The sequence below is a fragment of the Salvia miltiorrhiza genome, chromosome 6 (assembly GCF_028751815.1).
Source record: "Salvia miltiorrhiza cultivar Shanhuang (shh) chromosome 6, IMPLAD_Smil_shh, whole genome shotgun sequence".
NCBI classification, from domain to species: domain Eukaryota; kingdom Viridiplantae; phylum Streptophyta; class Magnoliopsida; order Lamiales; family Lamiaceae; genus Salvia; species Salvia miltiorrhiza.
In genome coordinates, this window is record NC_080392.1 from 43,020,629 (window position 1) to 43,091,614 (window position 70,986).

A 70,986-nucleotide genomic window follows, 5' to 3' on the forward strand; every position below is an offset into this window, starting at 1 on the left:
TGATAGGCGGTCTGAGCCTTACCCGTCTCCACGACAAGAATACCGGAGGAGACAGTATGACCAACCCTACGAGACGCGACCACGTGAAAGGGCTAAGTTACCAGAGTACAACTTGTCCATCTCACCGGCTGAGGCAGTCCTTGCTCTCAAGAATCTAGGCAACAAAGTCAAATGGCCAGAAAAGATGAGGGCACCAGCCGACCAGAGAGATAGATCTAAGTGGTGCGAGTTTCATGCCGACCATGGACACCGAACGGAGGATTGCATTGCATTACGATTGGAAGTGGCGCATTTACTCAAAGAGGGTCACCTAACTGAGTTCCTAACAGACAAGGGTCAACACACCCTCAAGCATGGAAGTGATAGACGAGACGAGCGCAGAGAAGTCACTCCACCCAACCCGCCAAACCATGAGAGAACTGTCAATGTCATTTCTGGCGGATCAGAGGTTAGCGGGATTACACACTCTGCTGCAAAGAGGCATACCAGGCAAGCCAGGTCTAGCAGAACGAGAGAAAGTATGACTGGTCAAGTTATGACAGACCAGCCAACCCAGACAATCAGCTTTCAAACTACGGAATCAGACAAGCTTCTTAACCCTCATCATGATGCTCTAGTTATTTCTATTTATATTGCAAATTGTTTAACGAAACGAGTACTGATCGATAACGGCAGCTCTGCCAATATCATGTTTATTAATGCTTTCAGGGAGATGGGTTTGAATGAGTCAAACATAACTAGGAAGACCGCTGTCCTCATAGGCTTCAGCGGTGAGAGCAAGACAACCGTGGGGGAAATCGACCTTCCCGTCTACGCCGAAGGGGTCAATTTGTCAACTAGATTCCTGGTGATCGATGCCCCTTCCGCATTCAACGTCATCCTCGGTCGCCCATGGATCCACGATATGGAAGCAGTCCCTTCCACCTTTCATCAAGTGGTGAAATTTCCGACCAAGTGGGGCGTCAAGGAGATCAGGGGAGAACAAAAGGACTCCAGAGCCTGCTACCAGACTACCATGAAGACAAAACATGCTCAATAGCAATTACAGAAAGAGGGTTCGCCCAACACCAAGACGGAGCAGTCACCACAGCTAGAGCAACATGTGCAGCATGACCAACCAAACCAACCCGACAAGGCCGACAATCGAAAGCGATCTGCCAGCTTTGCTGAAGAAGAAGCTGTGGAGATAGACGAAATCCAAATCAATACAGACTATCCAGATCATAAAATTCGGATAGGGGCACAACTCGATCCCAAACTTAGAGAGAAGCTTATTTTATTCCTTACTGAGCATTATGACTGTTTTGCTTGGTCCCATGAGGACATGACAGGGATTGATCCGAGCATTATTGTTCACAGGTTACAGGTAGACCCACATTATCCACCAAGGAAACAGAAACGAAGAAAATTTGCTCCCGAAAGAAACCAGATCATCAATGAAGAAGTCACAAAGCTTCTACGGAACGGACTCGTCCGAGAAGCACATTACCCCGAATGGCTAGCTAATGTGGTGGTAGTGAAGAAAAAGAATGGCAAGTGGCGCATGTGTATCGACTTCACAGACCTCAACAAGGCGTGCCCGAAGGACTCGTTCCCTTTACCACATATTGACATGCTAGTAGATGCGACAGCTGGCCATGAGCTGTTGAGTTTCATGGATGCATACTCTGGATACCATCAAATACGGATGCACCCTGACGACGAGGAGAAGACGTCATTCATGACCAACATAGGGCTATGGTGCTACAAGTATATGCCATTCGGATTAAAGAATGCTGGAGCAACGTACCAACGCCTAGTCAACAAGATGTTCGGGAGATTGATTGGGAATACGATGGAGGTCTACATCGACGACATGCTCGTCAAGTCCATCCAGGCGAAGGATCATATTGATCATCTCAGACAAACATTCAGCATCCTAAAGAACTACAATATGAAATTAAACCCTACTAAGTGTTCATTTGGTGTAACTGCAGGAAAATTCCTAGGCTACATGGTGACACAAAGAGGGATAGAGGCCAACCCCGCTCAAATTGATTCAATCCAGAAGATCTCTTCACCGACGTGTGTGAAAGACGTCCAGAAGCTGACTGGGAGGATAGCCGCACTTAGTCGTTTTATATCAAAGTCATCCGAAAGGTGCAACCCATTCTTCAACACCTTACGAAAAGCCAAATCGTTCGAGTGGACAGAGGAGTGCGAATCCGCCCTACAGGAACTCAAGCAGTACTTAGCTAGCCCACCTCTTCTAGCTAAACCCAAGGATCATGAAACCTTGCTGGTCTACTTGGCTGTGTCCGATACAGCCGTGAGTGCGGTGTTGGTCAGGGAGGATGATGGAAAGCAATCTCCAATTTACTATGTAAGCAAGTCTCTTTTGGATGCAGAAACACGGTATAGCCAGTTGGAGAAACTAGCTCTCGCATTGGTACACGCAGCTAGAAAGCTACGCCCTTATTTTCAGTGCCATCCAATCCAAGTCATAACCACCTATCCACTCAAGGCCATTCTCCACAAACCAGAACTCTCAGGACGACTGACCAAATGGGCGGTGGAGTTGAGCGAGCATGACATAACATTCAAGCCACGCACGGCTCTTAAGTCTCAGGTACTAGCAGATTTCTTAGTTGATTTTACTCCTAACCTTACCATGCAGGCCGACAAGGAACTCTGCTGCATGACCGAGCAACCCGACCAAGTCAGAGCGTGGAGACTATATGTAGACGGGTCCAGTAATATGCGAGGAAGTGGACTAGGTCTTGTCCTCATCTCCCCACTAGGCGACGTGGTGGAGCAGTCCATCCGCTGTGAGTTCAAAGCCACCAATAATGAAGCAGAGTACGAAGCCATGCTGGCCGGACTCGGACTAGCAAAGGAAATGGGAGTTAAGCGAATTAGCGTGTTCAGTGACTCTCAGCTCGTGGTCAACCAAATACAAGGCGCTTACCAAGCCAAGGATGCTAAGATGGTCGCCTATCTGGGCAAAGTCAAAGAACTTCAGTCCAGCTTTGAGGAGTTCACCATAGCTTAAGTTCCGAGAGGAGACAACAGCCACGCAGATGCCCTCGCCAATCTTGGGTCGTCTATCCAAGCCGCAGAGCCCAAGACAATTCAGATCATCTGCCTCAAATGGTCTGCCATTCGGAAAGACAAGGAAGACCAGGTGGTGGAAGTATCACCTGAACAGACTTGGATGACCCCTATAATGGAGTACTTGGAGCATGACAAGCTACCCGACGATAGGAATGAAGCCCGCCGACTTAGGGCGCAGGCCGCCCGATTCTCCATTATTCAAGGTAAGTTGTACAAGCGCTCTTTTACCGGTCCATACTTAAAATGCATTAACCCTGCAGAGGCGAAATACGTCTTATCTGAGTTGCATGAAGGGGAGTGTGGAAACCACTCAGGTGGAAGAAGCTTAGCACACCGAGCATTAACCAACGGATATTATTGGCCTACCATGAAAGCCGACTCAGCCAACTACGTCAAAAGATGCGATAAATGCCAACGGTTCGCTCAAGTATCACACCTACCCCCGGAACCACTGACCTCCATCACATCACCATGGCCTTTTATGAAATGGGGGATGGATATCGTAGGTAAGCTACCTACAGCACCTGGACAGAAGGTATACATGCTAGCCATGACAGATTATTTTAGCAAGTGGATCGAGGCGGACTCATTCCACCAAATACGAGATAAGGAGGTCAAAAGCTTCATCTGGAAAAACTTGATTTGTCGATATGGGGTGCCAAAGGAGATCGTCACAGACAACGGGTCACAATTCATTAGTGCAGAATTCCAAGATTTTTGTAAGTTTTGGAATATCAAGCTGAGCTTCTCCACCCCAAGGTATCCACAGGCAAACGGACAAGCAGAGTCTTCCAACAAGACCATCATGAACACTCTCAAGAAGAGATTGGAAAAGGCTAAGGGAAAGTGGGCAGACGAACTACCCGGCGTGCTCTGGTCATACCGAACGACCACAAGAACTTCGACAGGAGAAACTCCTTTCTCATTAGCCTACGGAATGGAAGCAGTCATACCCACCGAAAGTGAAGTGCCTACCGCCAGGTACGAGCTCACCACAGACACCGACAATCAAGAGGCTATGTGCCACGAGTTAGACCTACTCGATGAGAAAAGAAACAAGGCGAACATCAGACTTGCCTCATATCAACAAAGTGTTGCCAAACACTACAACAAGCACATTCGTACCCGAACATTCCAACCAGGTGATTGGGTACTCCAGAAAGTATTTCAGAACACCAAGGAAGCAGGAGCAGGCAAGCTCGCCCCAAATTGGGAAGGTCCTTACCTGATCACTAAGGTAGTCGGACACGGAGCATACAAGTTACAAACGATAGACGGACGCGACATCAACAATAGCTGGAATGCCATCCATCTCAAGCAGTATCACGTCTAACTCTACACTCATTTACTTTTTTTTAGGTCTTACGAGACCCACCCAACTTACTACGCGATTACTGACCTTTCCATGCAGGTCAGAACTACATTTGGGCTTGATCCCTTAAAAGGGTATGTAGGCAGCTCTACGGAGCGCAGCCCCCCCACCCCTACCAACCAGTCATCCCTACCATACATACTGCACATCGACTTAGAGTTTTTAGCTTAAGCAACAATTGAACACATACCCCAACCAACTGAACCAGCCCTACGTGCACTTAGATAAAGTGGGGAATGAGCGTTACAGTTTGCACAACCAAATGGATCACAACTCGATTAAATATTAAGGGTAAAATCCCAGGGGGCCGGCCAAGCCGGAAAACTTCGAGTTACATAGTAGAGTAGACTAACTATAAGCTTGGCTATCAAACTAGCACAAGCTCATACTAGAGGAGAGAATACTAAGGAAAATCGTCCACATAGAGTAGACTCATAGGCACACAGGCCCGAAAGCTCTAAAAGTTAAGATATTATAAGTCTATTACAAAACCAAGTCAAGTTTGCAGATAATGAAGCACAGTCATCAATCAGCAGAGGGGCCACCAGTACCCAAACCTCCAAGCGAAGCAGCAAGATCCGCAACCTCGGCAGCCTCCTCAGCTCTCCTCTCCATCAGCTCGGCATAAGCCTCAAACATCTTGGCCGTGTTCCAAGTCTCAGCCCGACCGTCCAAGTAATCTTGAGCCATTTGGGCCCTAGCCTGGACCTCCCCCTCAGTACCGACAAGCTTAAGCTTCTCCGTCAAAAATGAAACCGTAGAGTTAACGGCCTCAAGCTGCTCCTCCAAAGTCTTCGCCCGATCACCTGCTAGGCGCCCAACATCAAGCTGAGTTTGCAGCTCTACCTTCAAACGTGCAATCTCCTCATCACGACCCTTCAATATGTCGTCCAAATCAACCCGCTCAGTTCGAAGTTTCTTCACACTCTTCTCCAGCTCTCGGATCCTCTCCGACAAATGAAGCACGCCCTGCAAACCCTACATAAGCAATAGAGATAACATGAATCAGCAACTAGTCACCCACACTTGAAACAAAAGAAAAAATGATTGAAACTAGTATAACTCCTACTCACCAGAAAGATATGGTCGACAGTGGCATCAGGGGCACCAGACTTCAATCCAACCAAGGCATTGCGGTCCTCCGGCCAAAGTAACTTGCCCAACTCCTTGCGGAACGGGCGGATATCCGCATATGCAGAAGCATCGAATGGAAAGGTAAGACGAATAGAGTCACCAGCCCAATCAGCATCATCAACGTCGTCGCGCCTTCTTTCCTTGCCCTTTCGAACCGGCGAAGTAGAGACCGGAATAACAGGCGGAGAGCGGACCGGAATGACTGTCTCGCTGACCTCGAGATCACTAGAGACCTCGGTCACCTTCTTTTTCTTCCTTCCCGCACGCATCTTCTCCAACGCAGCATCGGGCCCCTTCATCTCAAACTGATAAGACTTCGACATGACACGTGCTGCAAAAGCTCGTTCCTTTACCGTCAGTTCAGGTATGATCTGAGAGCCTTGTCGTCCGTATAAAGTTTCCAAAGACGTAGACAAAAAGACCATACGAGGCAGAGGGCGAGTCGACAAGGAGACCGTACCTTCTGAAGTAAAGGAACTGCCCCTCCACAGCGAACTTTGCCTCAAATTATCGTCAGACAAGATAACCCGCCAGTCACGAGCCTCCTCGGGATAGCTCAAGATTTGCTTACGTCTCTCTTTGACACCCAACCGGATAGTAGGATAAGGAAATTTTTTCAGATCTGCAAAACAATGAAAGAAATACTTATTAGGGCAATGATGGTAGACAAACATACAAATATAGTTCACTTCAACACTCACTAGCAGAACTCCAAGCATAAGGTATCTCAGACCCATCAACCAAACCCAAAGCTTCACAAGATACAAAGAAATACTTCTTTTTCCACCTTGCATGCAAGGTGTCAGCACCCAAGATCAAGGGTGACCTGTTACCCCTAACCTTCAACATATACCGACCGATATCACCTGGATTAGATGCCAGATGATAAGTTTCTAACACCTCAGCCAATGTAATATCAATGTTGTTAATTTCCCCAAACACCTGCAAAGCCATCAAAACACGCCATACAGTCGGCATCAACTGACTAGGAGGAATCTTATGGTAGTCGCACATCTCGACAATCAATCTAGGAAGTGGAAGACGACATCCATCTTTAAACATCTGAACATACATGCAAGTCCACCCGGGCAAAACCCAATCAGCTCGCTCAGGGCCTGAAGGAGAATGCAAGCTCACCCAATCCGGTATGTCGTATGATGCCCGGATCTCTCGCAAGTTAGTCAACGTCACCAATGATGATTCATTCTTCTTAAGTATGATGTTGTTAGGGCGACCCCCAGCAATCATATCATCGCTATCCACCCCGTTACCAGCCATGTAGTCAGGTTCCCCAGAGCAGTCAGCCATGCTCGGAGACCCACGACTACAAGGCACCCCAACAGGCACGTCATCACTATCTAAATCGACAACTCTACTCGACGACTCCATAGAAATTCCTCGACTACGAGACATGTCAACCAAGCTACCTAGAGCAAAGACGCCAACCAAGTTTACAATAGACACAAACAAGAATAGACAAAAATTAGACATGGAGATATCATACGCGACTAACTAAACATATCCTACACTACTAACATGATACATATAATGGCATTGGTAAACAAAAATGAGAGCTATCATATAGCACCAACCCAACTTGTCAAACATGACAATCACACATATATTCATACTTGAACAAAATAAGCATATTCCCAAGAAACAATCAGATTACTATCTACTAGAGGGCCAACGGATCAAATGAGAGTTACATAAACGACAAATCGATCAAAGAACGAAGCAAATAAATAAGCATGCTTGGAATATTCAGAAAGAACGTGGTAGAATATAGAGAGAATAAACCAACCTTTTCAAAAGCTCCCACAAAATTCTCTCACTATGCCAAACACTCCCAAGCTCCACTCCAATAATTTATGTGAAATCAGAGACAAAGTTAACTATCCACAAAGAACTCGTCTGCCTTTTTTATTTTGAGAATGGCGTGGTATTAATATGCAAATACAGTGAACATTCACAGGGAGAGTAAAGTCAAAAGTAAAAGCAGGTATGACAAACTAAACTTTCTGCAAAATACTCATAAGCCCACCAAGTCAAACAAGATTATTAGTTCAAACGTTTTGTAGCTTTACATTGAATGTCTACTATCTAGTCATATCAGCCATCCCAACATTACAATAAACCCTACACTCTTCCTCTACATTTTGCTTTCCTGACAACAAGAATAAAGAACCTACTGCGCAGCCAGCCTGCCAAGAACGGCACTGAGCTCCATCAGCTCTGCTGCCACCCTTCTCCTGAAAAGGGGCAGAAGCCTAGTTTCCATGTCACCATCCGTAGAGAAGCCCAACACTCTCCAACACGTCCCCAGCCATACCAACCATACCAGCCAGACATCCTCCACACAACAGCAAGAGCTTTCAAAATAGACAACCATACTAACCCAACAAAACCATAATACTCATCTCCAAACCCTCCAAATCGAGGAAATAAAATAAAATAAAAAAAACAAAAAAGAAGAAGAAAGGAAATCAAAAAATCTGAATGTCGCTCGCCGCCGTTCCTCCATGGAACTCTTCTCCCCGGCGACGCCGATCTCTGCTTTTCGCCTAACCACCGCGGCTCCGCCGGCTATGTCAGTGGTCTCCCCCTCAGACCGCCACAACAGCCACTTCAGATCTGGAAAGACATCGCTCCCTCCACCTTGAGAAGCGTCGCCGCCCTACTGAAGAAACGGCGATACCATCTCAGATCAGTGTCCCCACGGCGCGACCAACCCAGATCCGCCACCACTTCAGTTCGGCGGACGAAGGGCATTACTTTCGTTCAGTTAAAGCCACGCCGAGCTCCGCCTCGCTTGCGCCACCGACGTCGGCTCTGAGTTCGCCAGGGTTCCCGCATCACACCGCCGCGCCACCCTCAGATCTGGAAACTAAGGAGCATCCGCTTCCTTCTCCAGTCATCGCCGCCGCCTCTGAAGATGCATGGAGGCCGACTACACCTCAAGCCATCTCTTCTCTCTCTCATCTCGTCTAGCCGACTACACCTCAAGCCATCTCTTCTCTCTCTCATCTCGTCTAGCCACGCGAGAGCTGCCTGAGATCCGCGGCAAGAGAGCCTGCCGCCGCTCACTCCACCGCCGCTAGACCATCTATCGGTCCTTGCCGCCCGATCTAGGGCTGCCGTCGAAGCAACCACCACCGACAGCCGCATCGCAGGGGTGCTCCATTTCAGAAATCGCAGCTGAAGCGGCGTCCTTAGGGCTGCAGTAGCCTTCCTTCTCTTTTGTGAAACCCTAACTCCTAAAGGAGATGGGATTTTGGGCCAAATAAAGCCCAACTAATTTCAAGGGCCACGCCCCATACATTGAACTTGGGCCCACGAATTTTGGTAGCCCAAAATGATCAAGTTACGTGCCATTTAATTCAATTGCTATACATAATCGCATTTAGTTACACTAGTAATATATATCGAAATAAGAAAAATCGACAAGATACTTCTCGTCCCTAAATTAATACATCAGCTCGATTTCATGAGCTCGGAGAGCCCTACACTTGAAAGATTATAAGCAATACCTCCATGAAAAATTTGATTAGTTTGCTACTCATCATATTTAGTAAATCATACTCTCTATTTGATAAAATCAAACTAGAGAGTGGGGGACAAACTGTAATGGGCAAAATTCGTATAGCCCATTTAAATAAATATTCGAAGTCCAAGTAATCAGCCCAGCCCAAAATCCGAGCTAATTCCAATTAATTCGGCCCATACGCCAAGTTATTAAGGCCCAATTGCATCAAACCCTACAAAGGGCGGCGACTTGAAGGAGAAGGCAAGGGAGGGAGACAATCCCGAAAATATCGGAACAACTAGGGTTTCACGGACGTCCCGGAGAAACCCTAGCCGTCAAGACACCACGCTATATAAGAAAACTAACTAGGTCACTCGACCTAGGCAATCATTCGTATTCTCAGCTATTCCACTTACTCACGCTCTCAACTCTCTTCGCTTGCTCGATCTCTACGCATCCACGCTCTCACTTTCTGGATTGGGGCTTGCTCTGATCAGTCAGGCAGACCAACCAGACAGACCAGTCCGACCGTCGAGATTCATTATCTCATCTTTACTCTATTACTTAATCATCTTTACGCATTATATTCGTTTTTCTTATCAATTAATCCGAATTGTTCGACTGACTTGAGCGTCGGAGGCCCTTCCATCGACACCCCCACCGGTGCTCCTTGAAGGGCTCTAACGTATTTGTGGTTTCAGGTTGCTAGTGCCCGCCGACTCGGACGTGCCCGACGTCCTATTCAAGTGATTGTTGGATCTATCCCCAACAATAACCGCACCCTATATATATATATATATATATATATATATATATATATATATATATATATATATATGGTGCGGTTATTGTGAGAACCACACTTATCGTGAGAACATAAGAACCATTAAAATCAATGCATCTACTATATAAATTAATGCATTCGCTATTAAATTTAATGCATCCGAAAATAATAAATTTTTTGCTCCCTTCAGGATTCGAACCCAGGATCTGCATTCATCCACCAAGATGATGCATCCACCGTAGATCTTGATGATCGAATGGTTTAAAATGGTTCTCTGTTCTAATTTTATTTAGTGGTTCTTATTTGAACCTCTCCCTATATATATATATATATATATATATAAAATTCCTATTTTTATGTTCAAACCCTAGCCGCACCTCTTCTCCTCCTTTTCCTTCTCTTTCCCCCTTCCCCCACTGCCCTCTTCTCTCTCCCAAATTCGTGCAGATTTCCTCCCGAATTCAATCCCCTCTCCACCAACAAGAAGATTGTGCAAGACACTAGTTTTGTTCAATCCCCTTTCCAATTTCTCCAAACCATACCCCCCAAAAAAGGGAAAATAATCACATCTTCGCAAAAAGACACATGTATTTCTATAAATAGACCACGTCTATATATTATACTCCTTCCGTTCCCAATATCGTTTTCACTTTTACTATTTTGGTCCGTCTACAATATCACTTCTATTTATAGTAGTAGGGTCCACATAATATTTTATTTTTCTCCACACATTTATGGTGGGACCCAAGCTCCACTGATAATAATACTCACTACTATCAATTACTATTCACTATTTTCTTAAAACTCGTGCCGTCCACAAAGTGGAAACGAGATCGTGGACAAAGGAAGTACTAAAGAAAAGTTATGCATGTAAACTTTCCCGCCAAAATGAAAACTTAAAATTTTTGGGTTATTGAAATACATAAACTTTGAAACATAAATTTTAAAAAATGTAAAAAAAAAATACACCAACTTATTGATTGTACTAATGATAAAAAAAACTTTAATTTTTACAAAATTAAATTATAAAAAAATGTACATATGTGTATAAATACAAATAATACACAATACAAACAAAAAGAGTTAAGTTATTTCTAGATTTACATCAAATAAAATAACGACAGTATGCAATTCCGCGCATAGCGTTGGGACACAACTAGTTAGACTGACAATCAAACATATTTCATCTGTTTTATAAAAGTGTGCAGTTTTTTCCATTTTGAGACCTACCACAAGAGTGTACATTTGTTATTTTTGGACACTACCCCACCATCTCCTTATTTTTTACCCATACTTTACAATAAAATGGACTCTTTTCTCCACTCTTAATACACTCACCTAATATTTTGTTAAAATTCGTGTCATCAATAATCATACACACTCTTATGGGACGGATTGAGTATGAAATAAGAAATACACACTAAATCAAATTAGATAAGCCAGTGAGGTTGGGGTGAGGTCGATTTTCAGTAAATTCTCTATTTGTCAACATATATAATTTTGAGAAAACAATATTGCGTATTACTTTAAGGGGCGTTACTTTGCATCATTGTTAAGATGCATGATTAAGTATTTTTATCATTAAGAGTAGGATTTATTCAATTCTACCATTTTAATGGGATAATAATCAAGCAAAAATAATTTAAATAATACTCCATCCGTCCCTGAAATAAGTTCCTCTTTTTTTCCATTTTGGGACGTCCCCCAAATAAGTTCCTCTTTCTTTCTTTCTATTTTTGGACAACTACCCCACCACTAATAATACTTTATTTATTCTTAATTTTCACTTTTTCACCACTCCCAATAATAATTATAATACTTTTTTCACCTTTTCACCACTCTTAATACTATAATATATTTTTCTCCATCAATACACTTTACCATTTCCTTAAAACTCGTGCCGTCCTCAAAGAGAAACTTATTTTGAGGACGGAGGGAGTATAAATAATAAAGGGGCTTGAGATATTCTTAAAGCCATTCCGAGAGCATTTAGTGACTTTCTTTTATCGATTGGTTTAATTTGTTTATGGAGTTCTGGTTTTGAATATAATTTTCTATTGTTCGTTGCTCTTCTACTCCTTTGATTAACCATGGTTTTGGAACTTATGTGTTTGTTAATGGCTTGTCAAATTGAAAGATGTTTGTTTAATGTTTTTGATTTATGATTGATCCAGAAAATCTGATCTGCAGCTGAAACAAATTGATGATTCATAAATTGTGTTTGAATTTGAAGTGGAATCTCAACTTTAATAACATTTCACTAAATATTTGATCCAATTTTGCTCAAACAGTCAAACTTTTAATGTATGTAATTCATACTTTCCCAAATGATATTTTATATAAAAATAATATATTATAAATGATACTTTTAATAACAGAAAATGATGTTTTTAATATATGCAAATGATATTTTTTATAAAAATAAGTGATAGTATTTCAAATGACACTTTTAATAAAAGAAAATGATATTTAATAAATGATATTTTTTATCATTACAAATGATATTTTTAATGCATATGTCAAACCAACTAACTAGATGCTCAGTTGGAAATTACTCAGTTATTAAGACATATATACTGATGAATAACAATATAATTGATAAAATAAACGCACCAAATCGAGCCCTAGATTTCACTAAAATTAGGGGGTCTCATTGGAGCGGCCCTGTATATATATATATATATACTTTCTTTGCATATGATACAACAAGTTATACAGAAGAATTGGTCTTTTGTTAATTGTTGATTAGTTTAGTGTTATTGTTCCATCGTTTTTCTTCCAACATTTTCGACACCATCCCAAATAACAATATATATATAATTTGGAAATCTACATCATCTACATGCATGCGATAGCAAATATCTCATGATATGTTTTATTGAAAGTGGATACTAGCTACTACCTACAATATATATTCGGCTGCCTACTCCAAAACGTCATCGTCTTGGCACATGATCGACGAGCCATGCCGGAATACGGCAGTCTGAACCGCCGTCTTCTGCAGCTCCATCGGAACCACCGCTGAAAATTCAATGTTAAGGGTTAGCTAGCTATATAAAAATATCAATTTATCTTTTATCGTAAAATAATTAATTAATGAGTTAATTGCATGTAAACACACCAACTTAATTTGGCAAAAAATCATTTTTAATGCGTACTTAGAAAATATCAATAAAATATACGTACTTTATTAGTTGTTCAATTTTGACTCCGATGAGCCACATAGACACCATGCCATGTATTTTCGGTTAGCCATATAGACGCCATGTCATTCTTTAACTTGGGGAAAATGAAATCGCAGTCAAAATTATATAACCACTAATAATGTTCATTTATTTTATTAAACTTTTTTAAGTACACGTCAAAAATAGATATTGGCCAAAATTGATGTATTTATATGCAGTTATCCCTAAAATAATACTCTGATGTAAGTAAGATGTTAACTCTAGCTATACCTATATCTACATAAAAAAAAATCATGCAAAGCTACAAAAATAATTTACGCACAGGGGTGGACGTAGAAATTAATATGGCATGAAGGAAGCTAAAAAAAAAAACATCGACTACAAGGGTATTAAAATCAAACTTTTTGGAAAAAAATAAAAATAAACAGTGGTTAAAAAAAGGGAAATAACTAGCTAGGGCATTCTTGAACTTACCCTGCCCCAACTGACTCTACCAATGCATCATGCATGTGCATTTTATGGAAAAATTATTACACAAGTAATATAATTAATTAATGGAAGATTAAGTTTTGTGGAACACGATAATATCCGCCAGGAGACATGATTAAGATATTAGGCAATTTTTTACTCCCTCCGTCCCAATAAAAGTGGCCACTTTTATTGGGGCACGGAGATTAAGAAGGGGATTGTTATGTTTTAATTGAGTGTGACCCACCAAAATTAGTGAGTAATTTTTAGAAAGTGGCCTACAATTGTTGACCAAATTAGTGAGTAATTTTGACATTTTTAGAAAGTGACCTACAATTGTTGACCAAATTAGTGAGTAATTGTTGACTTAATTAAAGTAAACTTTTGCCATTTTTAGAAAGTAGCCACTTTTAATGGGACACCCAAAAAGGAAATGTGGCCACTTTTATTGGGACGGAGGGAGTATCAATTAAGGGTGTGTTCTCTTTGGTTGTAAATTTATCGTGGGAAAATGAAGGATAAACAAAATTTCACCCTTTAAATCCTTCATTTCTTTTCCCACATTTCTTATTTAACCCTTACTCATTCCTCATTTACACTACAAATGAGGGATAATATTATCACACCATTTTTAGAGGAATAATATTATCCCTCCTTTGTAGTGTAAATGATGAATGAGTAAGGGTCAAGTAGGAAATGTGGAAAAAGAAAGGAAGAATTTAAATGGTGAAATTTTGTTTATCCTTCCTTTTCCCATGATAAATTTACAACCAAAGAAAACGCATCCTTAGATTTTCGCTTTGATGGATTAGATAGAACTTAGTCTCATGATATGTTGATTGATTAATGTGTAGATTTGACATGGTATTTAATCTTGGGACAATGCAACATAAGATTATAGTCTTCTCTTATGAGTCTTTGTCTCCTCGCCCCCGTATAACAAATTATTTGTGAACTAATTCAATCTCGAATAATCGAGAGCCAATTTATTCTTGAGTTGCCAAACACCCTCTTTGATATTTTAAAAAGTCATCACCTTCAAGTATGTGACTAGTAATTAATTGGGTTAATTGCAAATAAATTATTAAACTTTCAACAAATTCTCATTTTGCACATAAATTTTAAATTTTTTATTAAAATTAGTATTTTTTTTTTCTCATTTTGCATATTTATCCATTTTCTGACCAAACGTTGGGCATGAAACAACATCATTTCCATCAACTATACAATACGGCGTAAAGTCTATTTTTCCACACGGGCATATTTATGCCAAGCAAGCATATTCATGCCAAGCAAGTATATTTAATTATTTATCCATGTCACCACGATAAAAAATGGACGGATATGCAAAATGAGAAAAAAAAATTAATAGTTACGTAATTTTAACAAAGATTTTAAAATACGTGTGCAAAATGAGAATTTGTTGAATGTTCAGTAATTTATATGCAATTAAGCCTAATTATAATATAAAAGTGCTAACTATATCTCAAATAACTACTCCTATTATATTTGTATCAGTACTAAGAATCTCACTAAAACTAAAAATCCAACAAATAATTAATTGGAAAAGTTAGAAATAGATACGTACACCATAGTTAGGTTACGCAGATAGGGAAGTTTGGAGGAGGATATATTTTGAGCTTGTTGTTCTTGCTCTCTGCTATCTCCTGCTTGCTGCCTCTCCTTCATCTGTTTTCAGGTTAATTTATATAATACTATCTCATAGTCATCAACTAATTAATCAGATCAATTAAATTATATATATATATATATATATATATATATATAGTTTTTAATAATTTATTATATTTTCAGTATAACTGTTAAGATTATTAATTAGAGTTCACTAATCCATTTAGGAGTTACAATCATTTTTTATATTTATTTTCCAATTTGAAATTAATAAAGTTAAATAATCCAAAGCTAGGGTATATAATTTTCTTAAATTTCAATTTTTAGGGATAAATATTAATTATGATCTGTTATAATATTTTTTATTTTATAATAAATAGATATAAAATAATGAAATTAATTTATATTGAAACAACGTAACTCATCCAATAAATTGCATCATACTGTAACAAGATGTCGAAGTAAGTTGCAAAAGAATATCACCTCCTTTTTTAACGTAAGATTCTGATGCAGCAGTGACTTCTCCTGTCATAAATGTCGCAAGTTCATAAAGAAAACGTGTCAATTATATTTCTGCTTCAATACTAACAGATCTCATGTTAATGCAGAAGCTTTCTCCAGAAAAATCGACTATTACATATAAAAAATAAAGGATTTCTAGAAAATCATGATAATCGGAACTTTAAAGAAAAACCAAAAATTTATTTAATTTTCTAGAAAACCTAGGATTTCTCCATAGTTGCTGCTGCGTTCAATCTGAGTAGCCCTATGTAGTAATTCAAAAACTACATAAATTCAAGCCTTTTCTCGCAGTTACGAAAAAGAAATCAAAACGACGTTGTTTTGATTAGAGACGTATTAATGTCATGTTAAATTTAATATTGAATGAAATTTGAATTATGGGAAATTTGCATTAATGTAAGTTTATGTATTTTTTCAATAACTTTCAAAATTTGTCAGAAAAAAATTAAAATAAACTCTAAAGTTCGTGTATTTAAACGGCATTAACAAATTACAGAATATGTGATTATGCCTTGTAATTACCTCACACCTACAGATCAATGAAAGTTAAGGGTATAAACATAGAGAGACACAAGAAAAACAAAGTATTTTGACTACATTAACTAGTACTCCCTCCATCTTTATAAAAAGTAACCATTTGTAAATGCCACGAGTTTTAATAAAGTAAGGATCCCACTTTATTGTGAGTGAAAAACATGCCAAAAATAGATTTGATATATATTATAAGGATGGACCAAAATAGCAAATTTGAGTACTTTTTATGAGGTCGTGCTGATGGAGTATCATATTTTTAAAAAATTCAAAAAAAAAAACTAGTATCATATTTAAAATGTGGAGTGTAAGAATATGTTATTTTATGATTTTAATAATAATTTTCCAATTTGAAAGTTTTACTTAATTTTCAAGTCGATTGAATAAAATATACATGATGTACTATTACAAAAGAAAAAAACAAGTAGTGTCCTCTTGAGTTAATGTAAATATCTATTCAATTTAATTTATGCCCATATGAATCCATTAAAAATCAATATATTTCCCACTAGTTTTAATTCAAACAAACCCTAACTTTGAAGGTTGAGTAAATAAGAGTATATAATAAATCTTATAAAGACCTGGACAGAGTCTAGGAATTTGCAGTAGCCTTTTAATCATTACCTTATATTTAAAGCCTTTAAATTATAGGAAACAAATGGTGTGAAATCCATTTTATAGATGAAAAGGGACACACCTAAAATAATTAATCCTTAAAATTAATTATTAATTAAAATTACAAAATAAAATTTAAAAAATAATTATAAATCCTAATTTAATTAGTGAACTCTAGTTTATTATCTTAAAATTACACTACAAGCTAATAAATTAAAATTGAAGAAAAAATAACTTAGAGTTATAAAAAATTGAATGTGAGACACCAAAAGTGGAATAGATGATCTCATGTAATCTCACCAAATGGAATCCTATGTCCCACAGTTTATCAACGTGTTCTATTGTTTTATAACTATTTATTCCTCAAAAATAAAAAATATACTCCATCTGTCCCATAAAAATATGCATAAGGTTTCTTTTTCATTCGTTCCATAAAAACATGCATAGCTTATTTATTGTATAATTATCCCGCTAAACATCAGAATCAATGTGAGACCATTTCTCCACTCACACTACACTTTACATGATTTCTTAAAACCTATGCCGTCCTATATTATGCATGTTTTATGGGACAGATAAAGTATATAATGAATCATAATTAATATTTATTTATTACTAAAAATTAAAATGTACAAAAATTATATACCTTAATTTTAGATTAATTAACCCTAATTTATTAATTCAAAAGTTGGAGAATACATGCAAAAAATAATTATACCCTAATTTTGAATTAGTTTAAATTTTAATATTTATCATCAAAAATTAAAAAATGTAAAAAATTATATACCACAACGTTGAATCAAATTGACACTAATAGTTAATTTAAAAATAAAAATAAAAATAAAAATAAATAATTATACATAGAGGTGGATTCACGGGGGCTGAAACCCCTCCAAATTTTTGAGTTTTTTTATAATTATTTTAACATTTTATTATATATGTGTGTGCGTAAATAAGAAATACTAAAAAAATAATAATACATTGTTTTAATAATTGTAGTAGTCATGTCAATTGCTTAACATTTTACATCAAGTTGTTAATTTTGTGTTATTTTTATCTTGTTTTCTTTCGTAGTTAACTTTTAATGTGGGATTTGAGTCAATCCTCAAGTTAAAGTAAAATTACGAACTATTAATAGTGAGCGACAATTAAAAAAAATGCATGAAAATTAACTGTATGGAATGCTTATAAAAATTTGCTTCGGTGGCTCCCGTCCCCGAACTCCCGTGCAAATATTTTCAGATGCCATAGTTCAACAAATTCAGCCCTCCTAATGATAAATCTTGGATCCACCCCTGATTATACATCCTAATTAGATTAGTGAAACCTAGATATATAATTTTCTTAATATAACTCCAATACATAATAAAGTAAAATCGAAAAAAAAGATGATTAAAACCTATAAAACATTAGAAGTAGGACACGACACGAAGTGGGATGCAAGTAGGATACATGATCAAATATGTGATAAAAGGAGACATATCTGGAGCTAAAATGCTATTAATGTTTATTATATATATTATATATTTCGTTCTTTTATTTTTGAAGAATAATTTATTAGGCGATCAGATGATTACTCACAGAAAATATAAAACAAATACTAATTGAAAGAATAACCTTTTTCTGATGCTGGGAAATCGCCTCATGCATGAGTTGGTTCTGAGAGAAAAATAACAACGATCAATTCATTTTCTGATATATATATATATATATATATATATATATATATATATATATAGGGGTGGACTATAATAAAAACACATCTTTTTGTAAAAACTAAAAACGGCTAAAATGTATGAATTCTATGTAGAACACGTATGAATTAGCTGTGTAACTGTATGAATTGCGAAATTCATACGTGTTCTACATAGAATTCATACATTTCGCAATTCATACAGTTACACAGCCAATTCATACGTGTTCTACATAGAATTCAGCCGTTTTTAGTTTTTACAAAAAGATGTGTTTTTATTATAGCCCAACTCTATATATATATATATATACAAGTATATATGTATATATATATATATATATTCTAATTAATTTAAACAGGAAACCTAAAAAATCCAAGAAAATATGCGTTTTAATTAACCTTTTTTGTTCGAATTCGCTTCAAAGCATTTCCGAGTTGATTTTCAACACTGTGGAGATCTCTCAAGCTCAGTGGATCCAGATCCTCTCCCGCGTAATTCCTACATGGATAAACATTAATTGCTTTAATTTCTCATATATATAATTAAAAAAAATTGCACTCTCATATATTACAGATGAAGCTATATATATATACGTATATCATATTATTGTGTTTCTTAATTAATTGAGACCACCATTAATTTCACCGCTGTTACATATAGGTACCACAAATATTTTTGTTATCTCTCTATCACTCACAAAAATTCACACAAATATTATTAAGTTATTTTAACTATAAAATATATTGTCATAAAAAATAGCTACACATTCACATGTCATAAAAATAATTACACTTTTACATGTCACAAAAAGAGTTACGCCTATAAATATCACAAAATTTAGCGGTATAACTTTATTTTTGTGACATGAATAATAGGTATTCAACTACATCAACTACAACATGTCACAATTTTATGGAAAAAGTAGCAAATAGCCCCCTATCATACAACCCCCTAATATCTTTAGCTATATTTTGATTTTGGGCTGTTAGCCCCTCAACATGTCATAAAGAGTGCAAAATGCCCCCTGCTCTTAACGGACACCTAACACCATTAAGTATTTTTCAATTTTTTTTATTTTTTACTATAAGCATATAATTTTTTTTGAATTTAAATTTAAATGTTTGTAATATTTTTTAAAATAAAATTATTTTTTTAATACACACACACTTTCACTGCGTTCTTGTAACAATTAAAGTTAGATGAGATTTAATATACATATATATTATAAACAAAAAAAATAAATCATACCAATTAATATATAGTATATAAAAATAAAACATAACAAAGATAACCTTGTATTAATTAAAAACCCAAAAGCATACATAATATATGGAAGTAGAAATAATTCGATAGACAAAGATAACCTTGTATTAATTAAGAACGCAATGAAAGTGTGTGTATTCAAAAATGATTTTATTTAAAAAAATATTACAAACATTTAAATTTAAATTCAAAAAAAAATTTATATGCTTATAATAAGAAATATTAGTAAGAAATTAAAAAAATAATAAATACTTAACGGTGTTAAATGTCCGTTAAGAGCAGGGGCATTTTACACTCTTTATGATATGTTGAGGGGCTAACAACCAAAAATCAAAAGATAGGAAGGTAAACGTGTTAGGGGGTTGTATGATAAGGGGTTATTTGCTATTTCTCCCCAATTTTATTTAGTGACATTTAATTATAAAGTGTCATTAATTAATTAGTTGTCAAAAAAATTATCAGTGCTTGAACATTTTATTGTAGTGCAACTTTCATACTAGCTCTTATGTTAATATATGACCACTCTTAGTAAGCTAGTTATAGGTAATTTACCGAATATTAATTATACATAATATATTTCAAATATTTAAGAAATAATTATGTTAAAATCTGCAACATAAAACTGTAAGAATTAAGAAGGAACAACCACACAAAAAATCTATACACCAAATCATCCTAATTCCTCAAAGTAACGAAAAGTTTCATACACATAACATGAAACAAAACTTCTCCTTTTGTTAAAAGAAAATACTCAAATTATTTTCGCAATATCAATTATATCACAAACTACCGAAAATATTATTTTAAAATCATAAATTATCGATTCTATATAAATTGTGCCCTCCATTTTTCGGCTCCAAAAAATTAAACCACGTTCATTTTATAACGTGAATTTTTTAATTTAGTAATACATCGTGGCATCTAGCAAGCCATATCAATTTTCGGGAGCCAAAAACTGACAAAGGGCATATTTGATACAAAATCAATAATTTCAAATAGGGCATATTTGATACAAAATCAATAATTTCGTATTTGAAATGACATTTTTTATAATTCAGAATATAACTAATAATGCAAAATTATATATTTGACACTTTTTCTTTTCTTTTTAAAATTGTTTTAGATTTTCAAATGATATTTCACTCAAAGAAAAAGTTTTATGTTTAAAATGCATTTTTGCTTGGCAAGAAGTAAAAGGAAAATCTTTGATTCCATAGATATCAATAATGTGGTACCTCATATTTCTCTCGAGAAGTTGAAGACGATCGACAAGTTTTGGATATTCGTGGAACAAGTCTTCCTACATTATAACCCACAACAATATATGGTAAAGTAATTAATTTCACATTCATGAAATTCACATCTATATATATATATATATATATATATATATATATATATATACTAGCAACCTTGGCTTCACTAGGCTCGCCACTGTGATGCTCGTATCGTTTAAGAAGTCTTCCCATGCTATCATATCAAATATCAAATTAAACAAGAATTAATTATTAATGAGCATATATAGTACAACAAAATATTAAATTTATAATCTATACAGATCAATTAATTATGAATGAATGCACCTATATATAAATCAAGAGTTAGTAGGAATCTCACTACAAGAATCAGGCACATAGACAACACAGAATAGACAATATATTTTAATGAATATGTTGTCAATTATTATTTAGACAACAGCTATGTCTAAATTAGTTGTCTATAGCCATAAAAAATAAGGTTATAGACAACCAATTCTGAAACCTGTTGTCTATAACTACTCTTAGACAACATAATTTAAGCTTTGTTGTTTATTGATACAGTAGACAACATATCTTATCGAGTATTGTCTTTATTTAACGTCTATAGACAATAAGCCAGCATACGTGTTGTCTATGAATTCATTAAACAACATATCTTGGAAACACTTGTCTAGTTTAATTCAAAAAACAATTATCTAATTTAATTAAAAAATCACTACAACAAAAATCCCTCACCCATCCATCTCACCGTCCCTTAACCATTTCCGCCCTTTCTCTGCTCTCTGGCCTACTGCATCTGGTCACCATCGTCTACCTTTCGACTGGCCATTGTGCCGCCGCCCATCCTCTTTTCGTGGCGGCGCCACCCTGCTGTTATCCACGGCTTCACCCTTGCTTGTCTCTCCGGCGCTGCCCTTGCTTTGCTCGACGAGGTGCCGCCCTTGCTATGCTTGTCGCGACGTCGGAGCACTAAAGCTCAGCGAACTCGCGACCGCCTTGCTGCGGCCATCACCTCGCCTCCGTTCCTTATTCTCCCCCACCTCCAGGTTTGATTAAGAAAAATGACTAGGGCATTTTATTTTATTTTCACATTTGTCTAATTTTGGATAACTGCTCTATTGATTTCAGGTTTATTTCTAGTTTGGTGCGATATAAATTTTGATCTGATTTACATTGATTAATTGAATTCCTCTTTGGTCTGTTCTAATAAGAAGGACCATAACCCCCTTCATCCTCAGTGTCTGCTGCAATTCACTCAGCTGTGAGTGTTTATTCTTTATTTTATTTGATTTTTTTTCTATTCAGGGAAAATTTTCTTCTTATTTAATTAGATTGACTTGCATGATGTTTGGTTATATGCTGCTGCTTCTACGTGATTAATCTATTTATGTATTTCCAATGTTTATTTTATTAATTCACTGGATTTTATTAATTCATTGGTGTGTGTTATTTTTGGTTATTTAGTCTATTGATTTGGTATGAAATAAGCATTTGCATTCTATTTGTTTCATCTCATCTCATAATGTTGTATTTTATAAATTTTAGATTTTGTGAATTCACCTCTTTATCGCTATGCATGGCACACTCTATATGGTACTGTCCTGCAACTGGCTTCTTGTTTTGGTGGAACTTTAGATGCTTCTATGTGGTAGGGTGATTCTCTTTCTGTTCTTGACTAGTGTAGTCCTGATTGGTAGACGGCTGCTCGGCGGGAACTCATCGCCGTCGCTCCCTCCGCCACCGTCTTCCTCACCTAAATGCAGCGCCAGCTCCATCGACATCCAACGCCTTTCAACTGGACCATCACTGCAGCAAACCCTTGGTGCAATTGAGCTGTATATAACGCTTGATTGTGTGCGAAGTTGGGATGAAGAAGGTGGATTCAGCAGCGAAGAAGGCTTGTCAAGCGGAGAAGAGGCGGAACAAAGCCAAGAAGTCCGAAGTTAGGACTAGGATGAAGAAGGTTAGTTCATTAGGTTACACTATCCCAATTCATGAATTTAGCCTCTCAATATCTGCTAATCTTTTTAATTGCATTGTTCAAATGGAGGATGGGGATGTTTGGCAAATTTTCTCTTGTGATTCAATTTGTTTTGGTGGATTTTGCAGAATTTGGGTTTATTACTGAGTTTTTTAAAGTAGTTTGGACTAAATTTAGGATAGTCATTTAGCTTCGAGGGGAAATTTGTGATGTAGTGGAGTTTGCAGCATATGCTGTCATGTCATGAGTTTATTTGTTCATGATAAATGATTCTGTTGCCTTCCCTCCCTATAAAGGGGACTGATTCTTAGCATTCCACCTCACCATTAAGTATAGCTGGTTCCAAGCTTCCTCACACACTCCTCTTTTTACCCAAGCCTCTATTTTCTCTTCAAAAGTTACATAATTTATATTTTTCTTTCTTTCTAATTTCTGAATTCAAAGTATGTCACTTTGTTTGAATTGTTTAAAGCTATAAAGTTGTTGTTTAGTCTAGGAAACTTTGATGGTTATGTTTCTTTGTGGTTTACTCCAAGCCTGCCCTAGCAACGTGTTTCTTCTTTCCACTGTTTTTATGTGTATTGTATTCTGATTTAATGAATGTATATTTATGTATATGTTTAAGAATTAGTTCAGGGATAAGTTGAATCACTATGTATCTGGCTGTTTCAAAAATTTAGTTGTCTTAACTTTTGCTGTTGTTGTGACTGTTTCAACACTTTACTTAATACCAATAATGTTTTTTATAATTTGTATATTTACAGAATAGCGAAAGGCATCATCACCATAGCCGGTTGGCTGAGTTTTTTTTATTTTTTCCCTTGTTGTGATGATTGATGAATGCTCAAGTCCCTGATAATATTCTAAACAGCGCCATCCCTAAAGGAGCAGGTTCAATATTACCTCTTATATACTACTAATATATTTTTGCTTTGAAGTATGCATATATGTATGTGGATATTGACTAAATAACTAGCTATATCCTTTGTTGTTATAGTTTGCCTGATCGGAGTGAACCAGCGTACTCTTACGTTGAGGGATCTGGAGACGAAGCTGATAGTTGGATGGTGTATCTGCAAGTAGACTCTCTTTAACACTACTTCGGAAAAAAGAATATTATTACTATAAGCTCTAATCTGGGTATATACATGTCCCTTTCAACTGATATTTGATCTTTATTTTATTGGATGATAATCTGATTTCTTATTCTTATAGATTTCTACAATTGCCACAAGGTTTATATTGATTACTATGATGGCCCATCATTTATGTAAGATATATTGGAAACGGTAAGTGTTTGGTCATTTGTTAGTTTTTTTTTTAACATTATGTTTAGAGATAGAAATCTTAACCAAATTTTGTATTTGATTTAGGTTGTTTATGCTGCTCACCTATTAATTCTATTTTAGAAGACAAACATCTCCGTTCGAGGTGCAAGGATTTTCAATGTGATGGATGAAATGATTAGCAAAGGAATGAGAAATGTTTGTTGGATGGTTGAATTTGTTGGATGATTGGTGGTGAATGTTGAAGGTTGGAGATTATATTAGAAGTTTTTTTAGTAGATAAATGATGAAGGCGTAGTTAGAGACAATACAATTCTGGATGTAATGTCTTTTGTGAAATACTAAAAGAGATGTTTGACTTTTATGATATTAATCGAGTTTTCATTAATGGTATTTTAGTATTGTTTGGTTATTTGATGTTTAAATATTTTAATTTTGTCATATATATTAGTATTACAAAACATATGCATCTAAATATATTATAAAAAATTATTTTAAATCTTGTCATAGAATAGACAACAAATATTTATTGTTGTCTATCATAATATAGACAACATATATTCACTGTCGTCTATAACTACTCACTCTATTGTCTATATCATTATAGACAACAGATAATATATGTTGTCTATTACCTTTCGTATGTTGTTTGTGTTTAAATAGACAACATATAATATCTGTTGTCTATGAGCACCCCTGAATAGACAACACATGCCTCAACAACAGACGTTTCCCACATAAACAACACTAAATATCTGTTGTCTATGTGCTGAATTCTTGTAAAGAGCTACTTCTCCAGGTTTAAGGGAAGTGTGTGAGACTTCAATTAAGTTTTAAGTTGGAAGGATTCGAGTTTAAGGGGAAGTGTTAAAACATAAAAAATAAAATTGAATTTAATTATGAGCTAGTCGGAGTTATTTAGATAAATATATGAATGAATGTATCTATGAATCTATGATGCATAGACCTAGAAATTAAAGTGAGTGCATGCATTTTTATTTTATTTTGAGTTGATAAGTGCATGCTTAATACTTTTAATTGTATATATAAGTATGTAGTAAGAGAGTTAAGTAAAATTATATGTACTCTCTTCCTAGCTGTATATATTATCCTTAAATGAGAGTAAAATATTGTTATATATCTTACTATAAATCATGCGTTGCTCTTCGATTTTCCAATAAAGGTTTGTGTTACATTGCGCCTAATTAACGCAATATCTTATACTAGTATAATTTTCCGCAAGGTTTGAATTTAAAAATTAATTTTCTTATATTAATTTTATTAAACTAAAACTAGGGAACATATATAGATATAATATATACATTAATCAAAATCCAACGAAACAAGTAGACGTCACAGTTTGTCCTCCACTACCTCTGTCTATGCATATATATACTACTAATTAAGTGTTTTTTTTTAACTAATCTTTAAATTAACTAACACACTACGCAGCGCTGCCAATAGGTGTCAGAAACATCAAAGGAATTTAGATAAATAGATTTGTTATCTATCTCTCTTCTCATTTGAAATGACAAATGGAAGCCAAAAAAAAACAACTAAAAATGGCCCTATAATATTTACCACATCAAGACTGACATAAATTATACTACTATTCATTGCAGAAGTTTTTTTCAATTATTCAGATTTCCTGCACATAAACTACTATTCACTGACTTGGTCATTACAAAACCACCAAAAAACAAAACAAGATGAAATACATTATGCACGTCTCTATATGTAACAGTAGAGTCACTCATTCACAATCTTTAAAATTTCTTTATTTATTTATCAAAAAAAGAAGAAGAAGATTGATGAAGAAAAACAGCATATATATATATATATACCTTGAATGAGAGGAGAACTCGAAGAGTTTTCCTTTGGTGGAGAAGACAATCAAAGCAACGTGGGCATCGCAGAGAACTGAGATCTCATTGGCCTTTTTCCAGAGGCCTGATCTTCTCTTGGAGAAGGTGACTTGGCGGCTAATCTTGTTTTCAATCCGCTTCAGCTCAACCCTACCTCGACCCATTTTTTCCCCTCTGCAAACCCTAAATTCTTCACGAAGCTAATATTAAGCTAGCTTGCATCGCATTCGCATTTAAAGGGGGAGACGAGAGAGAGAGAGAGGGGTGGGGTTTTGATCCTGACATATATAAATTGACTGATGCTTTCCACTTTGGTAAAGTTCATGTCTCATAAAGCAACCATATCCTCTCTCTCTCTCTCTCTCTCTCTCTGGTATGGATTTGGTGTTATTGTTATGAGACAAAAATAAATAAACACAATATGCATTTATGCGTATATTAATAGGGTGAAGGGGAAGATGTGAATAGCAGAAGTGGGAGAGTGATGATGGAGGGGGGGAGGGTGCGTTGTCGAGTGGAGAGTGGGTTGGAGCAGTGTCTAGTACCAAGTGGGACCTACCCTTTTTTACTTTGCTCTTCCTCACAAATGTTAGGTATAGAAATTGGGTTTAAAGTTACTATAATTCAATTTTTACTCACTTGATGAATTTCGAGGGATTGGCTCGATTGACATCTCTATTTAGTGACGATATGTGAAAGTTGGAAGTTGGAATTAGGGGTGTAATCGAATCGAATAATAGTGTGCTTAAGTTTAATTTGTCTAGTATCGAATCAAATTTCGAACTTTATTTACTGAATACTTTGAGGCTCACGAACTTAATCGAATCACTTAACGAACTTGTTTACTAGCTAACGAGTCTAATGCTACCAAGCTCATGTTTGATTTGTTTATTTATCAAACTTCTTTAAACGAGTTTTTTTTCGAATCAAGCTCCGAATAACTTGATGTGTTTACCGCCATAGTTGGAATTAATTTTTAAAAATGATATTTAACTTATTTTATTAATTTTGGGGCTCATTGATTTTTTTCCTTTTCTTCATTTTCGGTTTTTCGTGATCAGCATTTTGTTCTTCATTTCTTCTCTTCTTCCTTTTTCTTCTCTTGATTTAAAGAATTAAGTAGTATTATTAGTTTTCATTTAATGTAATTTCAATTTATAATTATTACAAACAGCGTTATCATTATAGTAGTTTTTTTATTTATAATATAATTATTACTTTGTGCTATACTCGTTAAATTTAATATTTAACCTAACACAAATGGTGACATTTTAATATTTTTTACATAATTAAATTTTTTTTTTAATTATAAAATACTCTCTCCGTCTTGTAATAGAATATCTCACTTGGGTTTTAAGAAATGTTTGATAGACAATATGTTGAGTGGGGAATCAGACCCTTGAAAAAGTGACAATGTGTGGTAGATAATGCATGCACGAGGTCGTGTACTTTCGTATGGAATGTACGAAAATAAAAAAAAATAATACTTTCTTATAGGATAAAGAGAGTATGTTCTAACTCGTGCATCGTACAGGAGGGCATACTAATATAATTTAGCGTGAAAAATCAAAATTAGGTATGAACTTCTAACTCATTTATCTTTGGAATAATTTTCTTGACAGTCTAATTAATGTTCTCTCATTTTATTTTTATTTTCTTTTTATGGGTGAGGTCGCAAGTTTATTTATTAGGAATTAGTACTCTTATCACTTAATAAAATATATGGGTATTATACTTCCAAAAATACTCCTGTGCAACCAATTGCACCTTACAATTGGTTTCCTGAATGATAATACTTCATTCGTGAAATGACACTTGAACATTTCCAAATGACACTATTTCAACATACAAATGACACTTGAAGTTTCAAGTGTCATTTGTATGTTGAAATAGTGTCATTCAGAAATCAGTTGCACGGGAGAGTGCCTCTTATTCTCCATAGCCACAACGACAGAGAAAGCAACCGATGGATCCAAAGTATTCTGAATGCGTATGAAAATTTTCAAAGTATAATATCTCTGTTGCTCTCTCCCGTCAGTTGTTTGTTCATTTCACACTGGGGTTTTCAAGCATGAAAATACATAATTAGATTAAGATTTTACACACCAAAGATTTACAAATTAAAACTAAATATAATACTCATATAATACTAGAATCATATGAGCTAACCCAGAAGGGGATGGAGAAATATGAATTTCGAATCCTAGAAATTAGAATTTGATAAATGGGGACTGTTCGTGAACAAAAAAAATTTAAAATTAAAATACATGTAATGCATCTATAATAAATAAAAGGGTTAATTATAGGTTATAGCTTTAACTTTAAGTAAATTTCGATTTATAGCCTCAACTTTATTTTATTATTTATATAGCCTGAACTTTGAAAAATTATTTAATTATAGCCACAATTGCACCAAAATTATGTTAATAGTCTATTCTTTATCTTGATTACAACTAAAATAGTGATCAATTGCCAGGAAATTAGAGTCTAATGTATTCAACACGTAAAAAGGCTTTCAACGGTAGGTATCACATCGTCATTGGACCGCTGGTATAGTTGGAATCGCGTCAGTGCAACGATGGGCTACCTATCGTTGAAAATCTCATTTAGTGTACGTAGAATAAAATATGATATAATTTCATGGCAATCAGTTATCGTTTCATATGTAATTTCGATAAAGAAGAGCTAATATCATAGTTTTGATGTGATTGTTTCTATAATTAAATAATTTTTCAAAGTTCAGGCTACATAAAAAATAAATCAAAATTGAGGTTATAAACTGAAATTTACTGAAAGTTCAGGCTATAAACTATAATATACCCTAAGGGCATGGCTGGTATACAGGAATGGAATGAGAATGGAATGGTAATTCCTGCGCCCATTCTCAATCCTACGGCTGATACAGTTTTTGTAATGAGAATCGTCATTCCCAAAGGAATGCCTATTCCCATACATATGGGATTAGCCATTCCTCCCCTCCCCCATGGTATTATGTATTCCCATGGATATGAGATTACTCTATAATAGAAGTTTATTTTTTTAATTAAATAATAATAATAATAAATAATAATAGTAAAATAATTTAATATTATTAATATAATAGATAATAATAATTTTAAAAATAATAAAATAATTTTAATAATAATATAATAATAAAATAATAATAAATAATAATAGCAAAATAATTTAATATTATTAATAATAAATAATAATAATTGTAAAAATAATAAAACAATTTTAATAATAACAATAAATAAATAATATTAGTAAATAATAAAATAATTTTAATAATAAGAAAAAATTAATTAATGTCCTATGCTACTCCCTCCTCCTCCTCCTCCTCCTCCTCCCCTCCTCCTTCTTCTCCTCTCGTCCCGCCTGCTCTCCCTCCCTCCTCCTCCTCCTCTCTCTTCTTATTATTATTATTATTATTATTATTATTATTATTATTATTGTGTTAATTTTATTTCATTCTTATCTATTTATTCTTTGTAAATACCAACCATAGGAATCCTATATTTCATTCCATTGTCATTGTCATTCCATTTTAAAATCCATTTCATTCCCTTCTAATTCAAATCCTACATACCAGCCATCACCTAAGAGTGTGTTGGCAATATCATCTTCAAGAGCATAACCAGGTCTGAACCCCCAAAACTCGGGATCCATCTGTCCAGACCCACTAGAAGCGAAAGCCCATTACCCACTCTCCAAGCCAGCTCATCACAAAAGATATCAAGACTAGTCACCAAGCTTCTCCATGTGTATGACATATTATAGGCTTTAGTGACTTGGATAATATCTAATCGTGGATAGTACCGCGTATTTAGAGATTGTGCAAGAAAATGGAGTCCAACTTGGTGATTAATTGCCAAGCTTGCTTGGCAAGAAGAGCGTGGTTGAAACACGAAATATCCCTAAAACCCGAACCTCTATAACATTTAGCACAACAAAGTGATTTCCAATTCTGCTAGTGTATACGTCTTTCTTCGTCCCTTTACCCCCAGAAAAATTGGGCACTTAATGAATTGAGGCGTTTACAAACATGCTCCTGATTAGGAAACAACTCATTAAGTACACCGAAATTTCTTGCAAGATAGTTTTAATAAGGATGCCTTTCTCAACGGCCGAAAGAAACCTGTGTTTCCAGTCTTTTAATTTTTTTCCTTACTCTATCTTCAAGCATTTGAAATATCTTCCTCTTCGATGTTCCAATGGTACTCGGGATGCCAAGATAAGTTCCATGAGAATAAGCGCGACGTACCCCAAGCCTCAATGAGAGCTCATTAGTGACCTCCCTAGGCATTTTCTTGCTAAAAGTGATGTCCGATTTATCAAGGTTAACTTTTTATCCTGAAGCAGCCTCATAAACCGTAAAAGTGTGTTTCCGCCCTTCTTGAGAGTTTGCTCTTCCAAAGATGATATATAGAGTCATTGGCAAAAAAAATAAGTGCGAGAGAGAATGTTGCATAATCGGGCCCCATGAAGCAAATGTTGGGTTTCCGCCCTTCTCAACATGCACAATAAGCTTTCTGCACAAAAAAGAAAGAGATAAGGAGACGAGGGGTCCCCTTGACGGAGCCCTCTACCGGGAGTAAAAGCATAGCCCGGTATCCCATTAATGAGCCCGAAGTAAAAAAATATTCAATCTCACTAGATCCTCTCTCTGTATATATATATATATATATATATATATATATATATATATATATAATGAGCACTGATAAAATGAACATAATTTTATATGTTCAATACATTATCATAGGACAATACTTTATGTGCTCCCAACTACTACCCTTGATGGTCAAATCATCATCTCCAATCTATTACAAATTGGATGTGCATTTATATACTCCATCCGTCCCTGAAATAAGTTCCTCTTTTTCTATTTTGGGACGTCCCCCAAATAAGTTCATCTTTCTTTCTTTTTATTTTTGGACAACTACTTCACCACTAATAATACTTTATTTATTTTTACTTTTCACTTTTTCACCACTCTCAATATTAATTATAACATTTTTTCACCTTTTCATCACTCCCAATACTAATTATAACATATTTTTTTTCACTATCAATACACTTTACCATTTTTCTTAAAACCCGTGCCGTCCCCAAAGAGGAACTTATTTTGGCGACGGAGGGAGTATATTTTACTAGGCCAAAAGAAAAGAAAAGAAAATCAAATGTGACTATATATAATGATTACGAATGACAGTAACGCTACTATATGACAACCTAGTTGACAGAATGAGACTAGTAATTCATTAAAAGGCCGTACATTCGCAAAAGAGAATATCTTATAGCTTCATTTATAAATTATTATTTTTTTAAATATATGGAGCCTAACGAAACACCTTTTTTAACGCTTGTAGATTTTATTTTCTGGACAAACACTACAAAAAAAAATCCACTAGTGACATGAGATTTGGTAGCTATTATGTGGGTCACAAAAATTAGTGATATTTGATGATATAACTAATCACTAATAGTTACACTTTCAAACGTCACTAATTTTTATGACACGAATATTTGATACCAAGCCTCATGTCACTACTAAAAGCTTTTTTTGTAGTGAAATAAAATCATTATTTATGTGAATATATTGTTATATACTTCCTCCCAATTCAATGAGTCAAATCAAAGGGCTTGAATACGAATGTTAAGAAATAAATAATTTATGATAAAATAGGAGAGAGGAGATAATTTTATTTCAAGGATACATTTGTCCGAAAAATAGGACAAAGAAATAAAGAAGAGATAATTTCTTAAATATTATTATTTTTATTGTATTTTATTAATTTTTTATTTTAGATTTATTGAATATATCACCTCAAACAATTGTTACCGGTAGATTTTTCAGAATAATCGTATTAGAAAACAAAAATTGAAAATAAAAATAGAATTCGGAAAAACCGAAATAACTGAAACAATTGTTCAATTTCTTCCCTCATCACAATTTCAGAAATCTGAATAATTTGTTTTTTTTTTTTTTAAGATTGAAATCGAATCGAATAATTTTCTAATTTGTTAGACTCGAATCCCCGATCTATTAATTTGTAACAGGATTAGAGTACTTATCGTGCTCCACATTGCAAAAAAAATCTTAAACAGTGACAGAAACTAACGACAGGAAATAATCCGTCAACCAAAAAGGTGCTATTAACGACAAATTAACAACGACTGATAACGCCGATCGTTAATCTGCCTGTCATCCGTCGTTAATATTTAAATTTTTATAGTGTCAATTTTTACTGATGTACTTTTGATGGAAGAAAAAAACAACATATATATGGTCTAGGGTTGCCCTAGACCCACACTGATTAAAGTTGACAACAAGTAATCAAATTATTTTTGACGCCATTGGATGAGTGGTCCATCCCTTTGCTTGTACCCTAAAATGAAGTAAAAAGATAAGTATAAAGAAAGAAGAAATTGATCCATTTTCTTAGGTAAACGCGATATATATGTTAATAAATTCGTACAACTTGAGCTGTTAAACCCAATTGTTTTATCTTGTGGTCCACCAAATTAATACTCGAATCAAATACTCTAATATTTTTCAAATTTATTTGACAAAAGCAAAGACTAACTAAGATGGGGGACCATGAAATCATGAATTGCAATTAATTAATTAATTAATTAAGCAGCTTAACATATATATACTACAAAAATCAAGGTACATGGTACCGAAAACGAATGGCCTATACATCCTTAACTAAGTATTTATTTAATTTCACCAAAGCTCAATTAATTGTTGGGGACCATGCATCCTTTAGATTTATTGGGAAAAATCAAAATCAAAGGACAATTACTGGATGGGAACAGTATCCTTAAAACACTCTGAAAAAAAGCTGTTGTTAGCACTGCATGCTTTACTTGCTTTTTGTTCTTATCGCATTATTTGTGTTTGTCATCCAACCGGAGTTTGACGTTTTCTTTTCAATTATGATCTGCATTCTGACCCGTACCCCGATTCAAACTTGCATCTTGATCTGAATCGTGTAAATGACACTATTCAGTTATACAAATGACATTACGTATAAATGACGCTGTAACATTGTAACACGCTGTGGATAATTGACAATATTCAGAAATATAAATGATACTTCCTGTAAATGACACTATAACACTATAACATTTAAAAATATTACAGTGTCATTTATATAACCAAATAGTGTCCAATATAGACAGTGTCGTTTGTATAATCGAATAATGTCATTTACATGATTTGGGTCAAGATGCGAGTTCGAATCAGGGTGCGGGTCAATCCGATTGTATGATACATTCGATTATACTCAAATTTTTGTGTTCAGTTAAATAGGTTGGGGATACGAGTCACCTAGTATGTTACAGTGTATTGAAAATGTCAACAAAACAAAACTGATAGCTGAAGTGAGAGTTAGAATCTCTCTCTCTCTCTTCTCCAAAATATAATGGTCTATATAATGAACTACATTATATTCGGGACTAATTAAGGGCTGATTTATTAATCTAAATTGTGTATAATCATCAAACAATATGTACATTTGATCATGACATGATCATCATTCATCACCAAATCATGGCTAACATAATCGCACGGTCATACAATAAACATGTAACACGACTCTTAAAGCCGTCAATTCGGCACGAACTGAATCACGAAAACTAGAGTCGATTTATTTTTGGGTCGAACACATCGAAATGTCCTATATTCATAAATTTTCATGTGCGATGCATACAATTTAAATATGTTTTAATAAAACACTTATAGATATCTAATTAAGATATATGAATGGTATGTACCGTGCGGACATCTGTATGAAAGACCTTCTCATGGATATTACGCTTGGTCCGACTAAAGAATAATACATTGACTACCTAAACTAGTAAAAACATGGGCTTGATCGATATTCGACCCACTCATTTCGCCCTATTAATAATGGTTCACTTTTCTTATTCATTTGTTCCATTAATGGCTACACACGACCTTTATTTTCGAGGAGCACTAGGTAAATTCACCTTTCTATGCTAGTCTGTAAACCACGTTTGAAAAAATTGGGTGTGACAGGCTAAAACATGTTGAAATTCAAACCTAAGACTTTTGACATCAAATATGCATCCTAATTTTAAAAATTATACTAAAATATTATAAATTCAAATTGAAGAAAAAATTATTTAAAACTATCAAAGATTAAATGAGACGCAAAATGAGACACCAAAACTAGGTCAGATCTCAAATTCCGTTACAGAGGGACACAAGTCACATTCATATATATTGTTAATCTGATTATCAAGAGTTTTTCAATAATAAATAATCCAATTTAAGTGTCAATTCATCACAACATAAATAAAGTACAATATTCAAAATGGAAATTAACAATTAAGAGTTCACTAATATCTCGATCGGAATATAGCATTTTTTTACCCGAATTATGTTTGTAGTAATTCTGTAATTGACTAAAATGCCCCCTCACAAGAATCCCCAACCACGATGGATATCTTCAAGCATCTTCCAACAATGATTAATATTCCATTACTATTATTAAATTACTCCATTTCAGGAATTAGAAACCCAAGTCGGATTTACAGAATTAGAAAATAAAAAATAAAAAATAATAAAAGGAGTCTTCTTCATTACAAAATTGAACCCTAAATCTTGTTGATTGGCTAAATCAGGAATCACTAGACTAATTTAGACAAAGCCCTAATTATAGAAACTATTTGTCTTGCTTTTACCGTACGTGGTTTTTAGTGGTGTTTAATGATGGTCGACAATAAATTATTTCTAATTAATTTGTCGTTGATCGCTCGAATATTTTTAACTGCATTTGCTGATATTTTATATTAAGATGCTACAGAATCTACTTAACTTGGCGAATCATGTGGCTTTTGTTTCTCACAAGCTCTTAATTTAGTGGTGCTAATATAAAATAAATGGTGCGGTTTTAATTAGTCATAATATTGAATTAGGGCTTCTCCAAGGTTGCTAATAGCATAGGAAGCTAATTGATACTCAGTCATATGTTAATATTAATTGGATATTGGCCTCAACTTTATCTTCCTTTTGATTTTGCACCCGTCGAATTTTTTACCCATAAATCGTTGTTGGCCATGACAACTGAATTGAGAGAGAAATTTGAATCGCATAATGAAGCAGACAAGTTTGTTGTCAATATAAGATCTAGAAAATGTGATTGTAGAGTTTGAGATGTCAATTCGGTTGCCATGTCAGCAACGGGTTGTGGGTAAAAATTCATCAGGTGCAAAATCAGAAAGAATACAAAATTCAGGTATTTATAGGAAGATTTCGAAGTTTGAGTGTAAAATCAGAACATGGAAAAAAGTTCGAGCACTTATATGTCAATACCCCATTAATCGGGTATTGGTATTGAACGAAATATATCTGCAAATAAGAAAAGCAAAACACATTAGAAAAGTTTATAAAATACGTATTAAAATTGAAAACAACAAATCTAATAACAAATAAACTACTCCAATCAAAAATAGGACACAATTACTATATTTGGCATCCACAAAAAATAGAGCACTTTCTCTTTTAAGACATGAGTCCACCACTTTTCCTTATATTTTATCTTTATCAATACCCATTATTTACAAAAAAATCAACTTTAATTCAATATCAACCACTCATTTCAAATAATGGTGGAACCATTTGTCCACTAACCACCAATTTTATTAAAACATGGGCCCAAGGAATGTGTCCCATTTTTGATGAACGGATGGAGTGATACGGTAAAACCTGTGCCCAAGGAATATGCCCCAACTTTATTAAAACCTTTTCTTATACATATAAGGATCATCAAAATTTTGGGCCCCTTAATTTTTTGGGCCTTGGGCCATTGACCTGACCCGCCCACTCTCAGGGCCGGCACTGATGACTACATTACAATTGTGATATTGTAATTGTAATAAAATTAAAGCAAAAAATTAGTGTGTATGTGTTAGTCTAGTGATAGAGTGATTAATGTTAAAAGTATCTCATGTTTAAAAGTTTACTGTTATGCAATCTTTAAAATTTTATATCTCTCAACAAAAAAAAAAGTGAAAAAAATATGTAAACCAAGGAAACTTACTGGAAATAGTGTCTTCCTGTTACTCTTCTGGAGCTTTTTTCATCAAATTTTTTTGGATACGAAGCCCATATAACATTTGCACCCAAATAAGTCGGCCCAGGCCCAGGATGATTGAAAAAGGCCTAAAACTAAATGACCCAAATGATCTCGTTTCAGTTCTTACGATTTTCAGTTCGGTTCCATTTTTAATATTGAAAATTTTAGTTTTTGATTTTTGGTTTTGTTTGTTCGCAGAAAAACGATTAAACCGATTATGCTGTTAAAAATCGGATAAAACGACTATAATACTATCAAAAATGCATTTAATTTATTAGAATTATTAACCAAAAACCAATTTTAAAAAAATTGGTTATTAAGGGGGAATCGTTTTGTTTAGGTTCTGTTATGAAAATTTAAATCCGGAATATTCAGTTTGGTTAAAGTTTGATAATGAAAATTTCAGGTCTAAAAAAAGTGTTATTAACTCCAAAATACATCACTTTTGGGGTATTTGATTTTGCACATGAACTTTGAAAAAAGTAAAAAAAATATGAACTTTAAATATTGTAACAATTTTACTAAAAGTTCCGTTTCTTGACATTTGAACCTAAAAAAATCCTTCGATTTTCATATTTAGAGATGTGTATTTTGTAAAGATGTCATATACGATGTCATTTTTTAAAACATTTGATGAGAAAAACGTCGACATTTCGACGTAAGCTTTAATTTCAGCAAAAAATGTTATTCGTGACAAAATTACTACTCCTACAATATTAATATTCATGTATTTTTTTTTTACTCCTTTAAAAATTTGTGTGAAATCAAACTACCTCCAAAATTAGCATACTTAAATGCTACTAACAATCTTTAAAAAATAACAGAGTTTGAAAACTCGTTTTTTCTTTAGGGGGATCAACGGAATATATTAACTCAAATTCCAATGAATCAAGTCGAGGAGCCAGGTCGGGAAGTCTGACTCCCAAAATATTACATCAGGGCAGGAAATAACAAAATGAGCTAAAGAGTGAGCTACAAGCTAAAGAGTGAACTACACAATTAGCTTCTCTTCTAACATGACGGAACTCCACTACACAAGTCTCTTTAGCATGAGAAAACGCATCAAGCAAATCATCGCATAAAGTTTCAGAGCTGACTTTTTCATTGTGAACCTCATTGTTATCACAACTAATCATTATCAAATTGAATTTTCCCGGACGAATAATTTTATATTTTCTATTATATTTTTATGTACATGATTAATCCAATATCCCAAAGGTGTGTACAAAGGCAATACTCATCCAAATATTAATAAATTTATCAATACATATACCACCAAATATGAATTCTTATTTACATATTAATGCCTTATAAATTAATGTCGACCTTTAAGATGGTTTTACTCTTGCACAAGATTTTGTAAAAATACTCTGAAATCCGAATAACTTTTGGCGAAATCTAACAGCCAACCAAACAACTTATGAAAACCGATTTGCCTTTTTTTTATTTGATTAAGTGACAAAATAAGGTATGTTAGCATTTCCTGTATAAATGAGTAACAATGATGCATCACAAACTTAATTCAGCCATTACACATACTTTTATGTGGATCACAAATATAAACATTCCTAAATTATTTTCTTGATTCATCAAAATGCACTACTCAAAATTGAAGGAGACAACATAGTAGAATAAAACCCAAATATTACAACATATATAGAAACTTGATTGAGAGTCTGAGTAGTTAAGGCAAAACAGAGTCCCTTTGGTTTGGCCATACATCAGTTTGCTTGGTTCATACAGTTGGTTTAAGGTCCAAATATTAGTGCTTCACCCCATTATTTTAAGACAAATACTAGAAATATAATATATGCTTCTTTTAGTAGACTTGCAAAATTCATATTGCAAATCAGAGTCAGAGCATCCAGCCAGGGACCATTCCATTGACATTTTGAACCTCTGTTGCTGCTGTCATCTGGCTTGAACTCACTGGGTCACTATACCTTTTTTTTCCAAACCAAAAATTCAACATTAGTTACAAAGTGAATATTTTAACATTTGTAAGAAAGATTGGTGTGGTGGGAAAATAAATTGTCAGAAACGATCACCTACTCATCGTGGGCGAGTATAACGTGCCCACCACTGATGTGACATAATTAAAATTGTCACATCAGTGGTGGCACGTTATGCTTGCCTACGGTGGATAGGTGATCGGTTCCGAATGTAATCCGATTCAAATTGATGATACTATTTTGGTACTTGTTCCTATTGAAGGGTGGTGTAATTTAGCAATTTTCATCTCTTGCACGGTAGTGCTTATTAATGTCAATAAATATGAAACCTACTATACATTGTATTTCCTCTGTAAAAAAAAAAAAAATTCATAAAAGGAAACTGCCTTACATTATCCAAATTCGGGCATGCATTTATTCACAAATAATAAAAGCCAACCGTTTGAATTAAATACTATTTAAAAAAAAAAAAAACTAACCCAATTTGGAGAGTAGAGTTGCAATCAAGAGGCTGAAAGAAGCCCTGTGATTGAGCATGGTGATGAGCATAGGTGTTACTGTGTTCCCCACCTCCTCCTACCCACGATTGCTGAAGCTGATTTGCAGCATATATCTCTTCCAACTGATCATCATCAACATTCATAAACTAAATGATTTTAATAATGATTTATGATTGCCTTTTACAAAAAATAAATATGTGCAAATTTATACATTTTTGTGTAAACTAACCTTTCTCTCCAAAGCCTTGTTAGCGTCAAGCATCAACTTCTCCTGCACTCACAAAACAACATGCGTTATATATATGTTAGTATGAAATTAAATACTTCAAAGTATAGGGAAAAATATAAACAGTATTAAATAAATATACCTTTGATTGAAGATCAGAAAGCTGATCAAGCATAACCTGTGTCTGCATATTAAGACGAAATTGAGAATAGTATTTCATCTACTTACCCTTTGCTAAAGCACATTTGAACAAATAGTAAATCAGAGGATTTTTTTTATTTTTTTTTAAAGAAAGAAAGAAAAAATAGTAAATCAGAGGAGTGGCAACATTTGAACATGTGTTATAATTAATATTTTAAAGGCTGTGATATGATTGAGAAGATGTGGACAAAAGTGAAAGCAAAAGAGAGATAACAGATAATAATTAATAACAGCCCTCCAATGATTTACCTATTTGCAAATTGCAACATAAAAAAGGACCACAAATAGTAGAAGAAAGTGTGTAAAGGCTACATCAAATAATTGTATGTCTTATTTCTCAATAATATATATATCAAATATGTTATTAAAAGCATTTATGCACTCTTATATATTAATTAGTGTGCACAAAGTGCAGAACAAAAGACTCTAAAATAAGCTGTTATACGATGTGTAAAACCAACAATAACACACAAATTGTAGTGTGAACTTCAAATGCATTATTTGGGGGAATTCATCATAGAATTATACTAGTAGTATCATTTAAAATAATTTATAATTGCCTTTGGCTGGGTGACAAAAATGAAGTATCCAAATAATTATGTGTATGATTACATGTATCATAAATGATACCCCCTCCGCCCCACTAAAAGTTGCTCGTTTTAATAAATGACAAAAATCAACCTACTACTTTTAACCAACTTTTACACATTCTCCATCATTTGCGTACCCAAAAGTTTTGTGCCACTTATAGCGGGACAGAGGGAGGAATTCGTAAAGTCATAACAACAAGAAAATGTATCCTATATGTGCAAATGCTCAACATCAATGTTAGATGCTTCTTTTTAAGCTTACTCTTGTAGATCTAATGTGCTTCAATGATGTCTCCAATTGATGTTCAATGTGCTCGAGATCATTGATGTTCAGAGGCCCAAGATCATCACCAAGAAGTTGCCTGCAACATTTATCAATTACTAGAGTTTTCAAAAATTGTTGCATTATATACACATACTTGAGATAAAAAAGTGGATGAAAATTTTATTACCTTTGATATCGTTGTAGGGACTCATATTTGGCTTTTAGTTTTAGATACTCCCTATAGCTGCTTTGCTACAAGACAAGATCCAAAAATGAAATTAGTCATAACATGAGACATATATAAAAACGCGATGATATATAGCATGATCGAGATGGTATTATTTTATAACACGTTATCAGCTCAAGACGACTTAGTACCTCGATGTCCTTGCCAGGGTGGTTGACTTCTAACGAACCATAACTGCATTTTTGGTACCTTTCAAGTGTCTTGAGCATGCTGCCACAAAAATGCAATCTATTAGGCAAGCTAGATGCTATATACCTTAATATACTTGTGAACTTCTGTTTAATTTAATCTAATGTTGTAGGATAATAGTGTGTCATGGAAATTAATTAACTTCTCACATTAACCGGCCTCGAAATAAATCATTTATGAATTTGCAAAATAAATGCTTTCTATAATAGGACTAACCGAATGTATGATTATTTTGACTCAATAATGTTACTAGCTTGTGGTGATGAAAATTTAAAGGGCAGCTATGTCAAACCATTAATTAGTTCTATATATATATATACACATGTATATATCAAACAAACATTCTCTTTAATTTGTTACCAAAATGTTGCCAAATAAAAATGTTACCAAATTAATGAGTCTCTGAAACATGGTAAAAGATAATTTGAAGCGTTCTGCACATTTTGTTAGAACAAGGGAAGTAATAAATCCAAAAAAAATCAAACAAAGATAATTTGTCTTGTAAACAAATTTCAAACAATAAGAATTTAAAGTGAAGTAGTTGTGTGTGAAACAAAATCAAAATTTACATAATATAAAACTTTTGGCAGATCTTCAAAATAACTGAAGGAGCTCATCATAAAGCTCTCAGCCATATATAGATTATGAAAAATTAAATCATTAAATCAAAAACTTCCAGCTCCAGTTAGAAATGAAGAAACTAATTCTGAATAAAATTACTCGAACACATAGAGAAACTGATTTTTTTTTTTTAATTTTTTTTTCCACAAAAATTTAAACAAACGTAAAGTTTAGTTTAATTACAAAGTAAATTATGTAACCCTGTGAAAAGTTCATCTTTCCCACCTGATGAAAGCCAACAACTCAATGTGTGGATCAATCATCATGTGTTGTCTCAATAAAATTGAATGGTGAAGATCACCTCAAAAACCCTATAAATAAACGCTATACACATATGTATAAATCCGAATTAAAGGCGCAACCAAAGCTGTAGATATTAATTCCTGCAAAAATTCTTGTACGATTTCAATGGAAGAGAAAAACTGGAGAAGGGATCAAGCTAGAAACCAGTTAAAAGCAAGAAAAAGCTGTCAGACTGAAAAATAATTCCTCAATATTTCACAGATAACAGAAAATCACAATATCATCTGTCACGCTTCATCCAATTACATCAAGGTTAGAAGCCGGAATCGAAGTTGAAAAACGCAATTGATCCCTTTTCCAAACTAATCAAAAGTTAGTTTTAGTATAACCATGATTTAAAGCATAAATTTCTCTTGAAGTTATTAAAAATATATATACAAATAGCAAGAAATCCACAAATTGGGGGGAGAGAGAGGAGAGAGAGAGGTGATACTTGGAGGTGCTGCAGAATTCATAGAGCTTGCCGCGGTTGGAGAAGATGATGAGAGCAACCTCAGCATCGCAGAGAACAGAGAGCTCATAAGCTTTCTTGAGCAGACCATTTCTCCTCTTTGCAAATGTAACCTGTCTATTTATCTTGTTCTCTATCCTCTTCAGCTCCACTCTCCCCCTACCCATGATCCCTACCTATATATACATATATGTATATATATATATATCTAACTAATATATGTGCGTGTGTGTAATTTGCTGGGTTTCGGTGGTAAAGCTTCACTTTCCTCTTTCCTCACCCAAGAACTTTCTTTAACCAAAAGGGTAACAATCTTCAAACCCTAAAAAGAAAAACTGAAAAAAAGGACTATTCTATTTATAGAACGCTGGAACACGAGTTAAAAATGAACTGCGTGTGAGTGTTGTAGTGAGAGAGAGATCTAGAGAGAGAGGGAGGGAGGATTTGTGCTTGTGCCAAGGCTCTTGGATTCTCTGTAACAAAGTTTTTATGATCTTAGCATGTGCAGCAGCAGATGATGGGAGAGATGAAATTTTTAGGGTTGGTGTTTTTTTTTTTTTTTTTTTTTTGAAATTGTGGAAAAGAGGGTTTCATGGTTTTAACCGCTGTGATAAAAGCGTGAGGTGATGCGGCGCGTGGGGCGCACGATCCCGATCCTCGCTGCGGTGGGGCGGACGCGCTGGGCGGACGCGTGGTGGTCGGATTTCAGTGCCCATCAGCGGAAAAAATCAGACAGCCGTCACCAATAAAGTTTTCGCCACGTGTCGGGTGACCACTGGTTTATCCATCCTTAATTTCTTGAAATTCTCGGGAGATAATCTAGCTTCTCACGTACAGGAATCTTACTGTTTATGTATTTGGGAGGAAAATATCCGATATTGCCCTAAGGTTTTAATTATTTTGTTGTCAATTAAATATCTCCAAGTACTTTTTTTTAATCTTCGAAATTAATGTCACCTAAAACCTCATTCGCACCCTGTATTTTTTTTTTTTTTTTTTTTGAGGAACCTGTATTAATTTTTGGTAGAGTGAGATGTTGATTTTTCGAGAGTAGAAATTGTCTTTAATGGTATTTTAATGTCATGTGAATGTTAGGTATCAAAATATTACTTATCCCGTAGATGAAAAATTTGTCACAATTTCCTTCTCGATTTGTCTACGAAAAATTTGTCATTTTTATTTATAGTAGCAGAGTCCACACAATTCCACTCATATTTTATTAAAATCCATGACGTGTTCACAATGTGACAATTCCACTCACATTTTATTAGATTTCGTCCACGAAAAATTTACCACAATTTCCTTATCAGATCGTCTATGAACAATTTGTCATTTCGATTTATAGTAGTAGAGTTCACACAACTCAACTTACATTTAAAGTGGGACCTTTGAATATGTAATTATTTTTGTGACATGTAAAAGTGTAGTTATTTTTGTGACATATGAAGTGTAGTTACTTTTTATGGCAATGTAATTTATAATTAAATTAGTTAATTGAGAAAAAATAATTTTATTTATAGTTAAAAGAATATAATAATATTTGTGTATATATATAATAATATTTGTGAGTGCGTGTGATACACACACACACACACCGATAAAGAGAGCAAAAATATATTGTAACACATACATGTAATAAAAATATTTTGTGATAGTTTTAGATGTCACAAAAATTGCTACATGGATAAATGTCACAAAAGTTCTTATATTTATATATGTAACACAATTTAGTTACAATTTTATGGGTATAAAGTACATAGATATATGTGTTGATGTTGCTAAACTTTATTATACTTAAATATGTGATAAATTTTGTGACACAACTCTTGATATCACTAAACTTGTGTCAGTACTAGACAATTTTGTTGTAGTGAGGAATGTTAACATTTAAGCTAATAGTAGCGAAAGATAAATAACATACATGATATTTTTTCACGGGTTATACAACTTGTGAGTGCCTCATGGTCAAGTTCATTATGTTTAACAACATTACAATGTATAATATTGAGATATCTTGATGATCAATCTTTACAGATTGGCTTTCTAAGATTAAAATCTATTGATTGCACTTATAATGTTGATTCAACAACAACAGCAAATCAATCTAGTAACTTAAGGTTAAACGATCAAAGAACAACTTGATATACTCCAATGATACCTTGGTCTTCAATCCTCTTCAATCCTTGCCCTTACCCTCCTGGCAATACAGGGATAGCCTTTACAGATTAGTTGCCTAAGACTCATCCGTGAAAGGAAGCTCGAAGCAATCGTTTCACATTTGCAGCAAGAAAATGACGAAATTGTAGTGGTGAATGTTAGCTCCGTGAAATTACACTTCCAAGTCGTACAAATGAAAGAGTCATCTTGCAGCCCCTTTTGAAGCTCCGTGAAATTACACTTCCAAGTCGTACAAATGAAAGTACCAAATTACTTGGATTTTTTTTTTCTATTGGTAATTTTGGCACTAATATTCTCATTTGTTCTAACTATATTGTTACTTTTGGCACAAATTATAGCATTAGTGCCAAAAGTACCCAATTACTTAGTATTTTTTTGTTTTGCTTTCTGTTGGTACTTTTGGCACAAATTATAACATTAGTGTCAAAAGTGCCACCCGAACCCGCAGGCCAAACTCGATCTGTTCCGCCCAAATTAAGGGCAATACAGTCCGAAATTGCCAAAAAATGGCCAAAATTTGTGTTTTTAAGATGAATGGTCAAATATTGAGTTCCATTGCTCAATATGACTATCTTAAAAATTGGCTCAAAAATAAATCTAAAACTAAAAACTATGATTCTAAAGCTAAAAACCGAAAAATATGAAAAGAAGAAAAATAGAAGTGTATAAGAGGCCAATAAAAGGACCTATATAGGCACAAAGGATACATACTAGTACTCAAAAATATTAATAAAATCTCAAAATCTCGCAAAAATCCAAAAACCGCGATTACCTTCTTGCACGTGGTTTTCTGTGCAGGACTCCTGGCAAAGACTACATACCAGAAAGAGAAGAGGAATACCCAGCTGCTTCTCCACCTCAAGCAAAAGACCACCAGCTCGAACGACGTATGGCAGCTCAAGAAAAAGAATTAACTGATCTTAAAGTACAAGTCCATACTCTGGAATCACGAGTACTGACAATCAGGCAAATGCTGGATCACTCCCTTTTCTGTTGATGCCAAAAAAGGGGAACAATTGAAGATTGTAGACGAAACAACGAAAGAGGAAGGAAAAGAAAAGGAAGGTAAAAACAAAGCCACGGAGACAGAGGAAAGGTCTCTCAAGCGACCTCGTGGTGAGTAAAAATAATTGTAATTGTTTGCTCGTGTGTACTTAACTGATCAGGGACTAACTACTTATCAGTTCTTATATAATGGATAACAATTACCTTTTGATCTCATCCTAAAGACAATTTCTTTTTGTCCAGACTCTAATTTATTATGTCCTTTTAAATATGTTTTCTTCTTGTAGTGCAATTGTTGTTTTTCTTCTGTCAGCAAGATCTTAGATTATCATGTTAAGGGGGAACTGTTTTCACCCTATGTAGAATCTTGCCTTTCAGTTTTCAGTCATCCTTTTGCTCAGGACTGACTGTATGATTTTGGCATCATCAAAAAGGGGGAAATTGTTGGGAACTTAATGAAATATCATATCCCTAGTTTTGATTATACCAAAACTCCTTGTTATTATTGTAGTAAACTAAAACTTTTCGAACTCAAGTGTTAGAGTTCATGTTTCTATGACTGAAGTTTGAAGACCTCAACTGAAGAAAGCCGCAAAAGACAAGTCAAATACATCAGTTTTGACTGAACGAGAGTTTCAGTGAACTTTTAGTGATGACTAATGTTTTAATGCGAAGCAAATGGAATTAGCGGACAGATGCTCCTGACAAGTATCAGTCGACATTCTTCATCGGACTGAAGCTTTGAAACCAGCATTAAATGCTCCTGCAGCCGCATTAAATGCAGAGATTTTGAAGATCATCCTTTCTCTGCAGAGAGTTCCTATTTGGTGCAACCTTTTCAGAGGCACCCAACCGCATGTACTTTGAGCCCGTCATCTAAATTCTCGCTGATAGACAACGGTAACACTATAAACCGTTGTCTATGAACGTATAGACAATAGTTTTTAAAGCATGTTGTCTATATTTTGTTGTCTATCAACTGAATTCTTGTAGTGAGTTCACTAATTACAAATATTCTCTTAGTTTCTTAGGCAAATCCTTGTAATACTCAAAGCCTAAGATTGATTACTTGAGAGCCTGTTCTCAGTAGTCTTAGTTGGAAGAGTCCAAACCCCTTTTCAACCGAGAGAAAAGAGAGTTTGAGTGGTTGTTTAGTACCAGGAAAACTAAACAGATCGGTTCCTTGGCACCCGTAAGCCAAGCGGGAGTTCAGACCAGGGTTCTGACTCTAGAGATCTTAGCGAAGCGCTGATAGGGCACGAGTGTGTCTAAGCGTGCTAAGAGTGAGCGAGAAATCCAACCTAGAGTGGTGTTGGTAGGTTTGCTGTGCACCTCAACGCATTAGCCCAGAGTGATTGTCAGATTAATCATCTGACCGTGGATTAGGAACATTGTTTTCAAACCACGTAAAAATCCTTGTGTTTTTTCTTATTTTCAGTTATTTCTTATTTGCACAATTGCTGATATCAACTGAAACTAACTAACTGAAATGTGAAACTAAGGATTTTGAAGGTGTCACGTTTTTAAAGGCTATTTGAACTAAGTTTATTTTCCGCTGCCAGTGTTATTAGTCTAACTGATAAATCTGCAGATAATCAGTAAGATTCATAACATTTCTCTGTTTTCGTTCAAGCTTGACTGAAGCCTTATATGGACTTAAGTTATCTAACTTAATCAGATAACTGAAGTCATCCACTGATAGTTTTATCAGTATGATCAGTCACCAGCCTCTTTTATTTTGAAAACTGTTAAGTTCGTATCTATTTTCATACATCAATTTTCGCGAAGAATTACCCTACATGTGTATTCCCCCCATCCATACACCTGTTCAGAGACCCTCCGGGACCCAACAAATATTAAGCAATTAAAATTGATACTTTAGTTATTAAAACAATGTATTATATTTCTTATTTACACACACACACACACACATATATATATATATGAAATATAATATTAAAAAAACTTAAAAAATGGGAGGGGGCTGAAGCCCCCAGCTATAACTCCCATCAGTCCCATAATGACAGGATTTCTGGCTGTTGTGGGACAACTCTTGAAGGGAGACCAACGGATCCTCCGAACTAGTTATGAAAACGGGTCCACGTGGACGTACAAGCCCAAACGGGTTGGGCCTCAATCTCTTGGGCCAAAAAAATTGATAGTCCAAAATAATCAATTCAATGGAGTCTAAGGTATGGCCCAAAGGCCAATTTCCAATATCCAGACGCGAAGGCTGGGAGCATGGGCTAAGGCCGGGCGGGCGGCGGCGCACGTGTGAGCTTTGCAACCCATCACTTATGCACACAGTTACTACATATATATACTGATGTAATTACTTATATATTGGATCTCCTTTACTGATTCTTCTTATCTGCAGGTTTTATTTTCCATCAGCACACTTGTGATCAGTAGACTTGTCTTCATGCATTTTCAGTTAGCACGAATTGTAAGCTGAAACTTTACTTAAAATCTAAGCTGGCTTACGAACCGTGGCTAATTTTTCTTCCTTAACTAATGCATGTAAAATAAAAAGCAAACTTCCTAACAAGTGAACTATAGTATATTATATCAGATGGTCTTACTATTACAATAAATTTTGATATCTAATCAATATATGAAATTTTCTCAAAGAAAACAAACAAAGATGAGAGCGTATGAGCATCAACTTGCAAAGAACAACATAGAAGATTTGCAGAGAAAGAAAGAGAACCGAGCAAGGGAGGAAAGAGCTTTGTTTTCCGTATGATTTAAAATCCTCAAATTATGGCAAAAGGACCAGAGAATAAAAGCTCTCAAATTTCATGTAAGTTTCCCCAATTTTAGGAATCATATTATTTTTCTTGTTTCTATATATATAATTAAAGGGAATCAAATTATTTCCCAAAGCCTGGACAAACAAACAGGTCAAAGTTTCGATCAAAAGCGTTGTTTGGCAAATTCAGTGGTGGCGATTGTGCACCCTGTTTTCAATTTTTTATTTGATTGAATTTTGATTTTTTTAGAAATATATTTATAATTAATAATTTTAACTATCTTATTCAATTTATTTATATATTATTCACTTTTTAAGCGTTGTTTGGCAAATTCATTGGTGGCGATTGTGCACCCCGTTTTCAATTTTTATTTGATTGAATTTTGATTTTTTTAGAAATATATTTATAATTAATAATTTTAACTATCTTATTCAATTTATTTATATATTATTCACTTTTTATATATTGTAAGATTGGCTATAAATCAATCACACCATACCCCCCATTGTGATATTATATGATGACCAACACAAATTTTCCTGTCAGACTGTATGTATAGGTGAGATGGGTCGGGTTGGGGCTGCAGAGCGGATCTGAACATGGTTTGGGGTGGATCTAGGCCGGATAATTCAAAGTATTTATTGTTATATGAAAAGTAATAATCAACACGAAGAAAAGTAATGTTTTTGAAACATTTTGTATCAATAATAATTATTTGATCAAAATAAGTGCACTGTTGCTCGGCCCTTCACTCCGCGCCCGTGCCTTCTGTTGCTCTGTCAATCATGATATGATTGGTTCAAAAATATGAATTATTCTAAGTACTTATTAATGTGAAATGTAATAATCGACATGGAAAAAAGTATAATTTTGAAACATTACCTTTCTTTATATTAATAATTATTTTTTTTGTATATAACAATAATTACTTTATGGTCCCCCCACAAAATCAACCTTAGGATTCGCCTCAGTCCCAATTCAACTCGTCTTTTCCATATACTTGATCTCATAGAAGACCAACTCGATTACCAATGGAATTGATCAATGAGGTAATTAACATCACTTATATATATATAGAATCCACATTGATATAAAATACTTCCTCCATCACTTTTGTTGACATAAATTTTAATAAATATTAGATAGTTTGCTATGGGAAGAAATAAATTCACTTTATTATAATGTTATGTGATGGGATAATATTTAAAAATAAAAAATACACATTCTTGTAAAATATGTCAAAATGATGAAAAATGCATATTGTTATGAGACCTAAGTACTTATATTTCCTTCTTCTTTTTTAATTATACTAAGAGCATCCACAGTGGGATACTCGATCCAACTTACTCGAGTAAACTGGAGATCGAGTACCCCACTGCAGCTGCTGCTTACTCGAGCATAACTCGATTTTTCGAGTAAGGCTTGATCCCCTTAATATGTGGCGCGTGCGTTTCACACTCCCATTAAAAGAAATTTCAATTTAAATTTTGAAATCAACAGCTTTGTAACTGATTAAATTTTTTTTTTGATTTAATTGTTTCCAACGGTTATGTAGCCGTTTTCTTTTTTTTTCCTTTCTATAAATACCCCTCATTTCTTCATTCACACATTCAAAAAAACTTCTCCTTCAATCTTTCTCTCTTTTCTACTACATTTTTATATTCTCTTCCTTCAAAAATGGCCGAATGGTTCGATGATACTTCATCGTCTTGGTCCGACGGGGTTGCGCAAGAAATCATCGATGAGATCAAGAAGCAGAAACAAGTGATTGCTCAAATGTTCTCCCAACCGGAGCCGGAACGTGTTATTAATATTTACCACCGGTCTTACGTCTACCGTGATCGTGAGGCTGCCCATTTACGTCTTATGCAAGACTACTTCAACGGCAATCCGACGTACGGGCCTACATTTTTTCGACGACGTTTTCGGATGCAGAAGGAGTTGTTCTTGCTTATCGCCGATGTTGTGCAAAGTGAAGATGGTTAATTCCGGATGAGCCATATGATGCTGCGGGCTTGGACTCTCTCGCGCATTTACAGAAATGCACGGTGGCTATCCGCCAATTCGCCATTAACGTCAGTGCGGATACTTTTGACGAGTATCTCAAAGTCGTCGACACGACGAGGCGTATATGCCTAAAGAAAATCTACAGAGCTGTCATCCGGGCATACAGTGCCGAGTATCTTCGACGTCCTACGGCGGCGAACGTCCAACACCTTCTTCAGATGCACGAGGCGCGACACGGATTTCCCGGGATGCTCGGGAGTCTTGATTATATGCATTGGGCGTGGAAGAATTGCCCAAAGGCATGGCATGGCGCATATACACACGGTGATAAAGGGGAGTCCACCTTGATCTTGGAGGCCGTTGCATCCCACGATTTGTGGATTTGGCATGCCCTCTTCGGTGTCGCCGGTTCGAACAACAACATCAATGTTCTGAACTAGTCGCTTATGTTCTCCAACGTCTTGGAAGGAACGTCGGCACCGGTGATCTTTGAGGCCAACCGGCGATACTACTAGATGGACTACTACTTGTGCGATGGCATATATCCGGAGTGGCGTTGCTTCGTCAAGAGTCCACCGTTGGCGACCAATCCAAAGGAGGCGAGGTTCAAGAAGATGCAAGAATCGACACGAAAGGATGTCGAACGTGCCTTTGGAGTGCTTCAAGCTCGATGCGGAGTTGGTACGTCGAGCATCTCAAGGACATCGTGATGTATTGCATCATTCACCACAACATGATTGTGGAGAACGAAGGTGAAGCGGCTACCCACTGAAGAGATGACGACGCATGACACGCGAGGCGTCTAGGAGTGACTCGATAGAGAGTGCTCGAACAACCCCGCCTAGCTTCGAGGAATACATGCAAAGAGATGCAATTCTCCGAGATAGGTAGATACATGCTCAACTCCAACATGATTTGATCGAGCATGTTTGGGCACGTTTCGGACCTCTAGGGCCGAAATAGTTATTTTATGATATATTTTTAAAATTTTAAGCTTTGTGTAATTTTTTAATGTAATTTTTAGGATTTTAAAATTAATGCAATTTTAATTTGAAGTGATTTGTGTTATTTAAATTTGTGCAATTAAATTTAAATGAAAAATATAAAAATTAAAATTAAAAAAATCATGTAAGAGATCGTGTCATCCATCCTTCTATCAAGTAAGCTCCTTATTATTCAATCAGGGTGGATGCTCTAATATTTCCTTTTCAAAGTACATAAAAGTTGGACAAAAGAAAATCCAAAATCCAAAGACACGTCATGATGTGCAGGCGAAAATACACGTCAACCAGCTTCGCCACTCCGAGTGGGAAGCTTCTTCCTTTTTCTTTTCTGGTATTGTTGTTATTCTATTCATTTCGATTTTGGTTTATTCAATTGCTTAATCATTTCCCAACTTAGTAAAATGTGGCTTAATCACTCTCGCCACTATTGTTTATTGCACACTCACTCTCCCAATTCCCAAACCCTTTTCCCCAAATGGCCTGCCCCATCAACGGCGCCGCCGCCGCCGCCAATCCCAAGCCTAAACCATCCCCAATCTCTCAATCGGAGATCCAATCCGAGTTCTCCCATCACGACCCTTCAATCGCCCGCATAAACAACGGCAGCTTCGGCTGCTGCCCCGCCTCCATCATCGCCGCCCAGCACCGCCACCAGCTGCTCTTCCTCCGCCAGCCCGACCATTTCTACTTCAACACCCTCAAGCCGTCCATCCTCCAAACCCGCGTCCTCATCCAGAACCTAATCAACGCGGATCACGTCGACGAAATCTCCATCGTCGACAACGCCACCACCGCCGCCGCGGTCGTCCTCCAGCACACGGCTAGGGCTTTCTCCTCCGCCACCTTCCAGCCCGGCGACGCCGTCCTCCTCCTCCACTACGCCTACGGCGCCGTCAAGAAGTCCGTCGAGGCCTACATTTCCCGCACCGGCGGCCACGTGATCGAGGTTCGCCTCCCTTTCCCTGTTAAATCTAGTTTCGAAATTGTTTCCGAATTCGAAAAGGCGCTCCGATTGGGGAAATCGAATGGTAGGAAAATTAGGTTAGCTATTATCGATCACATCACGTCTATGCCATCTGTTATCATACCTATCAAAGAGTTGGTTAGGATGTGTAGAGACGAAGGCGTTGATAGGATATTCGTGGACGCCGCCCACGCCATTGGGAATGTTGAGATTGATGTGAAGGACATAGGTGCTGATTTTTACACTAGCAATTTGCACAAGTGGTTGTTTTGCCCTCCCTCCGCCGCCTTCTTGTACTGCAAGATGTCGGATGAATTGTCCGACTTGCACCATCCCGTCGTGTCTCACGAGTATGGTAATGGTTTGGCAATGGAGAGTGCGTGGACGGGGACAAGGGATTACAGTGCTCAGCTGGTTCTGCCGGAGGTGATGGAGTTTCTTGGTAGGTTTGAGGGCGGACTCGAGGGGATATTGACGAAGAATCATGAGAGTGTGGTAGAGATGGCGCAGATGCTGGTGAAGGCGTGGGGGACAGAGCTGGGGGCGCCCCCAGAGTTGTGCTCTAGTATGGCGATGGTGGGGATGCCGGCTTGCTTGGGCATTAAGAGCAGTTCGGATGCATTGAAGTTGAGGAAGCATTTGAGGGTGTGTTTTAAGGTTGAGGTGCCCATTTACTATAGGGCGCCGTTGGAGGGAGAGGTTGATCCCGTCACAGGGTATGCTAGGATTTCTCACCAGGTTTACAATGTGGCTGATGATTATTATAGATTTAGGGATGCAGTGAATACATTAGTCAAAGATGGGCTTACTTGTGCACTTCTCTCCAAATATGAAGGTACCCTTTCTTCATGTGCTTTCTACTATTACATCCAGCCTTTTAGAAATACTGAAGAAAAAAATATTCATGCTTTTATTTTGGAATGGCAGTAATTTAAATAGGCAACGAAAATAGATAAGAAGTTAATTGTTGTAATGTAATTCTGGCACATATAAGGGCATTTTTTGGGGAGATAGTGAGGCATTATCTATGGTGTAATGTAATTATCTCAATATGCATGCATTAGTTGCGGTGAATAAATTTACTTATGTATAATATTAAAAAAAAAAATCGATTGATCCTCTTTCATTGAACCAAAAAATATAATATAGCTAAATAAAAATTTAGTCGAGGTTCCATGCATTATTTGGGGGGAAAATAAGGTGATGTTTGTGTATATTTCTTGTAATGATCTTCAAAACTTATATTTGAATTGCGAACCTGCTGATTTCATGTTGAGTGTTAGTGTCACATTTTAGTAGGTCTAGATTAACTCAAATACATTCTTGCAAAAATAAGTTCGAAAAAATATAAATCACTTAGCATTTTTGAATTCCTAAAGTTAGTGGTTGCAATTTAGGGTGTGATGCATTTATTCCAGTTACGAGGGAAAAATGGCATAGAAGCATTCTGAAGCAATAAGTTAGGTAAATTAAAGTAAGAAATATGCTTCAGATGACTCACTTCCGTGTTTCCACGGTAAATGTGAACATGTTTTCCCTTTTTCTAGTAGATTTTGTAGATTGGCTCTGCTGTCGCACATGACTGTCGCCTTTTTCACAGTGTTTTCACCTATGTAAAACTCTTCTCAATTAGTGACACAAAGATACTACTTTTATGAAGTTGATTTTGTGTTGCCATCTTACTTTTCATTTATAACTTGCACAAATTGGTCTAGTGAATGCCTCCTCCTGCGCTGTATCTGTTTTTCTTGATGCCCCTACGTCTGCACCTAATGATCCGAGTCTGATTAACGATTTCTCCAGTAGTATGTTTTATTGGGTGCAGTCATTAGGGGAAGACAGGTTTGGACTATAGACTTAAGAGGGTGTTTGGCTAAGTTTATTTTAGACAGCTTAAAAGTTCTAACAATGTAATGTGTCAAGAGCTTATAAGTTGTCAAAGTGTTTGGATAATTGAGCTTATAAATTAGAATGAAGATTGTGAGTTGGTGAGAGAAAATACTAATTAGAAAGAGAAAATTGATGAAATATGAAATTAGAAGGGTACATGTTGGAAACAACAAACTATAATAGGGTCATTTTTGTAAACTGCTTGATGCTTATTGGACTATTAAAAAATATATGGTGGTGAAGAACTTATTTTTTTGGAGCTTATAAGTTGTTGGGGCTTATTTTCACATGTTATAAGCTCCTAAACAACTTATATGTTCTTTTAAGGAGCTTATAAGCTCAGCAGAACACCCACTTAAAAGTTAAAACTAAGCTGTGTTTGGATGGTCTCTCCATTTCCATTAATATTTTTCAAACAATATCTTGGGGAAAAGTGTAGTTTGTTTGATTTATTTCTTTGGAAGAATATTGGTTAAAATATATTTTCTGATTGCTCTAATAGAAGCAGTTGCGATGTTTATTTACAAGTTCAACATAATACGAATTCAATAAGAAAATAGCTACTTGCTTTAGACCTGCATTTAACTAAGAATCATAGTATACTAAGAATGTCTGAATGAGTGAATAACTGCCTGACAGCTTAGCAGGGAAGAACATGAAGTTTGTTCAATAGCAACTATGCATCCGGCCATTTCAAACGGAGGAGCAAGGAAATGATCATTTCCTTACCGTTTCTCTGAAGAAATAATGTAGGCTTTCATGATCTTGGTGTTCTTTAGGAATGTTGAAAGCAGTTTATGTACTAGTGTTGTAAAAACTAGTTTTGCGCCCGTACAATGCACATGATATATTATTTAAAAAAATTAAATAAATTAACTTTTTAAAACTTTTATATTTGAATTCAATTAATTATTAATAATATGAGTATAACAAATTTTAGATTGTACTATAATTTATGGGTTGGAGCAATCATTTGAAATAAGAATTTATCGTGAATGTTGTTGAAGTAGGATAGGTAAGTATTTGAAATGATGCATGTTATTGGATCTTCAAATGATTTAAAGAATATAGCCTCAAAGAGATTAATAGATGCATAACTATTATTATTTCACAATTCACTATGAAAAATCCTTCAACTTATCGGACTCATATTTTGAAGTATCATGGTTTTAGTCTACTGTAGTACTGTGCAATTGAGTCATATATATATGTTGACTAAATTGTCAAGAAAAAATAAATAAATGTTATAAGTTCATGCATAATTCATAAATTTTACCAATATTAATATTTTAGTGATTTTATTTATGTATTTAATGAACATATGTGATCATTTTAGATGAAAATATGTTACCACATATGAATTTAAAAAAATATACTCTCCTTGTCCACGATATCACTTCCACTTTGTGGACAACACAGATAGTAGTTGATAGTAGTGAGTATTGTTGTGAGTGGAGTTTTGTGCACCCAACTGCTATAAAAGGAAATGGAAATGATATTGTGGACGGACCAAATTGGTAAAAGTAAAAACGATATCGTGGACCGATGGAGTAATATGTTATTACATATAGGATTGTAATCAAACCGAATAGTGGTATGTTCAAGTTTGATTTGTTAGTATCGAGTCGAATCTCAAACTTTGTCTGCTGAATACTTTGAGGCTCACAAACTTAATCGAGCCTATATGAACTTTTTAAATTTATATTTAGATTCAAAATATTGATTATTTTCTTTTGAAAATAAATTATTTCATATAAAATAATAAATATATTAATAATTTTCTTATAACATGCAAAGTTAGTTATGGATTTAATACAATTATTATTAATTTTAGTAGATAAATAAAAATTGTACGTACTAATTTATATTTTTCAAGTTGCATCACTATACGAACTTGTTCACGAGCTAACGAGCCGCATACTACTAAGCTCAAGTTTGGTTTGCTTATTGATCGGATTTCTCTAAACAAATTTGAACCATTTCTTTTCGAATCGAGCTCCGAATAGTTTGTGGGCGGCATGGTATGTTTACAGCCTCATTATACATTTAATTCTAAAAGAAAATTATGTAATGTGGTTCGAGTGGGAGCCCAAATTTGGGAACGGAGTGAGCCAATTTTTAAGCTAGAATTTGGGCCCAAATTTTCAGTCATTATTCAAATTAAACTCAAGCCTAAGTGAGGCCATTATTGCCTAGGAAAGCTAGTGTATTGGGAAGGAGGGAACCATCAAGGATGAGTTCCATGTATCGGTGGGATCACCTCTCTCCCATTTATGAAATCTCCTCTTCCCCTATATTTTCAGCCATTTATTCCATGTCTAACACTAATTATTCTCATCACAAGCAACACAAGAAGAAAATTTTCTCTCTCTCAACACACACACACCCTTCACTTCCACCACCATCTCAAGAACATCCTTTTGAGGATCTAATCAAGCCAAGGCAGTGGGTAGAAGAAGTTAGGGTGAGGATTTATAGGCATAAAGTTAGAATGAAGATATAGCGACCAGGATATGTGTTCTTGTTTTACCTTGCTAAAGTTTGAGTGTTTTTGAGCATACTCTTCTCCCAGAAGTGGAAATACTTACTACACAACTTTGTGAAAATTGATACCAATATCAACTTTTTAAAATTCCTACACCACATACCCATATGCATTAAAATATAATTTTCATTGTACTCGAGATTTGATTTGTCATATGAAAGTACAACACCCCTAGTACTGCCCTCTCTCTACCGAAAACCTTGGAGCGGAAAAATTTAATTGGCGGAAACTAAAACTGAGCGATCGGAAAGTTTAAAATGAGCGAGCGGAAACTTAATTAATATTGAGCGGAAACTTAAAATAAACGAGCGGAAACTACAAGTAATTAAGTAACAGTAAAGGAAAATCAGGAAACTTTGATATGCTAGAGAACAAATAGGCGGATACAGAAACTTTAATTATTGAAATAGGCGGAAACTTCATTTAATCGGAAACAACGGAAACTTCATAAAAAAGAGAATCATTGTACCAATCATCACTTCTCACAATGATTACTTAAATTTCTGATCCCGATGGGCGATCAAGATATACACACAAGGAAAGTCTAAGCATGGGCTGACTTGGTCGGGTCCCCTATGCCTAACACCCAGGTATCATCGAACCGAGTTAAAACATGCATATTTCAATAGCCCAAACTTATAGTCAAAAGTTTTTGGATTTATAATAATTGTTTTCTTAAAATGTTGTTATATTTCACGAGAAGGCATGCGGTTCATTAATAAATCTTTATACTTGATTTGAACAAAATTGGACATTAACTTCATTGAGTGCATTAGTACTCTATCCACATTTATTTAAATCATTTCAGGATAATGAGAAGTCGGGTGGAAATGGAGCGTGTGCATGGTGGTGGTGTTACCCTTTTTGAAGTGAGACACAATCCCTTGGTTGGTGATTAAGTTATGTTATGTTTGGACTCACGTCATTCTGATTGAGTCGACCAACAGTTTTGTTTAGAAATTTTATTTACTTTTTCGAATTTCACGTCCAGAATTTAATGGGAGTCTTCATACTTTGAGTCAAACTAGTTCAGATTAATTATTTTCGCTAATTAATCCAATTAAATTAGATAGTTTAATGATGATCTTAATCAAATAACTATATATATATATATATACGTTACAACTTACAACCCCTAAAAATGTCGTGCGGTCACAATCCAACCTTACATAATGCCCCATACTCTAACATCCGTTTAAGTGTGAATATGATTTGAAGAAAAAAAGTGTATCTAGGAACTCTACCCATTGTCGGCAAAGCCGACGATGATAATCAAATCAATAACTCTTTGATAGATAAACATTAATCACTCGCAAGTCGCAACAATAAATACATTACTTCTTTAGAAAGCATAGAACGATTATCTAAATGGAAAGAAACGTTTAAAAATGAAAAATTTCACAAATCTAGCAGACGTGCAGGCAACAACCTTAAGTTTATGTTGTTAACCATTCTACTAACTAAAAACAGATCCGAATTTAGACCTAAGATCATTAACATAATCGCGCAATTATCATTAATTAATTTACGTTAATCATGTCGTTCAAACTAGATAAAAGCACTGATTGAGGAGTTAAATAGTTGGGCCTGGGCCGAAGCCGACGCCAAGCCTGACACGTGAGCCTCCAAGCCCTCCACGTGCGCAGATGTGAAATTTTCGATTTGCCGCGCTGAGGTCATCCGAACCAGGTTCGAATCTTGTCATTTTCGCAGTACCCGAGGCTCGGGCACTCCCGAGCCTCAGGCTCCGCCCCCTTGTTTTGTCTCAGCTCGCATGATTCACTCTCTCCACTGTTGCGCACTTAATTTCCTTTCGCTCGATCATCGCCAACAACAAAATCCATTCAAATCGACGGCTCTCCGATTATAAGCGAAATTCCGCATTTATTTTTCCTTTACCTGTCAACCTCTCTCTCTCTCTTCGAGTTTGAATGATGCTTTTCGATTTTATGGGTAGCTGAAAGCCATCGATTCACGGAAGTATGCTTTTCCTTCTCTTCTCTAACGATCTCTCCTTTTCTTGTATTTATGTCGGCTCATGTGAAGTAGATGAGTTACAAACGCATTTTTTTTGAATGTTCAAAGCAAGAAATGCGTGGCTGTGATTTTTCTTCTGTTGAGGTGGAGTATAATTTTTATTTTTCCACGTTTCGAACTTGATTTAATTTTTGAATTTGCAGTGTGAGAAAATAGTCAACTAGTACCCTAAATAATTGCAGCAGATAAATTATTCGAATATAAAATTCAAATTTGTATGAGTATTAAATGCTGCAAGCAACCTGTTCACATGCAGATGGCGATGTGTGTAGGACGGGGCTCGCTTTCATTAATTGCAAAGGGATAGGCTAATAAAGAAGGGTTTGAATTGATTAAGTGAATTCCTTCTTTTATTTTCTTCAACAAGGTCCTACTCTTTGAATCTGCGGCGTCGTTTGAGGAGGCGAGATCGTGATGTCTGCGCAGCCGGTGGTGATGCGGGATGTAGATCCGTTGCTCAAGGATCTGAGCGAGAAGAAGCAGAGTTTCCGGCGTAACGTGGTGTCGCTGGCGGCGGAGCTCAAGGAGGTGCGCAGCCGCCTCGCTTCTCAGGAGCAGTCCGTCGTCAGAGAAACCCTAACAAGACAGGCATGCACAGGAATCTGACTCATTTGACTGCATCAATTTTTTCAAAAAAAATTGGTTGTTTTACGAAAAAAGTTGAAATTGAAATAATTGTTATCTTTTTGTTCTGATTTGCATTCTGAAGTGGCTCCCACTTTTTTTTGTTTGAGAAGAAGATTGGATCTCTGGAAGAATTAAATTAATTGATTTTTTTTAATCTTTTTCTTGATTTGGATTTTCATAGGAAGCAGAAACTAAATTGAAGAACTTGGAAAAAGAAATTTGTCGGTTGGAGAAGAGTTTAGAGGAGAGGAATGCGGAGCTAGAGGCCTCAAATACTGCTGCTGAGATGGTATGCCTAAATTCTGCTAAGTTTATCGTTTTCTGTTTAGTTATTTGAGTTCTGTTTGAACTCAGATTCATATTTTGAATTTTGGGCTGTGAGATTTTGATGCGATCTGATCGATGAGCTTTTGATCTGTGTTTGAATCGGTGATTTATTGTTTTTATATTCGAGGCATCTTCACTGCCAAACACATATGGTGCTTCTTGGCTTTCTTGGTTTGTCTTTTCTTGTTTGTTTTATTTGGTAAGAGGAATTGTATTCGAATATATTTTCGAACTATAAATTGTCTTTCTTTAAAATAGTAGTATGATTTGAATGTTTCTAGGGACTTGTCTCCCTATGATTAGCATGTAGTTGGCATGAAGATGGAATCTTGAACCATTTATTAACTTGAACTAACTGCTGCTTTATGATTGTGCCTTTCAATGCGCATTGTTTAATTTTGCTTATTTGCTTGTCTTTCGAAATCAGATGTTCGCATATGTTTTTGGAAATTCTTTTTTTTTTTTAATTCTTATTTAATTCTTTTTATTCGTCCTTTTGGAGGCCATTAATTTTCATTAATGTACTAAGAATCTTTATTCAATTAAAGTGGCAAATTTGATGGATGATTTTAGTTATCTTTCTGGTGAAGCTTTCCGCTCTGTTTAGAAGCGTTTTTAATTTCTGCATTACAGAGTGAAGGCTTAAGGGAATTTCAATTTTTATAATTGTATCCTCTGAGCATTTCCGATGTGATTTTGTGAATATTTTGGTTTTTACAATCTTAGGCTTATTGATCTTCTACACATGAGAAGTAAAACGGGATCTTCTTAGTAAACCAGGTTCCACAACACCAAATTTCATAGTAAACGGAACTCATATGAGAATGACATACCTTTGCTTTTTTGTAAGTTGGTTAGGACAATTGTAATTTGTAACAATTTTGCGCTGTTGTTCTAGCAAGCTCCTTGTCTATGTCATGGGTTTATGTCACGGTGTTCCTACATGAATGCATTAATGTTGTTTCTTCATTGGTTGAATGTGGTATCATGATCACATTTTGTTATTTCAGGCGAAATGATTCTCACTTGCTACTATATTCTGGTATATGAACATACACAGTTGTCCTGAAGCGTTGTTATGGTTATTAATGCAGTATGTCAAAGAAATGGATGATCTGAGATTGCAGTTATCGTTAACCAGGGCAACTGCTGATGCAAGTGCACTATCTGCACAATCTGCACAGATGCAGTGTTCGGCTCTGGTAAAAGAATTAGAAGAGAAAAACTGCTCTTTAAAAGAGCATGAGGCTCGTGTAGATAAACTGAAAGAACAATTAGATCTTCTACAGAAGGATCTTCTAGCCAGAGAAGTTTCTCAAATGCAATTAAAAGATGAAGTATCAAAAATCGAGCATGAGATCATGCAAGCATTAACCAAGGCTGGAGCAGATAAAGATTGTGAGCTCTGGAAAATTTTGGTTGAGACGTCTCCAAAAAATTTTAAGAGTATCAATAATCTTTTAACCGTCAAAGATCAAGAAATAGCTAAGTTGAGAGATGAAATCAGGTTTCTGTCTGCTCACTGGAAGCTGAAGACTGAGGAGCTCGAATCTCAGGTGTCATTCGATATTTCATCTCATATAACCTTCATCTGCTTGCAACACCTATTTTCGGGAACTAATAACTCCTAGTTTGTTTATTGCACAGTTAGAGAAGCATCGTAGGGCAGATCTGGAGTTGAAAAAGAAAGTCCTGAAGTTGGAGTTCTGTCTTCAAGAAGCACGAGCTCAAACACGCAAGCTCCAAAGGGTAACTCTATTTCCATGTTTCATTAAATGCATATGCTAAAAATGTGTGAGCTTATATGGTTAGTTTCGGCGTTAATAACTTCTGGTGTTGCTTTATACTCCCATGTTTCATAAATCAAATGCAACTAATGATTTGCAAGTCTAAATGATCAGTTCTAGTACTACTATTACTATTACTCTTTCTGCAATGGATGTGATGGCTACTGATCAACTCCAAATCGACTTATCTATATTTTGCAGATGGGAGAGCGAAGGGATAAAACTCTGAAGGAACTCAGAGATCAGTTGACAGCCAAGGAACAAGCTACGCCTCCGGGTGCAAGCAGCGAGAGCCATAACTTCTGGGAGGGCTCGGGTTTCAAGATCATAGTTTCCATGTCGATGTTGGTCTTGGTTATGTTCTCAAAGAGGTAAATGCGTAGATTATGTATTGCTTTTGTATATAAAGATTAGATGAGATGAGATTAGATTTAGATTAGATTAGATTAGATGAGATTAGAGTCATAGATGCGTGGTAGATGAGTACCTTAGTGGGGCAAAACTATTGTAGAATTATGTAATGTGATGTAACTGTAGGGGTCTTATTCAATTTTTCATTGAGCTGTCGTGGCCCCTCTCAATTATATGAATAGATGCCCTTGTTGTATGACCACAATTTAGATGGGAATTATTGTATGTATATTAACTTAATATACATCTTTGTTGAAGTTGGTCTCAATAAAAAAAATATCTTGCATTTAGGATAGAAAAAATACTTCCTCCCCCCTTGAAAAATACTTGGTTGTCTTTTGTCATTTTGGTATATTCACCAATAGTCTTTTTTAATTTATTTTTTTTCGATATATAGATACTACCTCACAACATATTACTTTTAATATATCAATTTATTTACTTGTTTTACTACATGGGGAGTTATTTTTTCCACTCATGTACAATTAATTAATCATTATTAATACTACTTATAAGGTTATATTTAGATACTTTTATTAAAACTAATATTCTCTTCGTCTCATTACAAATGTCTCTATTACAAATGTTTCATTTTTTTTTTTTGCAAATAATTAAGAGATTAATTAACTAATAAACCCATCACCCACTCTTTTTCTATATCTATTTTACAAATTTTAATTTATTTCTTTCTCCACCAATTCATTTTATCTGATAATTAAATATTTTTTGATCACCGTGTTCGAATGCAATGATATATTTGTAAGGGACGGATGAAGTATTATTTTTTGGGGATGTAGGGCTTAAAACAAATTATAAGCAACATTTGTCGCCTTTTACCAACGGCTGGAAATTTGGTGAATTTATTGAATGAGACACAACTAAGGTTGTTGTTTCATTTTCTTTTTGTTAGGTTGAGGCATTAATGATGCTGACCAGTTAGGCCTTCATGTTGAAAATGTGTTACGCCCGACATTGAATTTATTTGACATACAAACTTGAAAATAGGAACATGTATAGAACAATCTCATATGTTCCATAAGTGTGTTTCATTGTCTTAAAAAGGGTTAAATTGCATTTGAAGATATGGGCTTTTAGGTTAAATTGCAATTATAACAAATACCCTATCTAGCCTTTTCATTTATAGCAATTAGAATCATCTAATTTTTAGAATGAGGCACTCTTCCGTGACACTTGAAGATCATACAAATAACACCTGAAGATCTTCAAGTGTCATTTGCATATTGAAGTAGTGTCATTCAGAAATATTCAATTATTATTTTCTCGAATAAAGTAGTGTCATTCTGGAAACTAGTTGCACGGTGCAATCGGTTGCACATGAATATTTGTGCTTTAAAATTAAGGGCTTGATCGGAAAGAATTCATTTGAAATAAAAAAATTCAAAGAATCAATCAAATTTGAGAGTGATTATAATTAAAACAAATGGAAAGAATAGAGGTGAAAGACGCATCCATATAATATAACGAGTAATTATTTCTACACATTCTACTAGTAGGTTTTAGCTCTATGATAGAAACTCCTAATCTCTCAATGTTCACATATTCATATGATATATAAATAAGGAAGGTGATGAACAAATAAACGTGACAGCATCCAATTGATCAGTCCAAAATCATGACTACGTTTCTGCATACCCCCAAAACTGTATGTCGTAGTAGAGCAATGGCAATGGCAATGGCAATGGCCCTTCTTCTACATTTCCAAAACTACAATGGCTGCAACCGCAAGAATGCAGCCCACAAATGGCTCGAGAATGCTCGACACTGAGACAGAGGAGTTTATGTTGGCCACCGGAGACCCATCTCCGATCCCAAATCCCGTCGTCGTGCCGCCGAAACCAGGGTTGCTCGAATTCAATATGCTCGGAGGTATGCCGAAACTGCTCACAGTAAAAAAATCCAATATCAATGATTAATATTGCATATGTTTACGTAGTCTTATTACTATTTTTATCCGTCCACAAAAATTTATAATTTCTTTTTATTGAAAATTATTTTTACCAAAAAAAAAAAAAAAACCATTTTGACACATCCATCCTTATTTGAGATGCATTTTAACATCTATTGTAGTGCTCCAAACCACACTACAATTTTTATAGATAGAAGGAGTAAGAGTTGCTCTTTTTATTCTAAAAAATTGTAGTAATTTTGTCTGAAACTTACTAGGGGTGTAAACGAGTCGTGTCGAGTCTAGTATTAGCATACTCAAGATCGAACTCGGTCTATATGCATGAAGCTCGAGCTGGACTCGATGACATATTCGGTGAGCTCGAGCTCGACTCGATTGTTGAATCTTAATCGAGTTTGAGCTCGTTTAAGCTCGTCTCATACATACTTCAACAAATTGTATATGTTATGGGCTATATTAGTAATTAAGCTATAGTGTAGGATACTATCGTAAATTCTTTTAAAAGCTCGATTAGGGTCGCGAGTGTAACGAGTCGAGTAGGATGAAACTCGAACTCGGGCTTGATACCTAGTCGAGTAGCTCGAGCTCGAGCTCGACTAATACCGAGTCGATCTCGAGTAATTTTCGAGTCGATCCCGAGTAGCTCGCGAGCTAGCTCGACTCACTTATCCCCTAAAAATTACTACCACTTATATTTTAAACTTATTCCTATTTATTTATATTTAAAAAAAAAAAAAACATCAATTTTCTTAAATCTTGCTACTTATTTGCTATCTTTACAATACGAAAATGGAATCTTAATTTACCCCGATGGTGTCGGTGATCCTCCGGTTGATGATGCTGTATTCGGAGTAGTCGGATTTATGGTAACCGGAGATGCCGTTGTTGGCGGGCTCGTGCTTACCGGCGTTGCCGCTGATGGTGGAGTTACAGTCGGGATCGTGCTCACCGGCGTTGCTGTTGACGGCGGAGTAACAGTCACCGGCGTTGCCATTGACGGTGGAGTCACAGTCACTGGCGTCGCCGTTGACGGCGGAGTCACAGTCACTGGCGTCGCCGTTGACGGCGGAGTCACAGTCGGGGTCGTGCTCGCCGACGTTGCGAACACGCACGAGCCGGAGCCTGCGCGTCGCCGACGTTATTTAGAGCCGTTTCCGGCGAGATTGTGATGAGTTTAATCAGAATGGTGCTTACTTGGATTCGAAGTGGTGATGGCGGCGGCGCCGCCGAAGTCGCAGCTGGTGGGCACGGGATTCCGCTGGTAATAGCTGTTGAAGGCGTAGGAGGCGTGGTTTTGGAGCGTGTTGGGATTGTAGCAGCTCGCGCCTTGCTGGATGGTGGAGCAATCTGCGCCGCCGATCCCGCACGCGTAATCCAGCGCCGCCTGAATGCTCTTCTCCGGCGCCCCGCTTTTCGCGACGCACCACCCCTGCCCCGCGCCGGTACTGGTCGCTGGGGGGGCCACGGCCGGGGTGGTCACGGGGTTGGTCACGGGCGGGGTGCCGGTGGTGGTGGTGGGAGGAGGAATGGTCACCGGAGTGGCGGCCGGAGTTGGGGTTATGGTGACCGGTGTGGCCGACGGCACCGTGACGATGGCCGGAGTGGTGGTGGGGAAGTTGAGCGAGTCGTGTTGAGTTGTGTGTTTGCGACTCCAATGAAGCCCTGCATTCAAATCTTTTACCGTTATTGACAATGAAGTGCAGCTCAATTGATAAGATTCGTATTTTTTTTAATCAATAAGTTGGAGGGGTGTGTTACAAGATTTTTGAATTGCAAATTATGAGATCTCGTTTGTGGACTGATTTTGAAGTTATACTCAATGCATACTAGATGATTTGAATTTCCACCTTATTAATTGGAATAGAATCGTCAACTGAGCTGCGTTTCGTTGCAAAATTAATGGGCAAGAGTGAAGGAAGCATACCTGAGGCTGAGGAGTGGAGAATGAGAGTAGATAGGAGGAATGAGAAGATAAATTTGGGAGCATCCATTGCTATCGAAGCTGATGTTGGGATATCCAAAATGGAATTTTAGACTTAATTATCATGACATTTTGTGTTTTTTATAATGTAGTGTTATTTCACTATAGCCGAAAGTAGGGGATTTGGGAGGAGAGAGAGAGAGAGAGGAAAAGTTGGAAGATAAAGGTAAGAAAAGGGGGATAAAGTAAAAGGAGGGGGGAGGAATAGGTCACTGTATTAGATATTGGATAAAAGAAAAGAGGTTTCTTTGTGAGGAAGATTGAAATTTGAATTTAGTAGATCATCTCTCTCTTTGAAAAAAGGGCCAAAAAAGAAAAGAAAAAGAGATTGATTAATATGATTGTCATAAAAAAAGAAGCAGAGTTGTTTCATAAAAATGGTAGTGGTATGATTTGAAGCAAGATTGGGGAGGGAGAAGATGCATATGTATGCAGATATGTCTATGCATGCACAGGTGAGAAGATAAAGGAATTAGATTGGATGGAACTGTGTGTGTGTGTGGGGCATGTGGATTTAATGGGAATGGCAGAGGTAAAGGTAGTGAGTGGGAGACCCCTTCTTTATGAATACAAAAGATAAAGTAATACTAGTATCATACGTGGACTGTGGATTACCGACTCCGTCTCATGAATCTTGAGCAATTTCTTTTCGATACGAAAAACTTTTATCGTATAAAGAAAATGCTCAAGTTTCATGGGACAATCCGAAAATGAATACTGTTCAAACTTTGCGGGACGGTGGGAGTATTTCCTTTGACTATAAAATGCTTTCAAATTTTTATTTGTACTTCATGATAGTAGGTATATATATGCACGGGTTACTCAGTCTTTTACTCAATTTTGGGTGGCAATTTTCCAATCAATTGTTGTTAACTGACATCATGTGAAAAATATATACGTTCATGAGAAAATGTACAAAATATTTAAATTGACTAAAATACTTTTAATGTTATGCCAATGCACCCACTTTTCAGAGATGATTCTGACACAATTTCATCTTTTCAGCAAGATTTAATAGGAATGGATGTGTGTTGATCCAGTTCATTTCTGGTAACTACAAAAAAAAATGTGGGATTAGACCCAAATAATTAGGATTTCGTTAGGGTTAAATTTTTGTCATTTATGAAATAAACTATTTTTAATAGGATAATTCAAAATAAAATACGGACCACTATTAATGAGACGAAGAAAATACTCTTTTTGTCCCGCGAAATTTTAAGCAATTTCTTTTCGGTACGAATTTTAAGAAATTAATATTTTGTGTTTTAAATATGGTAGATGAAAAAGTGAAAAGATGAATAAAATAAAAAAAAATGCTCAAATTTCACCAGACAACACAAAAAGGAATGCTGCTTAAGTTTCGCGGGACGGAGGAAGTATATATATTCCCTTCGCTCCCTAAAATTATGCATGATTGACTCTCCAACACAAATTTTAATAAAAAGTTGTTTGTAGTTTTGATATTGGAGAAAGGATCCCACATTGAGAGTATTGTTAAGTAGATTATGGGTAAATAATCTAAGTTAAAATGATAAAATTATAAGAATTATGTGTGGAATAGTGTTCAAAAATAAAGTATGCATAAATTTGGTGGACGTACCCCAAAAAAAATAAAAAATATGCATAAATATGGGGACATAAAGAGTACAAATTTTTTTTTCTTCTTTTTTTTGGCAAGAGAATTAGAATGACGAATATGGAAAAATAAAAGTTCTATTAAGCAATCAATCCAGATTGTAAAGTATGTAGATAACTACTTTAACTACCCAATTGGCTTTTCTTTATATCCGATCCATTAATGCAAATCGTCTTCTTTTCATTTATGTATATCGATGAATTAATAATTAACTTGAATTCAAAACTTTTGGCTTTCAGTATTAAATGTTTTCTTTTCATATTAGTGTTGCATCAGCGCAATGTATGCTAACATTTATACATATATCAATTTTTATAAATTAATGATAATTTCAAATACATTTCAATATATTTATTTTCATATGGAGTATTATTTTTTGTAATTTTTAAATGGTAAATAATGCATTTATTTTCTTGCTAAAATAATGAGTCTGAAAAATTGAGAATAATAGATATATAGATGGATAATCAAATAAATTTGTTAATAAGTCCAATAACTCTATCTTTTATTTAGTTACAACCCCTTTTTACAGTAATGATACTTAAAATTATACATTATTAATTAAAACCATTAAAATTTGAATACTTATAACAAACCAAACTACACACACCTTATATAGATCCAAAATACTTAATACACAATTTTAAAATAAATGTCCGCTTATTTTTAGACATGTCGCAAGTGTACGGGTGCTATTGGCTATTAAGTATAAGAGCAACCAAGATCGTAGATCGTATTTCACAATGACTGAACAAAAATTAAGCTTAGTATAACACCGTAGGAAGCAAAAACAAGATTAATGATTTAGAATCATGCATTAGAATAATTTATCACAATTTGTGTAATGATAAAGTTTGTAGAGCTTAATCAGACAAATTTGGCCCAATTGGTTATAGCCCAATTAAAGAGATTGGCGTATTATGAAGCCATGAGGCTTAATTCTATACACTAAACTTTCAAAGCCCATTTTCGGGTTTGGGCATAGGGTTGGAAGGATTTTTTTTATTATTTTTTTTATTTTTTATTTGAAGGGTGGAAGGGGAGCTAATTGTTAAAATAGAAATATAATTTTAGTGTCTTTAAAAAGAGAATTATATGTTACGAAATTTTAAAAAATGAGAACTATATATTAGAGAATTTGAAAATGAGACAATAGCTTCTTTTTTTTTTTTTTACATTTATACTTCTATTTTGGGCTATGATAGAAGCTATAGTCCTAATTTTCATGTGTTAAATAGGAGTGTAAATGTAAACAAAGGAAGCTATAGTCATCATTTTCAAATTTCGTAACATATAGTCATTATTTTCAAATTTTGTAGCATATAATTCTCTTTTTGGAAAACACAAAAAGTTACGGTCCTATTTTAACAATTAACTCGTCGGAAGGATGAATCAGATAAATCCTAAAAAAAGCAACCCAGTAAGGTTAGTCCGCCCTCATCACCGTGACTCTTTATTTGTTACATTGCTAACTAGCATTACCAATACAAATTCTTATTACTGTACTAGTACGGCCATTCGTGCATAGGGGTGTAAGTGAGTCGAGCTAGCTCGCGAGCTACTCGGGATCGGCTCGAAAATTACTCGAAATCGACTCGATGTTAGTCGAGTCGAGCTCGAGCTCGAGCTACTCGAATTGGTACCGAGCTCGAGTTCGAGTTTCGTGATACTCGACTCGTTAGGCTCGCGAGCCTAATCGAGCTCAAGCAATTATTATATAATATATTATATATTGGGCCAAAATTAAATATATTTAAAATACACAAAATGGCCCAAACCTTTAAGCCCATTATAACAAAATCTGCATTTGAATTCACTTGAATTTGAAACCCTAAATCCTAAGCTATCAGCCGCCCCAAGTTCCCAACCCCAATCGGCCAATCCCCAATCTCTCATCTCTCTCTATCTCTCGGCTGAATCTGACCGGCGACGCGCACTCCGGCGCGCACGAGACAGCAGCAGTAGCAGAGCAGCACGGAGCCGCTAGCCCGCCACCTTTAGCTCTCATTTCCCCAATCTCTCATCTCTCTCTCGACTGAATCTGACCGGCGACGGTGACGCGGCACCCCGGCGCGCACGCGACAGCAGCAGCACCAGAGCAGCACGGAGCCGCCGGCCCGCCGCCTTTAGCTCTCGGCTGAGTCTGATCGGCGACCGGCGCGCGACAGCAGCAACAGAGCCGCCGTGCCGCCACCTTTGGCTCTCCTTTTCCTAGCCCGGCGGCCGGCGCGAGAGCAACAACATCTACCAGCACCAACTGCCCTTTCCCAGCCCGGCGCGACTGCTCTCCTTCCACTGCACTACTGCTCTCCTTTTCCCAACCCCGCGCAACTGCTCTCCACAATCGAGCTTAATCGAGTCGAGCTCGAGCTCGCGAATATGGCATCGAGTCGAGCTCGAGCTCAAAAAAATCAAGCTCGGCCGAGTCGAGCTCGAGCTCGAGCTTCATGAAAGTAGCCGAGTTCGAGCCTGAGCAGAGCAATACTCGACTCGACTCGGCTCATTTACACCCCTATTCGTGCAATGCACGACAAACATTTAAATTAAACAATATATTTAAATTAATAAATATAAATTTTAAAAATAAAACAAAATAAAATAATCCACATCAATTACTCAATAAAATCATAAATTTGAAAATATAAATTTTTAACTTTGTATAAAGCGTAATGATAATTAAAGTTATTACATAAATTTCAAAAAATCGATAATAAAATTAGCATTACACGTTATTATAGACTATAACACTTCATAATAAATAAATAAATATTTTCATACAGAAATATAAATAAAAAATTTTAAATTTTAATAAAGAGAGAAAATAAAATATTTGATTTTTTTTTATAATCTATTCATTTAAAATTCATTTTTCATGATTCTTTTTATACTATATTAAATTTAAAATGCATATTGAATATTTTTTCATGAAATGTGACCATGTTTAGAAGAGAATTAAAATATAAAAAAAATAGTGAAAAAAATGATGGAAGAGGAGAGAGAGAAAAAAAAGTGGGAAGAAATGGAGGGAAAAAACTCTTTTTTTATATATTATATAGATTACTTAATTACCTTCTATATAATTTATAATCATTTTTTAATCTTTACTTAGACATAATGAAGATCATGTAAGTTTATGGTTTATACCATATTGTAAATTTGTAGCTATTATTATTTGAGGAGGCCCACAAATGATTGATGCTACAAGAACAATATTAATCATTAAATCGGAAACTCACTTGTCGTAGACTAATTTTCCATCGTCAGTGATATAAAAAATCTATTCAACTCTTTATTGTCAATGGCCCATTAGCTCAGTTGGTTAGAGCGTGGTGCTAATAACGCCAAGGTCGCAGGTTCGACCCCTGCATGGGCCAATTTTGTTTTTTCTTTAATATTTTGCAATTTTCCTTCTATTATTTTGATAACTATCACTTCAAAACTCAAATTATATTTGTGTAATTAATTAGTACTATGTCTGCTTTTATTTTTTTTAAAGGTCAAATATATTTTTATTAATCATAAACTATTGATTTTATATCAATTAAGCTCCAAAAACTTGAATATTTTGTTTTTTCTTTAATATTTTGCAATTTTCCTTCTATTATTTTGATAACTATCACTTCAAAACTCAAATTATATTTGTGTAATTAATTAGTACTATGTCTGCTTTTATTTTTTTTAAAGGTCAAATATATTTTTATTAATCATAAACTATTGATTTTATATCAATTAAGCTCCAAAAACTTGAATGGATATCACTGAATTAGCATAATTTATTAATTGTTATTCTAAATTTTTGTCATGAATGTCATGTCATTAAAAAAATCTCTAATTTCCCTGGCCTTTTCCTATCTCTCTTGAATGGATCTCTGAATTAGCATAATGTATTAACCGTTCCGATTCCTTCAATCTCGCATCTTGATGAGGAGTAATATATGCAGAGCAGAGGAATGAACTCGGACAGAGAATTACTAGGGTCAGAAGAATGGACCTCGAGAGGAACGGATTCCGTAAGAGGAATGGGTTCGGCCAGAGGAATC

At 35.4% G+C, this 70,986-nt stretch overlaps 6 protein-coding genes, 1 long non-coding RNA gene and 1 other non-coding gene across 22 annotated transcripts; 4 read left to right on the forward strand and 4 right to left on the reverse strand.

The window, feature by feature from the left end:
* Positions 1-4,714: 4,714 nt before the first annotated feature.
* LOC130989750 (uncharacterized) lies at positions 4,715-6,996 on the reverse strand. Of its 2 annotated transcripts, XM_057913839.1 has the most exons (3): positions 6,060-6,996; positions 5,539-5,930; positions 4,715-5,443 (listed from the first exon to the last, which is right to left on the reverse strand). In XM_057913839.1, exons 1-3 carry the CDS (start codon positions 6,391-6,393, stop codon positions 4,991-4,993), a joined length of 1,179 nt encoding a protein of 392 aa, XP_057769822.1. In that variant the 5' UTR covers positions 6,394-6,996; the 3' UTR covers positions 4,715-4,990. The 2 variants fall into 2 exon arrangements, with proteins under 2 accessions (XP_057769822.1, XP_057769821.1); XM_057913838.1 differs by having other exon boundaries at positions 5,539-6,996.
* Positions 6,997-12,664: 5,668 nt separating this feature from the next.
* LOC130989751 (truncated transcription factor CAULIFLOWER A-like) lies at positions 12,665-26,594 on the reverse strand. Of its 4 annotated transcripts, none has more exons than XM_057913841.1 (8): positions 26,190-26,590; positions 21,229-21,289; positions 21,055-21,119; positions 18,955-19,054; positions 18,480-18,521; positions 15,678-15,719; positions 15,151-15,251; positions 12,712-12,930 (listed from the first exon to the last, which is right to left on the reverse strand). In XM_057913841.1, exons 1-8 carry the CDS (start codon positions 26,372-26,374, stop codon positions 12,846-12,848), a joined length of 681 nt encoding a protein of 226 aa, XP_057769824.1. In that variant the 5' UTR covers positions 26,375-26,590; the 3' UTR covers positions 12,712-12,845. The 4 variants fall into 4 exon arrangements, with proteins under 4 accessions (XP_057769826.1, XP_057769827.1, XP_057769824.1 ...); XM_057913842.1 differs by having other exon boundaries at positions 12,714-12,930; positions 21,232-21,289; positions 26,190-26,587; XM_057913843.1 differs by lacking the exon at positions 15,151-15,251 and having other exon boundaries at positions 12,665-12,930; positions 26,190-26,594.
* On the forward strand, positions 21,440-24,738 carry LOC130989752 (uncharacterized). 6 transcript variants are annotated; one of them, XR_009090735.1, is made up of 5 exons: positions 21,440-22,339; positions 22,763-23,041; positions 23,824-24,199; positions 24,275-24,348; positions 24,433-24,738. It is a non-coding gene; the product is annotated as an uncharacterized LOC130989752 (long non-coding RNA). The 6 variants fall into 6 exon arrangements; XR_009090736.1 differs by having other exon boundaries at positions 22,776-23,041; XR_009090737.1 differs by having other exon boundaries at positions 21,440-22,124.
* An 11,355-nt stretch (positions 26,595-37,949) lies between the features above and the next one.
* Positions 37,950-42,412, reverse strand: LOC130989753 (agamous-like MADS-box protein MADS2). 2 transcript variants are annotated; one of them, XM_057913845.1, is made up of 8 exons: positions 41,850-42,412; positions 40,435-40,513; positions 40,244-40,308; positions 40,054-40,153; positions 39,143-39,184; positions 39,004-39,045; positions 38,754-38,920; positions 37,950-38,265 (listed from the first exon to the last, which is right to left on the reverse strand). In XM_057913845.1, exons 1-8 carry the CDS (start codon positions 42,032-42,034, stop codon positions 38,178-38,180), a joined length of 768 nt encoding a protein of 255 aa, XP_057769828.1. In that variant the 5' UTR covers positions 42,035-42,412; the 3' UTR covers positions 37,950-38,177. The 2 variants fall into 2 exon arrangements, with proteins under 2 accessions (XP_057769828.1, XP_057769829.1); XM_057913846.1 differs by having other exon boundaries at positions 38,754-38,896; positions 41,850-42,409.
* An 8,629-nt stretch (positions 42,413-51,041) lies between these two features.
* On the forward strand, positions 51,042-54,560 carry LOC130989755 (probable L-cysteine desulfhydrase, chloroplastic). 2 transcript variants are annotated; one of them, XM_057913848.1, is made up of 2 exons: positions 51,042-52,613; positions 54,308-54,560. In XM_057913848.1, the coding sequence occupies exons 1-2, from the start codon at positions 51,290-51,292 to the stop codon at positions 54,310-54,312; spliced, it is 1,329 nt and encodes a 442-aa protein (XP_057769831.1). In that variant the 5' UTR covers positions 51,042-51,289; the 3' UTR covers positions 54,313-54,560. The 2 variants fall into 2 exon arrangements, with proteins under 2 accessions (XP_057769831.1, XP_057769830.1); XM_057913847.1 differs by having other exon boundaries at positions 51,071-52,613; positions 54,313-54,560.
* Positions 54,561-57,488: 2,928 nt separating this feature from the next.
* Positions 57,489-61,659, forward strand: LOC130989756 (nuclear envelope-associated protein 2-like). Of its 4 annotated transcripts, none has more exons than XM_057913852.1 (6): positions 57,489-58,334; positions 58,618-58,838; positions 59,059-59,166; positions 60,299-60,760; positions 60,852-60,953; positions 61,193-61,659. In XM_057913852.1, the coding sequence occupies exons 2-6, from the start codon at positions 58,665-58,667 to the stop codon at positions 61,364-61,366; spliced, it is 1,020 nt and encodes a 339-aa protein (XP_057769835.1). In that variant the 5' UTR covers positions 57,489-58,334; positions 58,618-58,664; the 3' UTR covers positions 61,367-61,659. The 4 variants fall into 4 exon arrangements, with proteins under 4 accessions (XP_057769835.1, XP_057769833.1, XP_057769836.1 ...); XM_057913850.1 differs by having other exon boundaries at positions 57,489-58,193; positions 58,507-58,838; XM_057913853.1 differs by having other exon boundaries at positions 57,489-58,193.
* Positions 61,660-62,853: 1,194 nt separating this feature from the next.
* Positions 62,854-65,794, reverse strand: LOC130989757 (PLASMODESMATA CALLOSE-BINDING PROTEIN 4-like). The gene is made up of 4 exons (XM_057913854.1): positions 65,254-65,794; positions 64,524-64,991; positions 64,136-64,451; positions 62,854-63,300 (listed from the first exon to the last, which is right to left on the reverse strand). The coding sequence occupies exons 1-4, from the start codon at positions 65,318-65,320 to the stop codon at positions 63,114-63,116; spliced, it is 1,038 nt and encodes a 345-aa protein (XP_057769837.1). The 5' UTR covers positions 65,321-65,794; the 3' UTR covers positions 62,854-63,113.
* Positions 65,795-70,246: 4,452 nt separating this feature from the next.
* On the forward strand, positions 70,247-70,320 carry TRNAI-AAU (transfer RNA isoleucine (anticodon AAU)). The gene has a single exon. It is a non-coding gene; the product is annotated as a tRNA-Ile (tRNA).
* Positions 70,321-70,986: the final 666 nt, after the last annotated feature.

Bases quoted from the DNA above. Each gene is read 5' to 3' on its own strand.
- LOC130989750 (XM_057913838.1), bottom strand. From the start codon at position 6,393: ATGCAAGGTGGAAAAAGAAGTATTTCTTTGTATCTTGTGAAGCTTTGG. The intron at 5,444-5,538 runs GTGAGTAGGAGT...TTGCTTATGTAG, and splicing joins CTGTCGACCATATCTTTCTG to GGTTTGCAGGGCGTGCTTCA.
- LOC130989751 (XM_057913841.1), bottom strand. From the start codon at position 26,374: ATGGGTCGAGGTAGGGTTGAGCTGAAGCGGATTGAAAACAAGATTAGC. The intron at 21,120-21,228 runs GCTAGTATATAT...GTTATAATGTAG, and splicing joins AGCCTAGTGAAGCCAAGGTT to GAAGACTTGTTCCACGAATA. The intron at 12,931-15,150 runs GTACGTATCTAT...TTGAATTTTCAG, and splicing joins CTGCGTAACCTAACTATGGT to CGGTGGTTCCGATGGAGCTG.
- LOC130989753 (XM_057913845.1), bottom strand. From the start codon at position 42,034: ATGGGTAGGGGGAGAGTGGAGCTGAAGAGGATAGAGAACAAGATAAAT. The intron at 39,046-39,142 runs GTATATTTATTT...TTGTGAGTGCAG, and splicing joins TTTCTGATCTTCAATCAAAG to GAGAAGTTGATGCTTGACGC. The intron at 38,266-38,753 runs GTTAGTTTTTTT...TGGAAAAAAAAG, and splicing joins AACTCTACTCTCCAAATTGG to GTATAGTGACCCAGTGAGTT.
- LOC130989755 (XM_057913847.1), top strand. From the start codon at position 51,290: ATGGCCTGCCCCATCAACGGCGCCGCCGCCGCCGCCAATCCCAAGCCT. The intron at 52,614-54,312 runs GTACCCTTTCTT...CTGACAGCTTAG, and splicing joins ACTTCTCTCCAAATATGAAG to CAGGGAAGAACATGAAGTTT.
- LOC130989756 (XM_057913852.1), top strand. From the start codon at position 58,665: ATGTCTGCGCAGCCGGTGGTGATGCGGGATGTAGATCCGTTGCTCAAG. The intron at 59,167-60,298 runs GTATGCCTAAAT...TTATTAATGCAG, and splicing joins CAAATACTGCTGCTGAGATG to TATGTCAAAGAAATGGATGA. The intron at 60,954-61,192 runs GTAACTCTATTT...TATATTTTGCAG, and splicing joins AAACACGCAAGCTCCAAAGG to ATGGGAGAGCGAAGGGATAA.
- LOC130989757 (XM_057913854.1), bottom strand. From the start codon at position 65,320: ATGGATGCTCCCAAATTTATCTTCTCATTCCTCCTATCTACTCTCATT. The intron at 64,992-65,253 runs GTATGCTTCCTT...ATTTGAATGCAG, and splicing joins TCTCCACTCCTCAGCCTCAG to GGCTTCATTGGAGTCGCAAA. The intron at 63,301-64,135 runs GTAAATTAAGAT...TACTGTGAGCAG, and splicing joins GGATCACCGACACCATCGGG to TTTCGGCATACCTCCGAGCA.